Here is a 59,546-nt window from a genome sequence, read left to right on the forward strand (position 1 = left end):
TTGAAGGTTTAACACTTCTACCATGTCTGCAAAGGTCAGTCCACACACAGCCTGAGTCTACAACCCCCCTGGAAGTCATTAAGGGCAGATCTCTGCATCGTATAAATTCTTGCAATTCTGTCACCACAGAGAGAGAGAAACATGGGGTTCATTTGAGATCCACAACTCATTCTTTTCCCATTAGAGCTGGGAATGCTTTTAAAGAATGCAAATATCTGGTACTCAAAAAGAAAAGCAAAAAGATGCCTATATTTAAAGCCTATGAACCAGGCGGGTGGATGGTACAGAACTATCCCAGTTTTCCAAACTGGGGGACTGATTGGATCAGTTAGGCATCTGACAGGGCATGTGTAATCCCTGAGGAGCTGGCATGGCAGACAGGAAAGAGAGTGGAGGTGAATAATGAAAAGCAAACCGGTACCTGCATTTCTGCTTTTGGAAGATGTAATCTCACAAATACGTACCTTGCCTGAGGAACTGTCATCCCGGTAAGAGGCTGGCTTAACCCACTGGAGAGGCAGAGCAGCAGTTACACCTCCCGCTGGCTGGAGCATAAGGGCTCTTTTCCATACGCTGCAGAATTTCCTCCTAATTCTTGCAGACTAATATGCTGGTGAGCATAGCAGAGCTACCCACAAAGAAGGCTGTTCAAAATGATCATGCTACCCCCTATGAGCCACTGGGTTCTCCCCTCTGTGTGATGAGGTGAGAGGATGAAGAAATCAAATGAATTTTTAAATTCATAAAGCATCCTAATCCCCATTCTAAATAATCCCTTAGGAAGCTTACATTAATGTAAATTTCACATAATCTCATTGTCCAGAATGCTATCTGCCATCCTAGTAGTAGTCCTCAACAGATCAACACTGAGAATACAGGCATTTAAAAAGGAATATAGGTTTGGAGTTGCACATGTGTATTATGGCTCAGTATAGATAATGGTATAGGTATTGTTAGGGAATGATAAAGTCCTTTTAGCCCCCTAAAGCTGTTTAACCTTTAATATTTAGGATGAAATTGCAAGGTGGTTTCATTAAGTTTGCCGAAAACTCTCCTGTTAGCTGTAGTGGGCAAGTTGCTAGCTTTAAATTAGATTTTGTGGCATCTTTGAAGGTACTGTATGATTTACGGCTCCTAACTCTACATGGGCTGAGTGAATACCAGGTGAGAATATGGCATAAATACCTACAAGCTTCATTATGCATTTATTTCAGCTTTACCTTTTTTAGTTCTGGTTTCTGGTGCCAAGTGCTATAAAAGCTATGAAGCACAACAGTGCCAAATTGGCAATAAATTATCAAATCTTAAATTTCAGTTCATAAGAGGATTTCTTTTGCATTTTCGAAAAAGCGGTTGGTAATGGCTCACATAGGGAAAGCCCTTCTGATGGGGCATAGACAGTTCTTTAGAGTCATTCAACAAGCTGAGCTGAGATCCTGTAGCTCTGTCTGCCTGTAACTTGTCTTTTCTGTCTCACTGTTACATGTCTGCAGTCTATACCACATCTGCTCCTCTGCATATACTTGCCATATAATGCACTGAGTCTGTTCACTCTCAGCTCTCACAGGAAACTGAGGGTTTGTCTCTGCTAGAATTTGAATTGTAAAGCTTGTCTGTGCCATATGTTGTATATGTAATGTTCTTTGCCACTTTTTCTCAGAGCACTAAATTTGATATCCATCAATTAATTCTGAAGTGGAACTGAATTATAGGTGGCCATTTCTTGCCATCCTACGTTCAGATAACCTGCGGTGTTATCTCTTGTACCAATTTCTGTGGCTAATTTGTGTACGGATGTGGACTTTCAGAGGACTCTGAATATTGATTTTGAATAAAAGTTCTGCTTAACCTGACTTACAAGTTCTTCTTGAGTTCCTGCAGGGAAATCTCAATGGACCAGGACCTCACCTTTTAACTCCTCTGTTGTTATGATCTACCTGCTTTCTTCCATGACCCCAGGCCATACAGGTGGGGTACAAATCCGAACAGGGCATAAATATTTGAAATCTCACCAGCAACTACTGAAATAGGAAAAATACCAGTGAAAATAGACAACAAAAATGCAAATTCGAATCAAAAAAGTTGACATGGTTGGACTTAATGATCTTAAAGGTCTTTTCCAACCTGGACGATTCTATGATAGAAACCAGCTAATGTCTGAGCTGGCTTTCAATCAGATTTATTTTATGCAACATTGTAACAAAGTTTTGTTTGTGGGTTTATTTTTTAATAAAAGGCTTAAAAATAAAAAAGTCAAATACATGCTGGTGACCAGGAGTGCAACAGTAAGGTTCAAACAAAGGAAAGACTTGAAAGTACTAAGAATACAGAATGATGGGAGAAAACAAAAGGCAAAGAGGTATATTTAGAGAAAGCAACATGCTTTTAATCATTACGTAATGTTTGGCCTAAGGGTACCACGAAAATATGCCAAGTAAAATAGAAAGTAAAAAACTGGCTGTCTCCAGAAAGAGTTGATTATTTGGTTTTGGAGAGGAGAAACAGACATCAAATCATGGAAAGGAGGAAAAGGGACTTTGATATGTAGTTTAAACATTAGATGTAGCCAGTAAAAGATGAAGGAAGAAAGATCCAAATAGCTGAGGTTAGGGGTATGATAGTTAGAAATGCAAATTTAAAGTGAACCATGGCAAGGACGCTGTACAGGCAGATAGGGGTGAAAGAGATGAAAGAGAAAAGGGAATAGTATAGGTGAAGATACTAAATGTCAAATTGAGAATCTCAGAAGCACAGGTCAGAAGGGACCACTGACAAAAGGAAAAAATGGAGACACCTGAAGGGAGAGAAAGATTACGTGGTTTATAACCAATTCTTTCAGACATCCCAGGTGACTGCTGGAAAAAGCACTCCTCACCCTCCTCTAAAAAAGAAAATACAAAAAGAAATATGGACATACTAAATATTCTTAGCTAAATGAAGCAAAGATTTGGGAAGACAACTAAATACAGCAACGGAGAAATTCAGGCCTGAGATCACGAGCATGCATACCAAGAGGGTGACAGCAGCTGATAAATAGTACGATTAAAAAATACCACCTGCAAAAGATAATATTAGAAATAAGGAGAGTATGGAGAAAAGCAGCTTGCCAGAAGGTTGTGCCAATGATCCTAACACCGACGCTAGAATATCAAATGATAGAAGGCAATAGTTAAAAAAAATGTGGAAAAGAAATATAATTTTAAACAGCGAAATATCATAGTTCATCATTTATACAGCTTAGAAGTACAAGGCACTGACCCCACTAGAAGAAAGCAGTGGTTTCAGTAAGGTGTCTCCTTGTATGCACGATACAAAAATGACTTTGAGGATGCTTTTGATTATATCAAACATATTTTCCAATTTTTTTTTTTCAATTTTGCCCTTGTTTGGATGTCAGTTATATTTTTAAAGCTTCATACTTTGAGTTCATGCCTCTAGAAGTCACCTTGGGTTACTGAAAGTGACCTCACTGACTAGATGCCAAAGCACACAATCATTATCTAAGTGGAAAAGCATACAGCAAAAAGCACGTAGTTGTCCAAACTAATATCTGAAGTATCAGAGTAAATGGCAGCCTTAGTAACCTGCCTTTTGTAGAAAAGGTTCTTCTTTCTAAACATGGCGCAGTCTAAAGCAATGTTTTTCCTCTCACACCACACGATCCTACCCAGATATAAAAAGCCAGTGTCCTGGTGGTTTACCTAGACACTATGAAAAAATCTCTAGCTCTAACTGTGTACATGGGCTAAAATGACTAACATTTACATAGCGTACCACTTCCTTTTTTGCTGCTAGCATTTTGGATCTAAGGAGTCTGCATTTCCCTGTGAACAAACACCTGAAAGAGCAACAAGCTTCAGAATGGATCTCACATTCTCTGTTTGACTACGAATGTGACCAAATTCCAGGTGAAAAGAAATACTTGGCCTCCTCAATAATTTTGAAAGCTATAGCATTAGAATTTAAAGTGTCTGACCTAAAAGAAACCCTATTTCAGTGAGTTCATGTTTGCTTTGTTTCTCAGAATGAACTAGGTGGCTAGGAAAAAATCATATATTCTCTAAAGAGATGGGATTTTGACAGGTTCTATGTTTTGTAAAGCAAGTTACACAATTCAGCTTCAAAGTACAGGCCAAATTAGTAAATCCTTCCTGTAGTTTTCATGAGGGAGTATGACAATACTCAGTAATTTACTTCCTTCATTATCAGCTACCAGCATTATTTCCTCCCTCCTGATTTTCTAAGCCTCATCTTGCAATGATTACAATTCTGGTAGATTGAACCCTCATTTAACCAATTTTACTGCTTATTTACAAAAGTCTTTCTCACTCAGATCCAACACTTTCACACTCAGAATTCTCTTAGAGGGGACAGAGAGTCTCCTTATCTGGATCCCAGGCCAGTGAGTCCATGTGAAGTAAAATCTTAAAGAATAAACACATGTACTATACGTATACTAGATGTCTTTTTCTAAACTTGCCTTTAGCAGGGGCTGCAGCAAAGAAAACCACACATTTTAAGTATAAGAGTACTATAGGAAAATTATCCATAGGGCTCTGTGTGATTTATATGAACTTCAAATAAGCTTAGCCAAAATAAAAAGTACTTTTTATAAGCTTGTTCTAAAGTATTTGAGCAAGGAAAATGTATTGATTTATCTGATACAGCTTCTGGATTTAAAAGGCTTTCCATCTGTACTTTAATAATAGAACAGATAATGCAGAGGGATACCTCTTTCACAGAATCTATACATCTCTGGGTGGGATTTTATTTATTGGAATTTCAACAGATAATTCTTGTTTTATCAGAATATCCTTTGAATAGAATTCACATCAGATATTTCATAACAAGAGGGTTTTTTGTAGGGGTTCTAGGAAAACATTCACACAGTTTAGCCATAGGCATTTTCTCATGAGTGTCCATTCTCCCCCCCCCCCCATATTTTCACAGTCTTCCAACAATTTGGTTCATTTTCTGAAATGCTTTTACAAGTGGATAAACTGTCCCCACCAGAAAGAACAGTCAAAAAACTTCAGCCAATTTATTGAAAACTGAAGATTCAAATAAGCAAGAGATTGTTTCTCATGGCTTATAGGCACCATAACAGATTCTTTATTACACAGGTACCCTAAAAGGGCTTCCATGAAATATTTTGTTCTTCCTCTAAATTAGAAAAATTATCTCTAACTTTTGAGAAAATTAAAATTGATAGATATGGAAAATATTTAAATGGGTTTTGAAAAAAGTCAGGAGCAGTATGTCACATATAAATTGCAATTTTTGGCTCTGGTATGATTACATTGCTTGAAATGCATACTTGAAGATGTGTAAATGTACTCTGATTTACTCAACACTGCACTGACACAAACAGCACCTCTGCTCATGTCAGTTATAATAATAAACCACATCCATGCATTGAATCCTACAGCACAACCATCAAGTATAGTAAATAAAACAAGAGTTGGTAAGGGTTTGCAGATACTGCATCAGCTGGTTGTGTTCTGTAAAAATACATGGAGTTGCACAGAAAGACCTACATCAAATCCAAATACCAGAGAGGCTGAAGGGGACAGAATGACCTTCCCTTTTGACCTCTTCAAAGACCACGTAAAGGTTTGTTTGTCTTTTGACTCTCACATAAATGATCATGCCATTCCTCTGTATACACATATGAGCAGCTTTAAGAAAACAACACCCATCCCAAACTGCTAACTTTCTGCTGTTTATCATCTGCTGCAAGAATAAACTATGACCAGAATTCTTGAACAAGGACAAAAAACCCCACGTTAAACAACCCTTAGTTCTCAGAACTCCAGCATGGATTTTCTATGTTACTCCATTTTTTGTTGAAGTATCAAAAGCACCACGCTGATAAATATTTACTGTTCTACTGTCAACAATACCAGAGACACCAGTGATACTATCACTGTGAAGAAGTGTTAAATCTCTTCCTGAAGAAAGAATTCCAAGTGGGCACCGGTTCATCCTGAGTGCACTGAACTGCTCAGAGAATTGCTTTTGCCTCCACCGTACTTATTACGGTTATCATTTTAAAGGTTCAACTTATTTCCTCTCTCAACCCCAAATTTTGTGTTCTTTCCTCCTGATTTTGTGGAAAACTCCAGTTCGCAGCCCTTTTTCATAAGTTCAAATTTCTTTCATTATGTACATCTAGGCACCTAAGAAAAGTACACTAGACAACATTGCAGCAACACTTGTTATTAAACTGCCTATTTGTGTTTACTTATATATGATTCCTTTTTATATATTTCTATGTTTATACAATTCTTTATATAATTCTTTTTTTCTTCCTCCAACTACATGCTTTCACACTTTGCTAAAATTACTTATTTACATACTACATGTTGAATAAAATTCTCCAAGTCAGCTAGGGAATCATGAAGAGAATCATCCGTGTCTTGACCTCTGAGAAACTTTCGAAGGGTATCTAAAGCATTCATAGCCTCAGATTTTGATGGTAAAGGCTGTTCAGCTCCCTGAAATTGATCATCTTCATCCTCATCTTCATTGCAAACAAATGTCCCAGCTTTATCTGATTCACTTTCTTTGGCACGCAGCCCTTCATTATTTGTGGGCATTTCGCAAGTTACCAAGCCATCATCTAGAGCTGCATATTCCTCCAAAGATAAACCTTCTGGAAACTCCACTCCAGCTGCCTGTGCATGCGCAAGCAAATTAAAATCACTTCCAGCCTCTGTGTCGTCACCATTTGCCTTGGTTTCTAATTTGAATCCTGCTTCTTTATAATGTTTTACAATGGTCTCTGGTGTTACTTCCCTCCAGCACAGGTACAACATCTCAATTGCATCACGAAGAAGCAGCATAAACTCTTCATTACCTTCTACACAGTCAACAAATCTCTTGATGAGACAATGCCTATATTTAATCTTCAGACTTCTGATAACCCTTTGTTTCACAGTTGTACATGAAGAAGGGTCTGGAGGAAAGAACATTAATTTGACAGACTTCAGGTTCTTTACTTCTGTGTGAGCGGGGAGAGAATCAACAAGAATAACTACTCGTCGCTGCTGTGCTTGAAATTTGTCATCAAGTTTGTGCATCCACTGTTCAAACACTTCTGAAGTCATCCATGCCATATCATTTCCTACATAATCCACAGGTAGTGACTCCACATCTTTGGAAAAGTGTGGACTTTTGTTTTTTCCTATAATAAGCAAAGGAAGTTTCTCGGAGCCGTCCATATTTGTACCCACCACTAAAGTTATTCTCTCTTTGCTTAGTTCACCTACAGAACAAGTTTCCCCTTTAAATGCAAATGTGTTATGTGGTAACATCTGATACAACAATCCAGTCTCCTGAATGTAAAACACATTTTTTGGCTGGTACTCATTTAAATAATAAGGAAGAACATTTTGGTACCAAAGTGTTGAAGCATCTACTGTAGTAGTAGCAGCTGCTTCTGCAGGCTGAGCTCTGAAAACTAATCCATACCTTGACTTGAAACGATCAAGCCAGCCATTACTGCATTTAAAATCATTATGTCCGAGCTTCTGGGCAAAATCATTAGCCTTGAGGCGCAACATAGGACCGTTTACTGGCACGTTCAAGCACTGAGCAATTCGGTACCACTTCACCAATGCCTCCTCCAGGTCGGTGTAAAAAGCAGTCCTTAGCCTTTTCCTTTTAGGATCAAATCGTAAGGATTCAAAGGCTTCCAAAACTTTTTCTTTGTTCTTCATGATTGAAGACAACGAGTTCTTCTTTATGCCATACTTGGCTGCAATGTCTGCCTTCTTCTCACCGCTCTCCACCGCGCTTATGATGTCAATTTTCTCCTCGATAGATATGCTTTTTTTCTTCCTCACTGTGGGTTGGGACAGGGGACTCCCCGAAGCCTCAGCCATGGTGCCAGGGCCGAATTCCAGAGCCGCGCACCCGGGCAGGCACACTGGGGCTCTGCCGCTTTCGGCTGCGGGACGCCTTGGATGAGGCCGGTGTCCGGTCCCCTGCTCTGACCTCAGGGGCACGGCAGCTGGCAGGGGCTGGGGCAGCCACCCCGTTACAGCTGAGCCCCGCACGACAGCGCCTCGCCTGCGGAGCCGGCCGACAGCCGCGCCTCACGCCGAGGGCGAGACACGGCCGGCAGCACGGCTGGGAGCAGTGAACCCACACCCGCCCCACGGGAACGGGGCCACCGCCTCCCGCAGCGCCCACAGCACTGGGGGGGACGCCCCTCACTGCCTCCGGGCCTCCGAACCAGGGCCGCCCTTGCAGAAGCATCTGCCGGAGGGAGTGAAACTAAAGCGCCGGCAGGAGACGGGGAGCGGGCAGGGCAGAGCGCAGTAGGCAAGACAGGCGGCGCTGCCGGCCGCTGAGGCCCCGTCTCTGGTTGCTATGGCTCCGGCTCGGCGGGGCAGCAACCATAGACACACAGGCGACAGCCTAGAGAGGCCGCAGCCCGCCGCCGTCAGCCGCCTTTCCGGCCAAGTGTTTCCGGCTCCTCCTGGTACCGGAGGAGGAAGAAAATAAAGCTGGAGAAGGGGCGCCGGCGCCGCCCTGCCCGGCTTCCTCCTCCTGCCCCCCTCCCTTTATCCCTTCCCCCTCGGCACGACACCTCCGGGGTCGCAGCAGTGCCGCTGGCAGGTGAGGGGCAGGCTGGAGCCAGGCCTTTAGGCCCGGGGGTCAGGTCGGGCCCGGCCCGGCCCGGCGCGGGAGTCGCAGCAGCGGGGTTTTACCGCACGTCCCGCTCCGTCTGGTCCTACGTGTCACACCGCGGGAGCGGTCTCCGCTTCCCCAGCGATCCCTGCCCGCCGGCAGCGGGCGGCTGGGCCTGGCGGCGGAGCGGGGGGAGCCCGCAGTCGCCCCCGGGGGCTGCCCCCGGCTGCCCTGCCCGTTGCCACGGGTGCTGGCGGCTGTGGGTCGGGAGCGCGGGGCCGTTTACGGTCTGCCCATCTCCCTGCCTGTTTATGGCGGGATCTCCGCTTCGGGTGGTGGTGGGCACCCGGAGGGGGCGGGCAGAAGGTGGCTTTCGAGAGGGGGAAAGAGCACCTGTTCGTTAAGTGGGGGAAGCAAACTTCAGATGCTACATAAATTTCATGCCCCTGGGACTTACTGAGCACCCTGACGGTTACTGGTTTAAGCGTTTCAATTTGTCTTTTTGCAGCTGGCTTAATGTTCTTAAAACACGGAAACACTGCGGTGGTGTGTGACAAGCAGTTGTTACGTTTGGGGTGTTTACAAACCAGAAGCAATTCTTCCGGTGTTGCTTGCAGTACCTCTCCGATCCATCATTTTTCCCTGAAACCCCCTCATAGCCTTTCATCTGAACCAGGTGTCTTACCAGCGTCTAACGTGTTTTTTATGCTTGGTGGAACTCCTGACAAGGAGTTTGCCCTTGTTTTGTTATTTAAGTGTTGATTCTCTAGACAAGATAACAGAAGGGTTTTTTTTCAGGGTCGGGGGAGGATGTAATTTGATCAGTGGGACTCTAAACGGCTCTCTGGCTCATATGTATGTTTATGCATGTATGTGTGTATGCACATATGGTTAAAATGTAAGGAGTAACTAATACAGAAGAGCATTAGATTGGAAAAACTGGAAGCTGAGGCAATATCTTGATCAGCTGCTGCTTTCTGTTTTGGTAGTCATTGAAACCATAATGTGAATCCATGCCTTAGCTAATGCGGAGATGAGCAGAGTGTTAAGGCATTTAGGGGCAGGTTGACCTAGAGTAGGGAGTGTGGAAGTTAGTGGCAGCCCAGCTCTTCAGTCCTTGCCTTCGTCATGTCTTGTAACTTTCAAGCATAAGTAGATCATGCAAGTGGAGCAGCCAGGGAATTCAAGATCATAAGGAGGAAACTGTGATGTGATTGCAGCAGAAATCGTTTGATACAGTTCTTTAAATTCTTCTTAGAAACCAATTAATCTTAATGTTGACAAGAATTAGTGATAAGTGTTCATAGAAATTGAAATTAAGGAAATGTGTTATCATTATTTTCCACCAGCACTTGCATTTAGTGTGGTGTTACAAAAACATTCATTGTTTGTCTATGCCGTGGAGTAATAAAAGTGTAATTAACTTTATTTGGACAAAAGATATCTTGCTTTTGCTTTATTGGCAATTAACTTAAGAACTTAAGTGAAGAAGCAGTGCATCCTGCTCTGAAAAGCAGGTGTAATCGATGAGGATCGTGTGGTTCTTGTAAGTCATTTACTTAAGTAATGTAACTATATGAAGAATAAATCCTTTATTCAAAGCAGATTTATTGCTGATGAGATTTAATTCATATTTGCATGGATAAGCAAGTAAGAATTCATGTTTTTTTAATTAAAAGTCCACATGCGTGCTCTTATAACCACTAACTATAATTGGTTAAATGTCTCTGAAGTCGTCATCCTGAAGGAGGCTTGTTGTTTATAAGTTCCTGCTTTGCTTTCCATTTTACTTTGTACTTTGAAGAAATTATGTATATAAATCCCCAAAACTTTAAAATTGTTCACTTTTAGTTATGGTGAGCTATAACTGAGGTCGTAGTCAGCTATGCATTTAAAGTGGCTTTGCCATGAGGGGAGATTTTCAGTCTGTTCTGTCTCTCTGTTTTACTTTGGTGCAGTAGTTGTGTGGAGTTGCAGGATTGGTCTAGTGGGAAAAACCAGATAATCCAGAGGGACATGAGTGATGAGGACAGGGGTTCAGGCTCAGATTAATGTCAGAGTATGGATCAGGCATGTTTTTTCCAAATAGGAGATCTTTGATTTGTTGTAATTGCGGGTGATAGTAACAAATGTCCCAGTACACTGAACACCTGTTATGTTTTAAAGTCATGGCTGCTTTAGTGAAAAGGTAATTGATAACGCGGAGTTCACACTGCATTGAAGATCAGCGAGCTCTTATAAAGAGCCTTTCTAATACCTACAAGAGCACTGAGATGCAAAAGTCTCTATGCATTTTTTTTAATGGAACCTTAAATATAGGTAATACATGTATGTAGAAACCATGTTTGCATGATTTCACATGAATATCTTGCCTTCTGAATCTTTGTAAACATGTAATTTTTTTACCCTTACATCCAGCATGTGATGTTTACATGCCCTTTTTTTTTTGCCACTGAAGCAGTCATCAGCAAATTCTGTAGTTAAACTAGAATGTGCAGTTAAACTTACAGCAAAAGCTGCCTTTAATCTACAGTTTTTCCCTTCTCATGTCCTGAAGTTGGTCTGTGTGATCCTGCAGAGCTGTGTTGAAAGTATTGCTACTACTCATGGGAGAAGAATACTATGCAAAAAAGTGTGTGTGGAAGTTGTAACATGAATAGTGAATTAATTTGGATTTTACAGACTTAATTGTCATTATGCAGTGTCTTCTGTAAGGGTTTATGACATGATTTGTGCCTTGTTAAGAGTTCTTAAGGCAATCAAGAAAATCTTTTTCGCTGCTTGTATCATTTAATAGTTTTAGACAGCATTACCGTGGTATGTAAGTTTATGAGGTAGAAACGTAAGTCCAGGATCAAACTGAAGTATAAATTGTTGTAACAAGACTGCAGTACAAGATGAATTGAGCTTCTTGTTTAACCAGCAAAGGAAAGAAATTACACTCTTCTAGTCCATAATGGAGATGTGTTAACTGCTCAGAAATAAGCTGTTGAGCAGGAGGTTGTTTTCAGCCACAGGCTGAGTTTGGACAGGACTCTGGGGAAAGCAGCATGTCTGCTGTACAGTCTTTCATATTCAAAAGAATTATAGAAAATTAAAAAAGACAAATTATATTTGTTTTCTAATTACTTCAAGGCATTTTGTATTGGTTGGGGAAAAATCCAACTTTATTCAGTGGTAGCCCTGAATGAGTTGTTTTTCTGGAGAAAAAATGTCTTGTTTTGTGTGTTTGGTTTTCCGAAGTAAAGTAGTAGGTTATCTGGTGTACTATTATCTAGATGATCTAGCTGATTCAGTTTCTCAGCCTGTGTGTCCTTATTTCCTTTGTCATGTGAGCTGCTTACCTTATTAATTATTTGCTTTAATTGAAATGTCTTATAGCTTAGGAAACACAATATCAATAAAAATAATGATCTCGTCATAGTTTTTCTTAATCTGGGATGTGGCTGAGCGTGTGTAAAATGGTGCAAGACTTAATGAAGCCATGTGTGAATTATGCTCAATACTGATAGACTGTTTAATTTTTGATGATTGTTTGTCTCCTCCGCTCAAACAGCTGAGTGGGTTGCAGTGTCACCTGTAGTTACCAGCTATTAGAAATGAAATTTAGCTTCTTATTGAAGCTCTTTTAGGTACATAACTTATCTTTCATGATCACTGTACTCACAGAGCTGATTTCTTGCACATGTGCTCAATGTTACTGACTTTCTTTGCCTTGTGTAGGTTAGGGGGTTATTTTTTTGAGAATAAAATGAAAGGGATTCTGTTTCTAGTTAGGTGTAACAGACTTAACTTCCTAGGTTCCAGTGGCTTAACATGAATATAAACTCTCGATGTTTGAGTAAATCTCATGTCTTAATAAAATTGTGATCTTTGTAATGGTAGGATACAATTAATGTATTGTTGGCAGGTGACAGTAAATAACAGCAGAAGAACCTTGTTTGACCTCCTGGGTTTTATGTCGCAAGTTTAGCTTTCTGTGTGGGGAAGGTTGCTTTGCCAGTGGAAGCTTGTGCTAGACTGTATTCCTAGTCCTGGTTGTATTTTAGAGAGAGAAAGACCTGTTCACCATCAAAAGAAGGAGGTTTCTGTTTGCCTCAGAAGAACATGTAAAATAAATGCTTTCTGAAAGTCTACTTTGGTTTCTGTAAGGTGCAACATCTGGCTCTTTTCAGATCTATTGATGCATGCCAAACCTATCTCATGTTCTGATATGTCAGAAAACAGCAGTGAATCCATAGCACTTGATGAGTCTCATCCAGCTGCAGAAGAGGTTCAGTCCGACCGAGATGATCATTATATTAGTGTGAAGTCAACCATTCCCAGCAACAGTTTCAGGCCAAAACTTCTCACATACAGGGCACAGGGAAGTTAGTATGGGGGTATGAGTCCATGCACATTATCTTGAATGGGTGGGGCTGCTTTTGAGACACTATGATGAACAATTAGTGCATAACAAAGGATTACTTCAACCAGTAGTTTATTGGTGTGCTGCAGTATTTGCTTTGCAAATTGAATAGATTTAGGTGTGGGAGAGTCTGAAATGTGCAAGTACTGCAGGAAGAAAGGGTTGATATTTAAAAGGCGGCAATCTTTGTGCAACTTCACTATAATAAGGCACTGGATCTGCTGCTGGAATGGTGAATCTTTTGGGGGGATTTTCTTTTGTGCATTAGTCATTCATACCTAATACATCAATACAAATTTAGGAACTTCTTTAGATTTACTTTAGGCTCTTCCCCCTTCCCCCCCTTTCCCTCCCCTTTCCCTCCCCTTTCCCCTGGACTCAGGGTTTTTTTTATATACTTAGTTTAAATCAGCTGTGAGCTCCACTTACCAAAGGGCACTTGATTCAGCAATCATACTCAGTGTTTCAACAGAAGTACTGTTGTGGTTTGATGGTTTAGTTTCATCTCAGATCAGTAAGATTACCATTGTTGTGTGAGGTTGCAGGAGCACGCATCCAGAGGCAAAGAGAAATGGCTGCTGGTTTTGGCAGTAGATTACAGTTAGAGTAAGTATTTGGTCAAGGCCACGTTGGACAGAGCTTTAAGTTATATGGTCTAGTGTGAGACATCTCTGCCCATGGCATGGGGGTTGGAGCTGGATGATCCTAAGGTCCTTTCCAGCCCAGACTATTACACAATTCTGTGAGATGCTGCACTGCAGAAGTAAGCTGATGCTGTGGCTGAGAGCGATCTTTAATTCTCAGTTTCTTACTGTATTGTCACACCTTCTGTTTCATAGATGCAAGTCTTAGAGTGTGTGATGAACTAATTTGAATGGGAATATTACCTATCCACTTTTTGAGCCTTGGGCATCTTCTTTTAACATGCAGTGTTTCTGCAATCTTGTTTTCTGTACAAATGAGTTGTTCTGACCCAGGGAGCAGGTAGGGGAATGGGGAAAGCTGTTGGGGGGAAGAGTTAGGGGTAAAGGGGAGAAAAAAGGGCAAGGAATTGTTCTTGTCAGCAGTGTTAGCTTTGGCTGTTGACTAAAATGGAGGTGATGATTTCTTGTTTTGGCCGCACCAAATTAGCAGTTTATCCTATTTCCGTTTTTCAGCTGCTCATTTCATATCTTTGGTGGTTGTCTGGCATCATTGCAAACTGAATCAACTCACTGAAACTGGGGGAAAAATAACCTGGTGGAAAGGTCTGTTGCCAGGCTAGTGAATTGAATGTGTTTACAGTGCAGTCAGGTGAGTGGCTGGGAGATGGGACACTGTAGCTCACAGTAGGGACTGGGAAAGCAGAGTAATGAAATGTCTTTCTTTCAGCAATGGGAAATAACGTTTTAGTGCATACCTAACTTGAAACTGAAGTCAGCGAGTTGTTTTTTGCTTTCTGTGAACTTGGTACATAGATTTGACTTCAGTAAGAATGCCTAAAAAAATGTGTATTGCTTCTTACTTGTCTTAGATACTAGAAGTTGTCCAGAGAAGCTGATGAATTTTTGTTTTCTAATGTAAATATTTGCTACAGAAATGTATATGTGTGAGCATGTATATCTCTGAAGAAATGCATAAACATACATCAGTGTACGATATTAGCAAAATGATTTGAGATTCTTGATGAAAAGGATCCAAGCCAAATATTTGTTTTGCCTTTAATTAAATTTGGAGATGCAGCTTTGTGATCCCTGCCAAATGAAGTGTATCCCCTGACAGTACAGGGCTTCCCCTTGACACTTTCCTGACAATTTGCAGAAAGAAGAACAAAAATAGCTGTGTAAGCCTGTGCTGACATTTCAGTGTTGTGCAGGTAGCTGTGACAGGCCAAGCATCTAGAAAAATACCCCGCTTGACTGTGTCAAGTTCCTTGCTGTCTGGGAGTTCAAGCAGGTGTGAGATTTAGAAGCAGTCTTAAGGAGTTTAAGCTATGGGACAGATTTCCTAAATTAATATCTAATATGACTGATAACTAAAACATTTGATCTAATGGTGTTGTATAGCAACAGGGATTTGGACTCAATCCTTATGGGTCCCTTCCAACTTGAGATGGCCTATGAAATGAAACAAATTGCTACTTTAAAGGTACTCAGAAGATAAACATAGACCTTTTTGGTGCGTTTCAGTATTTTCATTTACTTAGTGGCTATGACTTCGGAGTTTGTTCTGTTGTATATAGGATGACCCCCAAAAAAGCTGCTTTGTGTTGGGTAGGTGAAGACTGGGCTATCTGAGCAACTTTGTATGCTAGGCCAATGTTTAATATGTGGCATGTGAGCTTATTCCTTCCCAGTGCTGAAAGAAGGTGCTGACTAAATCCTAAATGACAGGGATTGGTGGGGTAAGTTTGAGTGTTAAAGTCACTTCTTGAATTCACAGCACACTGATTTTCTCTTAAGTGATTTGAAATCTGTTCTCTGTGCGTGTAGAAATTTTTTAGTAGCTGTGATCTCAGGCACTTGGCCTCTTCCTGATCCTTTGACTGAAAAGAGCTTGCTCCCTTTTTAGGACTTTTAAGGGAAAAAACACCCTTTTCTCAGGTACTTGTTGATGGTGTAACTTGTTAGTCTGGCACAGGTGTAGGGGCTGGTTTGAACACTGCCGGTGACTTTTATGTAAGCCTGAACATTTGGAAATTCTTGGTTTCTTAGTTTTGGAGAGTGTTAGGGTACCATTCCCTCTTTAGGTGCCTGTAAACACCCTCTGCAGGTATAGATTTCTTCTGGGAATGTCTCACACCTTAGGTCATTCTTGAAAGCAGTGGTTTCACAGCTGCTGCTACTGTTCATAATGCAGCTGCATTTTGAAACTTTGATTCTGGAATTGCATCAGTGCTCTTAAGTTCTTGTTTCTGCGTTTCACTTCAGATTTACTGCTGTTGGCTGAGTGAGAGTTGTATACCAACAGTTCAGTCAGAAGGTGGCACTATATTATGCTAAAATGAGCAAGTTAAACTATTTTGAGGTTTGGAATCATGACTTTCTTTTTATAGTTTTAGCTGGTACAATCTTGGGGGATTTTTTTTTTTTTTTTCATTTTTCTTGGTGTTTTTTGGTTTTGTTTTGTTTAGCCAAATTCATGTTTTTACAGCTTGAGGTACATAAAATACTCTGTGTCAAGTGTGCGTAGAAAATATTTGTCTGGCCCCACATGTCTCATTTATGTTTGCCCCCCCCTCACCCCCTTATCAATGGGTTAAATTTTAGTGTTTCTTTTCTCTTGGATCTTGAAGCTTTCTATTACTTCTCTCTGAGTTGTGCTAGCATATGAATGTGATTTGGATGTGTGGTTAAATGAATATATACAGACCTAGTATATCAGAATATTACAGTAGGAGTTTGAAATAAAATCAGCTGTCATGAGACCTATACATTAAGTATTTTCATATAGATCACTCACTGGAAATTAAAGACAAATGCTAACCTGTTTCTTCTTATACTGTAGGAAGGTGCAATGGCTCAAGAGTCTCCAAAAAACTCAGCGGCAGAAATTCCTGTGACTAGCAATGGACAGCTGGAAGATTCTCATGAGCACAGCTTTAACAGGGTAAGAATTTTGTTTGCTGTCTAACAAAATACCATTATCAGAAATGCTAAAGTTCCAATGCAATGCATAGCAGACTGCACTTGACGTAGTTTTCTAGAGCTTTAATGGCAAAACTCCTTTGAAGCTCAGAAATTATTATTAAAGTTGCATAATGTGATTGCACATTGCAATTTTGTATAAAAGGCATGCTAGCAGTGGCAGATATTTCTGAGCATGAAATAGCGTAAAGAATTGTGTGCTCTGTAACGCATAATCAAGAATGCTGCTATATTCTTGTCTCTGATCCTTGAGGATACTGATTTTTAATCAGAAAATTTTAGTCCTAAACAGGACAACAAGCATTTTTAAAATGAGAGACTTGATAGCCTAATTTTTTTTATGAATAAGTATCAAATTGTTCAGGGCAAGCTGCTTCTAAGTGGTGTTAGGTTTGGGTGTAACATGCCTAAAAGTAAAGAAAGTTAGTCACGTTCTGATTTGAAGTTGTAAATAGCAAAGAAGCAACTTGGGTTGAAACTGAAAAATCGCTACAGTATTGCTGTATGCTGTATAGATGATATCTTATTTGCTGTGTGTTAGAAAAAGAAGTTATACTTCCGTAATCATCTGTATGCAATTTTGAGTTCTTTCCCTTAACATCGATATATTTTACTGTTCTTCTCATGTTTGCTGTCCAGCAGAGGGTGCTGTGGTACAGTTTATAGAATTTGGGATTGGTTTTCTTTCTATTTTGTATTTCAGTCGGAAATATGAAGGCAAGTTAATTGCCCACATATATTTGATACCTGCTGAGACTTAGATTTTTAAGGAAATCTCTAACCTTCAACAGTCCTGTGCTGACTTGCAGTGAAGGATGATTTCTAAAAGAAATACTGATAATAGCTTCAACATTTTATTCTGTTCTGCTGAAATCCTGTTTAGAGGTGTGGAACTTCATCAGTTTAAAAATAAATGACATAAACATCCTGAATATTGGTGAAATAAGCATCTACCTAATTTTGTGTTCTGGTTTTAGCTTTAATGGAAGAACTCCTTCAAAGCTGATAAGTTATTGTTAAAGCTTACTATAAAACCCAAAGCAGATATTGCACATTGCAATAACTTTTTTGTCTGAAAGTTGTGTTAATAGTGGCAAGTTTTTTTAATGTTAAATAGTGTAAAGTTTTGGGTGCTCTGTAGTGCACAGTCAAGTGTATAATTTCAAATTATTGATTCTAAGCCTTGAGGATACTGATTTTTAAAGCAGCAGTTTTATTCATAAAGCATTAAAGCATTTAAATATATATTAAAAGTATAGTTTTAAACATGTTTGATATTATCTTTATAACTAAAATTAATTTAAATATGTAGAAATATGTATTTAAAATAATAAAAATAAAAATACGTTCTGAAAATAACATCAAAGGCCATTTGATTATGCTTTCAGGGTAGCTGTATAGTGAGCATGGCTGTAAAGTATAAAACTTCATGAGATGGAAATGCATCCGTATTACAGCTCTTACTGGAAAATACTGCACTTACCAGTGGGCAGTTTTTCTGCTTCTGCTGAATTGCCCATGATTATTTTATAAATAGCACTGCAGTGAGGAAAAGCTTATATTTCTTAAGATTTGTCATTGAACTAAGATCTACCAGTAACATAATGTAAAAATTTTAATGAAATAAAATTAAAACTGAATGTCAATAAAGATGTACCTGTGTCTAGGGGGGCAACAGAAGTACACCTGGAAGTGGTAATGAATTTGGGTTCACCTGCAAGTAAACAGGTTTACTATTTCTAAGCCTGATGACCTTGATGCTGCTAAGTTATCTTTTCCTTACATAATTTGTTCTTCAGTGTAGTGCTTATTTCGTAGTTACAGTAAATGAAACTTGTGCTCTTGTTGACTGGGTCAGAGCCCTTGTTCAGTCAAAATATTATGACAGTTCTCTACAGCAAGTTGAAATGTTAGGTAATTTTTGTCTGTGGCCACAGATAAAAGTTGAAGGTTTTTGCTGGCATGCCAATAATTTTACTGGCTTATTTTGAGATCAATGAAGGTGAAGTGCACTTTAATTATTTTAACTGTCATGTACAAGTTAACACCTGCATGTGTGACCTAAACTCAGAATATGTGATAATCAAGGCTGCTTATAAACAAAATACAAAAAACAAACTCCTTGGAATTAACATCTAGGTCTGTTTACTAATCTCGTAGTCTCAAATTCTAATATTTAGCTTCTATTAATCTTGCTTTGTGTTTGTTATTTTTAATCCTTAATGCTACAATTTTCTTTTTTTCACTGCCAGGTAATTTTTTGTTTTACCCTAAAGCAGTATGCATTGCACCACAAAACTTCTGTGCCAAGTTTTCAAGGGTCTTGTTTCCTACTGACTTATGGAAATGGCAAGCCAAGTACTGATTTTTAAGAGGTAGCTTAAGAAAGAGGCAAGAAACCATTACCACTTTATGTTGTACTGTTACCAAGTGCTTGGGAAGAGTATGTGAGCACAGTATAGTTTAGAACACTTGAACTCCAATATACTGACTTCAGTTACCTTCTTGGGAAGCTGGGCAACGAAGTAATCTTAGTTTCTTGTTTTCTTATTGCTGTCATTAGGGAGGCATTCATCTAGATGATGTACAGTTCAGATGTAAGCAATGAAACATGATTTCTTCTCTATTTTTTGATTGGGTCTTCTTCAGCTATTTTGTGACAAGCACTTGAGCAGGTTTGATTATATGTTTTTGATAGACTGAGTAAAGAGGTAGTTGTACAACCTCTTCTTCAGAGTTCTCTGGTTACAAAACTAAGCTTTTCTCTGTTCTCACATTCTGTTTAGTACTTCCATCAGAATCTCGTCCATAAGCTGCTCAGGCATGAAAAGGCACATTTATTTTCTTCTAAATGCAGTATTTGTATACACTCAAGCATGAGAAGTATTTAATTTTGCAAGGCAATGCAGTGCAAATTTTTCTTTTTGAACCTGGAAATAGCAAGTAGGGTTGCTCCTTTGAAGAGAAATGCCATTATTTTTGCAGAGCATCAGACAGCACAGATTGCCATAATGTCATTTCAGAAGGAAGCATATTAGTTCCAGTCTTGTGGGAATGCGATGTAGCACTACATGATGCATCATCTTGGTTCCTTATGTTTAAGAAAAAGAATCAAAAGCATATTTATAAGGTAAATGAAATGAGCATTTGCCTAACTGTGAAGTCTTGCTCAGAAATATGCCGCTACATTCTAATTCTGTCTTGTTTGTAATAATTAGAGATGCCTGTGGAATTCTGACAAGTTTTGACCTGCCTGTATGATGGATGAAAACTTTAACTAAAAAAGGGTGTAGCTTCTAACATCATTGGATGAAATGTCTGATGTCCTTTCATTACGAAAAAGCTTGACCCAGTGCTTTTCAGCTCTCCAAGCTCTGTTGAAACTCACTTGAACATTAAAAACTTGGCGTATACAAGTGTTTGCCAATGTTTGCATGTTTGTTAGTCTGTCTTAACAGAGGACTTCAGTGTTTCCTAATCAAACATGTTTTTCTTACTACTTTGTACAAGAAAACTCGACATACAAAAAAGTCTCATTGGTTTATGTTCTCCACTGGTTTATTTCTTTTACCCTGGACTTTGAGAACAGTTTTCCTCACATGCTATTATAATTATGTGATTAGAACAGTGGGGTTTTAATGTCACTGAAGGGATTGGGATCCGAGGACTGTGGGAAGGAGTGAGGAAGTGTGTTTTTCCAATTTAAATACAGTGCCATATAGTGTGAAAGCTGCATAGGAATAAATTAAATTAATCAGAAAGCTGTTTTGTGTGCCTGCAAAGGTATTTGGGCAGTTGTAAGCTGTTATGTTTAAACTGTTGTACAAAATCAAAGCTTTTCTGAGTCTCTGAAATTGTTGTCCCAGTTGTTTCCTTTTAGTTTCAGTATAGACTCTCCTCTCTTGGCTCTTTTTGTACTCTTATGGGGACAAAACTGCTACCAAACATTTGTATGTAATACCAGTAATAAACTTAAGGCTGCAAAAGAGGAATTAACTTTGTCGTGAGTCTTTGATTTTCTTAGAATTATGAAATAAGCTCTGGGATCAGATGACTTTGAGTGCATGTGTTTAATATCTTGTTCTGTGATTGTATTGCCAGGCTGCACAAATAGATAAGGTGAATTCTTTTTTGTCTTTTGCCTGCTGAAAAAAATGCCAAGCCTTGTCACTCCCATTCTGTCTGAACCATGTAGAGTTCATCTCTTAGGTTTTTAACGTGGTCAGATTTTTACACTGGGAAATGATATTTTAATTAATGTAGAGATATTTAAAGTATATTTCTGTGTGTCAGTTCTACAAAACTGTTTCTAGGAGTTGAAACAAAAGAAAATACACAGTCTTTGTTGCGAAGTAGTCTGCTTCATACAGTCTTAAAAACTAAAGACATGAATGTTAATGTTGAAAGTAAAAGGCACACTAATTTAAAACTTCATAGTACATTAGGTAAGTCAAATGGGATAAAGTAGAAGGGTCTTCTGAGTGAAGAGCAATGTACTGGAGAGCAAAAGAAATCTGTCAGCCCATCTTGTTTGCCACTTCAACATAGAATAAAGCTGAAGCTCTCCTGCCATTTATTTTTGTGCTTGAATCTATATTGATGTGAGGATTTAGTAGTTGGATTCATGTAAAATAGGAGCTGAGTGACCTAGCAGGGCAAAGAGAAGAAGAAAATGCTGAATACATACATGCAGCTCTACAAATTAGGGTAATTGAGGGCCAGTTATCTTACTAGATAGATGTTATGTCCGTCTGTGTAACACTTTGTTTCATGGCCCTTGTAATCTTTAAACTGTGTGCTTTACAATCCAATGTTGTACAAATTTTTCCTGAAGGTGACTTGACTAGTTTTATTTAAAATGTCATCCATCATTAAAAATAAACAAGCGTATGTTGTTCCCAGTCTAGTTGCTCCACTTTTAATAAACTACTTGAACTAGCTAGTGGTGTGGAGGTTCTAAACCACTTTTATTCAAGGTATTAAGGGCAAGCAAAACCATATCTGTTAAACTTTCTGTTGGTACTAAGAAAAAGATAATGCTTAGTCAGTCATGCATTATAATGGACTGACCAAAGTAAGAAATCAATAGAGTGGTGTTTGCTTACTTCTGCCTTAGTTTCCCGTAAGTATCTACAAAGTAAGTTTCTACAGATAAAGAAGCAATGCAATTCTGTTATCTTTCCCGTCTTCATTTTAGCTTATTATGGATAGCATGGATGGGAAGTATCTTTTGGATAATAGTACTGTAACCCAACCAACATTTCTTTATAAGCATGCATTCTGAGCGACTCCGTTGCTGTGTCTGCTATCTCAACAGGATTGATACGTCAAAAATCCTTACTGGTTCATCTAGGTGATCTGTATAATAAACTGATGAATATTCCTGTGAGTAATGTAAATAAGGCTAACTTTACTAAAATATGTTTAGTTTAGTATGGTGACTTGAACTAATTAAAATGGGATTTTAACAAAGGGTTAAAATGGTTTAAATGCTCTGTGCAATATAGGTTTGCAGTCTTGAGTAGACCTAACTAAGCTAGTACAGCTGTTCTGTGTCCCTTTATTTTATGTTTTTGCTGCTTTGAGCCCTTAGTGTGCTAAAGGACTTTAGGGCAGGTAATCGAACCTTTTGACTTCTTGGAAATCTGAGTTGTAAGATTTTTATGCCTCTAGCTCTGGATCTCAGTGAAGTTACCATATTAAAAGTAGTTCTGCTAGCTGATAATTGCATGAATGTGCAACGGCTTTCAGCCTCATAAAATTGGAAGCTATGAATTACGCTGGGGGAGGGGAGGAGGTCGTGGTAATCTCTTAACAGATTTGTGAGTTTGAAATGTATCGGCAAATTCTGGTGAATTCTAAAGTCTTTATTTCGCTTTTATGAGGAAGGGTGAAAGTCACTTAGAGTTTGAAAGTAGATCTTGTGGCCATCAAACTCTTCCTCTTAACTAGAAAAGCAGTATGTAGTCAAAGTATAGTCACCTTATAGTAAGGTAATCTGTCTTCACTTCCTCTGTTGCAACAGCAGACCTACATTTGGTGGGAACAAAGAAATCTTTATGTTGCCTTCTTACCTCTCTAAAATCTCCTTAAGTACTGTCATACCTTCTCATGAATGTGAAGTTTTGTGCATGTCTTTTCTTAATCCAAGGCTGTTTCTAAGTTACTCTTTGTAAATTATTGAAGGGACAGACTGCTTTGTCAGAATGATTGCAGATTTTTGGGTAGCTCTTTTTGTTTACCTACACTTGTGTAAAAAAATAAAAAAGCAAGCGTGTTGCAAGAATGACATGTTAAAATTTGAAGCTTACATGCAGGAGTGTGTCTCCACTGAACAGTTACCTGCATGTTTATAAACAACAAAAAGGTAGTGTGTTGATGATCACTGACTTTTTGATGACAATTCTGGTCAACAAATGGTAAATCTTTCTTTTAAATTCATGTGCAAGGCTGTGTTTCTTCAACAGAGTGTATTTCAGTTGGTTAATATAAGTGTTTAAAATGTGTTTGAAACCAATTCTTTACATTGGACTTTGCCTTTTTGCCAATGAACAAAGTACAGCTCTCTTCAAAAAAGTATGTTTGTGTACATATACATACATATGTATATATATATGTAAATACCCTGATGTGTATATAAACACAACTGTAGATCTTAATAATTTCTGTGCTCCAAATATCAGAGTTTGTTTTAAGAGATGGATGTGGTATAATATTCTGGTTTATTTAACTGTAGTTTGTTCAGCCTGTGTTTAGCTTGAAGTTAGAATTAAGTTGAATGTACAGAAGTAGTACAAATGCTTAAGTTTAGATATAAACTTTTGTCTTTGCAAAGCAGATGTTCTGCATTTTAACCTGAAATACAGATGATTGCTTAGATTCCTATTGCGAACGTGCTTCAGCAGGTTAGCTGTCTATGTTTATTTGGCTACAGATTTAGATATTTCCAAAAGCTATACAACGTGCCAAGGTGCCTTCAGGAAAAAATAAAGAGTTGATGCCATGTCCTTTTTGTTAAATCAATACTCAGTGCATCTTCTCCTCTGCAGTCTGGTTATCCTCTTTCAAGTCTCTCTGCTTTTTCAGCTCCTAGTGACTTGCTACGTTTCGAGTTAAGTAAGTGGACTCAGTCTGTTGGCTAAACTAAGTTGAAGCAAAGGCATACCACCAACTGCGAGTACTTAAATGGAAGCACCAGTGTTAAGTCAGTTGTGAAGACTGAAAACAGTAATGTATCCAGTGTTGTGAGACACTTAATTTGTGAGATCAGGTTCTGCATGTGACTATTATTTGTTATTCATGCTGAGGGTTTTCAGTGTGCTTTTGCTTGTTTGTTTGTTTGGATTTTTTTGGTATAATGCTTCAGATACGCAAATACAGCTTAATTATTCTTAAATAGGTATTCCATGTGAGTGAAAGTACGGCTATAGGTGTAGGTTGCTCTGATTACAGTAACATCCTGGGTTTTCGATGTCAACAAGATTTCTGTTCTGCTGGAATTCATATGTTTGTAGCTCTTCCTTTTCTCTTCCTGCCAGATGTTTGTCTTAAACTAAAGACAGCTAACTGAGTCTGTGGGGGTGTGATCCAAAGTCACTTGACAATCTGAGCCTCTAGGCAGTATCATTCTTAGGCACTAGCTTGCTTCTGGTTTGTGCATGGAGCAACTACAGTAATAATGTCAAAACATAAATTGTATTTTAAAGCCTGTGTTTTCTTCGTAATTAGGAGCATTGCATATATCATAAATAGTTACCGCATGCGTCCAGACAATGACATCTTAAAGCTACGTATAGTTTTCCCTGCAAATTTCGCTATTGCTTTGTCATCTTTTTCGCCTCTGTACGGAAGCAGAGGGGGTGCAGAAGAGTACGTGACTCCAGAAACTGACAGTTTTCTAATTTTTTGATGCTTAATTATTTTGAAGTCTGTTTTACCATTTTGCTTCACTTCGAGTAGTATTTCACTCAGCTTTTGCTTATATTAATATGTGGTTTTAAAATGCTTTGAATATCTGAACTTTTTTAAAGCTCTAAGTATATTCCATAATGCCAGAGGCTTAAACTTCAATCAGATGGCTGAAAATAATACTCAAGGAAACCTTTGGGAGTCATTTGTAGAGGTGGGTGAGATAGCAGAACTGGACATTAGGATGGTATGTGAATTACGGTGTATGAATTCATAGTTCAGTACTAGGCCTTGTTTGGCTTTTTGTGAAGACTTCAGTTGCCTGAAAGTTGGTTGTACTGCTTAATCTGTCTCTCAGAAGTTAAACAAGGCGATCTTGGGCAATTTTAGATCCATGAGTTTCAAAAGCAAACAGAAGCAAATGGCAACTTTGTGGAGATTTCATGTGCCATTTGTAGAAATAAAGGTTGCTGTGAATTTTTAAGCTGTTTCTTGCTTGTTTGTTTGCTTTTGCTTTAACATTACGATAAGTGCTTAGACACTTTTGGTTTGTAAGATGTTGTCTGCACTCAATTTTGGGTCATTCTGTACCCGTATAAGTTTTTAACTGGAAATGCTATTAAACTGATGTGGTTGTTTGGACCAGCTTCAGACTACATGCAAACGTTTTGGGCCCCATTTTTGGTAACTGCTGCTCTAAGAGATGGCATTCTGGTTGTTCATCAATAAAAAAATATTCCAGAATAAATACACAGGCTATTATTAGTGTTTCTTGCTCGTTTATGTTCTGTTTGTGCATTGCAGTAGAATGCTGTGACACCAGTAAAGATGTTCCAGGCTAAAGGCAAAAAGTGCCTGTCTGAGAGCTGCTGGAATTGCATTATAATACTTCTGAGTCACTTTTATCTTTCTTAAACATTGACTTTCCGATTTTATTCATATATTTCCAAGGACTTGAAACATTCATTACCAGTTGAACTTGGACTTTCTGAAACCAAAATAACATCTCATGGCTTTGACAGCACCAAAGAGGGAGTCGTTGAGGCAGGACCGTTTCCAGGAAAAGGTAACTGGGGTTGTTTTTGTCTTTATTTTTCGATTTAAAAATCTTTAGGCATATTTTCACATTGACAGGAGAACAATGCCCTCTAGCTGCTTTGAGCATCTTGGTGTAAGTGAACACATTGAGATGTGCATTAGTGACAACCTGGTTTATCTTCTCTGGTAGCTGGGTTGTTAAAATAGAGGATATATGCTGCACTTGTAGTGTCTATCAGGGGACTAGTGGAACCTGCTCAGTGTTAATTAAGTTGGTCTACATTTACAGGAAGGGAGGTCATTGAGCACCTTGAAATGGTGTCAGACAGGAGAATTTTGCTATTACATTGCATTAAAGTTTTATTTACATGTTGCACGTATTGTTCTGATTTGAAACATGGCTGGGGAGTTACTTATTTCTTGATACACTGTTCACTTGGAGGAGATTAATGAATGGAATTCTTCTTTGCCCCTGAGACTTGTCTGTCTTTTTTTTTTTTTGTTACAGTGTGTATATTACTTTATGGTTGTTAGGAGTAATAAGGCTTCTGGTCTGTTTTTCCAGGCATTAACTAATGAAGAAGTGTCTGTTCTCATTTTCTCAGCACAGAGTTGCGGTTGTTTATAGCAGAAGGATTTTGGTTAATTAATATTTAATTCACTGTGCAAGTATTAATGCATATTTCAGAGAATCTAAGTTAGTATAAAACAGTGAGAAACACAAAGTGATAAACAAGCCAGTAATGTCAGTGTTTCCCACCTGTCTAAAAACAGTAGAGTGCCATGATAGAGTATGTGAAAGTGATATTTTAAGGAATTATGTAGATTTGACAATTTCTGAATTTGAAAGGTTTGAAATGATCTCAAATGAGCAGCTGTGCAAATAAGTCTCTTTGTAGCCATAGATTGAATTTACATGTTGTTTCATTTCCTGTTTGTTAAAATTCTGTGCTTCTGAAAACAGTGATTTACATGTTGTGCTTTGCATATATTACAAAGTGAATGCTGCAGTTTCTTGAAGTCTTTGAAATTAGCAAAATATTGAGCTAAAAACTGGGCAGATGATAAACTGTTCACCATTCTTCCCTTTTTGCATTCTATTAGCAGGGTAACTTTTGTATCTGTCAAGTGCATTAGCCTGTAAAGGAAAAAGTGTCTGAAGATATGTTTGAGGCTACACTAATACATTTATTCAAATGTTCTGTAGAAAACTATGCATACAAACAATGAGCTTTGGACATGTAATTTTTAACAGTATCACAGTTTTCCTCCAAGGATATTTTTTCCTAATGCTCTAAATCAGAGAGAGAGAGGTGGTAGAAACTCAGACTTCTTATGAATCAATAGACAAAAGTAAAAAGTTTGCCCTATTTAAAAAATTCCGTTTCCTGTATGAGTGTCCTTATCGGGGCTTCATTTCTGAATGCAAAACAGGCAGTACTGGAGGGGAAGGGCCTTTAAGATTTGGGGGATGTGGAATGATGAAGCATGCATAGGCTGCATTAATAAATACTCTGTCAAATTATGAGGGTTTTTTTTTTAACTGCTTGTCTTGGCTCGCTTACTGAAGTGATTCAGGCTTTAGGCCTTTAGCAGGATCTTGCAGTTAAACATTTATGCCTGGATGAATCCAGTTGCAGTTCTTATGCAATGTATCACTGCAGAAGGACGCAGCAAGTGAGCTATCTTTTGGTCTCATCTTTTCTGTGCTATTGGATCCAAATCATTGGAGTCACGTACCCCATGTTAGTGGTGCTCTGTAGTATGTTTAAAAGGTGGAAGCTGATTCTTGATTCAGTTACATTGAGTCATGTTTTCTGTGTTACTGGTAACTTAAATTTTGCTGAAACTACTACAGTTTAGGTTTGATTTGCTTTCCTCCAGCATGCTGTCAGCCCTGACGCATCTCAGAATCTCTCAACAAAAGTAATAAAAGCTCCCCCCGGTATAATGCCTACACATCACTACAGAGGAAAAGCTGATTTGATTGTTTGGTTTTATAAGTCCTGAAAATTTTAGATGTTACTTCACATTTATGTGATAGGAAAGAAGGCAAAGCTCTGAAAAGCATAATGCTAAAACAGCTTAGAGAGCAGACATGGAGCAGGTCACTTTGGCTTCTCGTTTTTTCTTTTTGAAAGAGAACAAACCAATGCTGTAGAATCTTTTAGGAAGGAGGTTACATGCCTTCACAGCTAATGGCTTGTATGATCTTCAGGATAGCTTATTGCTGTGTATTTACACAGACTTAGGAGCAGATGTTAATCAAGTATATCTGAAATTGGCATAGATTTCAGAGCTTACTTCACCCCTCAGAGTGAGATCTACCTAGAACTGAAAAAGGAGGTTTCAGCTGTGGAAGCTCTATGTAACAATGTTCAATGGAATTTTCTGTTGATAGTACCTACTTCACTGGTGAAGCTGTCAGTTTTATTTTGATTACTGTTACAAAAAACAGTTTGACAGTAATGACCTAGAGAAAAAGATTGTCATGAAAACTTGGAGTAGTTCACATGAACAGCTGTACCTCTTAAAAAGCATTTCCATCAAATTCCAGCAACTTTTCTTTGAACGCTTCTATTTAGTGTGTTGCTGAAGTAAATATTTTTGTGCGTTTTTCCCCAAAATAGGAAAGCAAACAAAACAGCAGCCCTCCCCACACCCCAAATAAACCCCAAATCTGTCTGATCTGTGTGAAAGTGTACATTACCTTCTAAGGCAAGAGGTGGATTTTCATGGTTAAATACGTCCCCTTTTCAGGTTCCTCAGCATCACCCAAATCATCTGTTGTATCTCCCAGCAGTGCAGCAGCTAGCAGACTGGCTGGACAAGGTTGTGATTTAATTATTCCCACAGGTACCATAGCCCTGGATGGATAACGCCCTTGTCTCTGCTGACACTGTACTAACTCCTTCATGTCTCTAATAATTTGATTTACTGTTAGTTGGAAATAAAACTTGCGGGATTTTTTGGTGGCTCTCATCTCTGGCTTTAACAGTTCACTAAGTAACCTCTGCTTGCCTTCCTGTATGCTGCTTTTTGCTCTGTAATTACCAAATATTAATAATAACAAACGGTAGCTGAAATGGGAGTAACTAAAATTTTTCATTAAGATTTAAGCTGATTTTTTGTCTGTTTTTTGCCAAAATGATCACGTATTCCAGTAGAATTGAATATGAGGTGGCCATTAGGAATTCACGACACCCTTTGCCACTTGACTCATTTGTGCCTATGGGCAAATTACTTAACATCTTTGTTTCCTCCTATGTAAAAGGAGAAAACCTATTCAGTCACCTTATAAGGGTGTTGAGAGGATTAATTACTTAATGTTTGCATAGCATTTTGAAGATGTAAAGAACATAGTAGAGCTTGATGCTAAAGGAGTATCTTGAGGCATCTGTATAGACCTTTTTCCAACATCTATTTACATAAATAATACAGTCACCTGTCAAGGCTAAGGTGACTTTAAGTAGCAGCAGGAGTGTCAAAATTGTGCAAGAATAAATAAAACTACTGCTTAAAAGGTGGTAGTGCTTTGCAGTTCTTGCTGTTTAGGACACTAGGAAATATTTTTGCAAAATTAAAACTTAGAATCCCACGTTATCCCATACTAGCCTGAAAATGCTAAGTATTGGCAATTAATGTGTGGCAATTTGCCCTAGATATTTCATGACCGTAAATCTTCACTGCTGTTTTTATGCTGTTGGTTTATGGAATTAATTATTCCTAATGCAATGAGCTAATAAAGTTGAAATAAATAAGTATTGGCTGAATACATCTTCTGGAAAGGATGATGTTCATTGGAAAAGATTAAAAAAATCTGCTTTGAAATTTATTAGTTGTACTTTGTGTCAACAGTTTTTATATGCCACTAATTTCCATGTAATGGTCTGCAGGTTGTAAACAGGCTTTTACATTGGCTAAATCCAAGAGGGTGTCCAACTGTTGGAATTTTAAAACATAGATTAAGGTAATAAACATGTCTAAAAAGCTGGCTTAAGGTTGGTTAATAAAATTCTGTGCATTCAGGTAAGCTTTATTCAGCCTATTATTAGATGAAATAGTGAGATATGCATACAGGTTTTATATTAGTTTTTAAATAGTTCTTTCTGGAGCTGATTTTGAAAAGCTGCATATTTATCTGAAGTTCTTACTATCACCTTGCTCTGCTTTTGCATGTGAAATTGCACAAATCTTCCATACCTGCTATTAACCCCTTTAAAACAAACAAGCAAAAAGCAAGGCCTTGAAGATTTGCTTTATCTGACATAGGAGGCAGAGCCCAGCAGAAGAGTGGACCAGTTGTGTTAGCAGATGAAGTAAAGAATCCAGCAATGGAGAAACTGGAATTAGTGAGAAGGTGGAGCCTAAACACTTACAAGGTAAGCAGACAGATTTGTGTGTGGTGTGTGTTGTTGTGTGTGTGTTGTTGTGTGTGTGTTGTTGTGTGTGTGGTGTTGTGTGTGTGGTGTTGTGTGTGTGTTGTTGTGTGTGTGTTGTTGTGTGTGTGTTTGCTAGAACTGAGTTTGCTACTAGATTGGTCAAAAGCTTCCCAAGTATTGTACTACTGTATGAAAGTAATCTGCTGTTAACATTGAGCACAAGCAAGAATGCATAGGGAAGGCTTAGTTTTCTTCCAAGTGTAGCATTCTTTATAAACCTTTTCGAATCCCTGGGTTTAAGTGGAAAACCTTTCATAAGTATTTGTAGATTTAACAAGGTTAAGAAAATTGCATTTCTAATGTCTCCTTCAACATACAGAATGTACAGATTTCAGCACTTGTTAATTGCTATTCTGCTGGTTTTGTTCTATCTGCTGATTCTTTTTTCTTAGTGTTGGAATTGTTGCTTCAATTGTGTGTGTTTTGTATATGGTGCTTCTTTGTGATCAGTTGGGATTTGATGAAGTTAAAATAATAACAAAAGAAAAAAGAAAAGGTGCTTTAAGCACAGCAGCTTGCTAGAAGTGACTCATTAAAAAGCCATAAGGTAAGGAACAGTTTTCAGGGAATACATTGTTGTCAGGAGTTTTAAACAAAGACCAGTTTCGAAAAATAGCTTTTTGTTATGCCTGCAACTTCAGTGACAGAAGTGTGGGCAGGTGGGTTGTGCATCAGTGGGACCTACATCAAACCCTGAAAAAATGAACCTGTGGAAAAAACCTTTCTTTGTAGAACACAGGCTTCAATGCCTCCTGTGTTCTTAAGTCCTGATAGGAACTTCCTTCCTAGGGAGGATGGGAAGCAGGGATGGAGACATTTTACCCACCAGTAAATGCTTATGTTGTTCTTTGTGTTGGAAGTTTGCATCTTTATGTCTAATTAGATGGTCTTTAAAATTTCTGCTTTTCTTATCATCTAAATTTTGTGGCAGCTGCAGAAGGCTGTCAGCTACTCCTGGAGCATGCTGTGGCCTGATGAGAATACATGCTATTCAGCTGAAGCTGTTCTTTAAAATTCTCTGTCTAAGAAACATTGAGTCTTGAGATTGAATCTGCTGTACCACAACTAAATAGGGAGGACTTGACCTTACTCTCTTTTTTGTGCCTTGATTTAGAAAACAGAACTAAGAAAATCCCTATGTCTCAATCACAGAATGACTGAAAACACGCGTGAAGCAACAGCAGAGAACTGGTGAAAAATGCTGGGAGAAGTGGTCTCATGTTTTTGTTTAGAACATTGGTTTGGGGCAGTAGTCTTTGTGAAGTCTAGATTTTTAGATTTCTTTCTTGGCTTAAACCTCCCCCTTCCTAAATCCAGAATCCCACCAGTTATGGCACAGCAAACAAAGACTACTTTAATCTGTTTTCTTGAAATCTATAAGCTTGTTGTTGTTTTCCAAATATGCCAAATATACAGGCTAGGCAGAGAAGAGATTCAGAGCAGCCCTGCTGAGAAGGACTTGGGGTGTTGGTTGATGAGAAAATGAACATGAGCCGGCTTCAGTGTGCACTGGCAGCCTGGAAAGCCAACCGTATCCTGGGCTGCATCAAAAGGAGTGTGACCAGCAGGTCGAAGGAGGTGATCCTGCCCCTCTACTCTGCTCTTGTGAGACCTCACCTGGAGTATTGTGTGCAGTTCTGGTGTCCTCAACATAAAAAGGACATGGAACTGCTGGAACAAGTCCAGAGGAGGGCCACGAGGATGATCAGGAGACTGGAGCACCTCCCGTATGAAGACAGGCTGAGGAAGTTGGGGCTGTTCAGCCTGGAGAAGAGAAGGCTGCGTGGGGACCTCATAGCAGCCTTCCAGTACCTGAAGGGGGCCTATAGGGATGCTGGGGAGGGACTCTTTATCAGGGACTGTAGTGACAAGACAAGGGGTAGCAGGTTAAAACTTAAACAGGGGAAGTTTAGGTTGGATATAAGGAAGAAGCTCTTTATTGTGAGGGTGGTGAGGCACTGGAATGGGTTGCCCAGGGAGGTTGTGAATGCTCCATCCCTGGCAGTGTTCACGGCCAGGTTGGACAGAGCCTTGGGTGGGATGGTTTAGTGTGAGGTGTTCCTGCCCATGGCAGGGGGTTGGAACTAGATGTTCTTGAGGTCCTTTCCAACCCTAACTATTCTATGATTCTATGCCTAAGGAGATCAGTTACTATCTTTCTGGAGTCCCATACTGACTTCTGTACAGGGTTTTTGGAGGAATAGGATTGTTCAGAGAGCTTGTGAATACTTTCTGACTTGAGGGACTGTTAGGCAAATGTCCCTGCAGATGCCATACATTTGAAACCACTTTATATGTAGACTACATTAAAAAGCCTATTTAATTTGATTAAGGACAGTATTTTAGTTTGTGGATATACTGACTTGTTTTGGTTCCTGTAAGGTAGGAAGAAGTCTGCTCCTTATTGTGTAATAGCTAACTGATCATAGGTTAGAAGATGCAAGAGCAAATTGTTAGTGGAGAGTCAGCAGCTGAACCCTTCTGAGCTGAAATCCATGCTATTCAGTGTACCAATTGTTAATCTGCAAGCAAAGTTAGTGGGGAAACTTGCTGTTAGAAAGTTCTTTAGGAATCTGACAGTAGTTCCTCTTTGAAAGTGTTTGTACTGGGAGTTGTGAAATCTATGTTATTGGATACATTCAGAAGTTATACCATCCGTGAAGAGATGATTAAGTATGCCTTTATTTTGGGTACCTTGTTTTTTGTTCCATGTGTGTTTCTGTGAATGATAGACAAATGCTTTTGTTATCTTCCACTTTTACTTCTGTTTCTAAGAAACTGCTTCCAATTGAAAAATCACAGGAGGTTAAAGCTGCTCTTCTGTCTAGCCTAACCATGAATTTTCATAGACTGTTTTTTCACATAACTTATAACTTGGTAGAATTATTCTGTTGCATTTGCAACTACTGTCCGTTCTGACTCTCTCCAGTCTTATGCTCTCTTATGACTTTGCATCAAATGAAATTGCCTTTCTTCCCATAATCTAATGTCAAGAGCTGGTTCTGTTCTTTCTCCTTCTCCTGTCTCCCCTTTGGATGAAAAAGGTGTTTTCAGTTTAGCAAAGACATAGGCATAGGAAAGTTGTGACTCCTCTTGATTTTCAGCAATTCTAATAAAAAGCATATCTTCTTGTTTTTCACACAATTTCTTAAACTTTTAAGGAGGAAAACCAATATACCTGTTTTACAAGCCTCTCTCTAACACTGGGCTGCTAGTGGAACATTTATTTCTGAGACAAATTCAGTAAGGTCTGTCTGCCTTTTAACATGCAATTTAAAATACAGTTCTTGTACGTGTACTTTGGGGCTTTTTTCTTTGAAGTGGTTTTTCCTGAACTTTGTCTTGTGTGACTTCTTTTTGAGGAGTGTAGGCTTATTCAGGACAATGTTCTTTAAACCAATGCAAAATGAAATTCACATACGGAATTCTCTCCATTTGCTGGTGAGAATATATAGCAACTTGTGGGTCTCTACTAGTCTGCTTAGAATCAGAGTAAATCAAACCAGATAGGTGCATCTTCTTTGTCAATTGCTCTTTTTCAGTCTCAGTGTTCAGCTACATCTCAATTTAACAAAGCATGCAGTGTAAGTCTTTCCAAGTACTATTTTTTCTTACTTATCACTGCTGAGGCTTTTTTAGGTGTTTTGCTGTAGCTTCTGAAGCAGATACTCCTTTGTTGAAAATAAGTCCTTTGTAATTTATTTTTGCTTCCAAAAATTATGCCTTCTGTGATTCAGATTTTTCTCTAGCATTTCCATAGGGAGGGTTGGGGTATTTTCCATCTTTTATGGAAAATAACCAAATTTGTCCATTGATTCCATGGTTTCTAGTGAAATGCTTATTTATGCTCTGACCACACTTATTGCTAAGCTGTATTTTGCAATTTCTGTTGCAGGCTTTAGCAGTAGTGTTGTATTCTGTCTTGGTGTGATTTGTTTGCTCTCCCAAATTTCTGATTCTTGACAGACAAGATGAGCAGTGCTCTTTCATGTTAATTGTTTGAATCTAATGAAGTAGCCCAAATAGTCTGCACCTTCCTATCTAAAGCTTGTGATTATGACCAGTTTGTTGTGTTTGATCATTCTTGAGCCTTTCATGTGTTTGTGTATTAAATTTAGAAAGTGCATAAAAGTTACAGGAGATCAAATGTTATCTCCTTTGGATGTAAGTAAGGACTGGATTTAACTGAAGTCCTCAAATATGGAAACCCTAGGAAATGCAGTGATGGAATGTATTAGGAGAATGTGATATAAGACAGACTTGAGCATTATTTCACCTAACAAAATAGCAGCTTTGCACTTAAGTTAAGCCCCTTCAGAGCAGTTCTGGCATTTACTACTAACTTTGTTTCCTTGTAATTCTGTTTCTAGCAGTAATTCTTTGTATGTGTAACCTAGTTATCTCTTCAACTCTTGGGACCACAGATTAACTTCAAGTGACTTACTGTAACAGTAAATATTTCCTGCTTTCCATAGCGAAATTGTATGGCACATCTGCTTTGCAAATGGCTTCTCATATGTCCAAGTCAATGGAAACCCCAATGTGTATTTGGGAGGCTTGCTGCCAAGTTGGACTGAAATCTCTGTCAGAGAAGGTGTCACAGATAAGTGGAATGTGGTAGCAGCCCGAGCTGTCCCAGCCATTGGCTGGGTGAAAGTGTCTACAGCCTTGTAAAAGCATGTTTTCTGCTGTCTGTGTTAATGAACTGCAAATCTGTTCAGAATTAGACTCGTGAAAAGAAATATTAGGTCTTTCTGACACGATCAGTTCCATTTTAAAGATGTGTTAATAATAAATTAATTTAATAGTAATACCATTTAATATTTAATTACTATTTAATAGTAATAGAAATATTGAGTATTTCTCAGTAGGAGTTCCCAGTTTCGTAGTCAGCTTTAAAAAGCGTGCTGAAAACCATCATCTCCTTACATCCTCCTTCCCCAGAAAACCCAACAAAATAACAGTTTTTGAAAACATATCATGGATTATTTGGAATTGAATGGTTGGTAGAAAAAGTGCAGAAGATCACTAACTAGATTTCTAAGCAAAACTGGTAATACTCTCATTAACTGACTTTAATTCAGTGGACTGCATAGCTTCTTTTAACTTAATGAGATTCACCAAACCTAAAAAGAGATAAGTGTTCTTTTACTTGAGAAACAATTAGTTATGCTCTTGATTTGCTAACTTGAATATTCATCTTAGTAGGAGTTGAGACTTGTCCAACTGTTCTTGCTGAGTCCTGATAAACTTCTAAAGAGTGTGTTGTTTTTTCAGTTTGTTGTGCAAACTTCCATTGGGAGGGGCGATTGTGAAAGAATTGTGTGTAATTATACGTCCCTTGAAGCTGAAAAGGGGTGTATGCTCTGTTGTGTTGAATATATTTGATTCTTTATAATTTAATATTTTCTTCTCTCTCCTCCCCCCCAGTGTACACGGCAGATCATCTCTGAAAAATTGGGTCGTGGCTCAAGAACAGTAGATCTGGAACTAGAAGCTCAAATAGATATATTGAGAGATAACAAAAAGAAATACGAAAATATCTTGAGACTGGCACAGACGCTGTCCACACAGCTCTTCCAGATGGTACATACCCAAAGGCAACTTGGAGACGCATTTGCTGACCTGAGTTTGAAATCATTGGAACTTCATGTAAGACTTTTATAGTGTTAAAAAATGAAATGCCAGAGATGAAGATAAGCCTTAATTGACTTGTGCAGGGTACATAGTAGTTAGCAGTACTTTTCTAAACATTATAGTTAACAATATATTACATATTCTTTGTGTTAAAAGCTCATGTAATTCACTTAAGACTATAGGAAATTATTGAAATTACTGTAGTTCATTATTGTTTCTTAACAATGCCTTTAGTTGATGGTTGGACTCAAGAACTTGATAACTTTCCTTTGTATGGAAGATGCATTTTACTATTAATTTTGCTTCTAATGAAATGTCATCAAAGTGTTCCAGAGTGTTACGTCATTGCAATTACAGGATGTCTTTGAGGAATATGCCTGGGAGTAAGTAGAATAGGGCACATTACTTCACTTGTCAACATTGAATGTGAGTAAATCATTTTTCTGTAGCATATTTAAGCATTGAGATTTCATCTCAAAGTCCTTTTTTAATCAGAATTCTGCTGCTAATAGGACTAATCTGTATTCATAACGTTGTTTGGAGCTTCAGAGCAAGAGAGGCAATCTTTAGATATCTGTCTGCACTTGGGTTGTTATGAATCCTTAGTTTGGAAGTTTAGGTAACACTGGCACATTTGTTGCTGATAATAAAACTGCTGTAAAGAGAGAAGGTAGATGTTGCATACAAAGCATAGTAGCTGGCTTGCTGCTACATTGATTGTTCTGTACTTCCAAAGTTAAAGCATTTTGATACTGCTGCTGATCCTTTGGAAAAACAGTTTTAAGGGGTTTAATGATTCCCTAAAACATAGCTGCTGAAACAGCCCGAGTTATCTTTGTGATTATTAAACTTAAAACTCAATTTTTTCCCTTTTCATGATTGTCCATTCCCATTGAGTTTTAAGGGAGGAAGTAGAGTTCATGCTTGCATACAGGAGCTTTTAATTGATAGCTACCTGAAAAAAGTTGAGAGTTCTGCGCTGGAGTACAGGAATTTTTAATATAAGTCTGACAGATGGAAGTCTGTGAAAGTAGAGTGCTCTTAGCAGCTAAGAAATTAAATCTAAAAAGTTTTTAATCAGCAGTTTACTCTTGACACAAATGTGAGCATGACCACATGGCAGAACTGAGTGATTATTATGAAGTATTTGCTGAAGCTGGGTGTTTTTTTCTGAAATTTGGGTTAAATCTGGCATCGTGCTCTTGTTTAATCAATGTGGGTTATTTTGGGGTTTTTCCATGAATAGCTTGTAACTTCTAGTGGGAAACTGTTCTTCCAGGTTCTTTCAGCATGTTGTACTGGTCTTGGAATTTGTTTCACTCATTCATCTCTTGTGTAGATTATTGAATGGGGCTGTTGATGAAAATCAAATAAAGGTTTCTGTTGCTGTAATAAAAGTTATCTAACCTTTGCCTCTTGGAGACTTGCCTGATGTTTGTCTCTTTCCTCTTTGTGTTTCCCCTTTGTTTAATCTGTACTGTATTACCATCTGTAGCCTGGCCTGTTCTTCTCGGATGTTTGGATAGCATTGTTGCCTCTAAAACTTGTGCAAGGCTAAAAGTAAAATTTCTGAACAGTTAGTCCTTAATGTTTAATGTGGTAGCAGTATGTAAGTTTTTTAAAACAAACAAACAGAAAACAACCAAACAAGCCTTAAAAAACAAAACAACCAAGCAAAAAAAAAACCAACCCACACTGATTCTTAACGTAATATTTCTTACTTTATACATGATTACAAAATGAGATCTCAGAGTGATATCTGCAGAGGCATTACTTAATGCAAATGTTTTGCTGTTTCTCATCTGGATATAAAGATAACTCCTGGTTCCAGGCTTATGTGCCTCTAATTATATAGACATATGAATTCCGATTTTAATTGACCAGTGCATAGAGGATGAACTGAGTGTAAACTTCTGATACGGAAAGGATTTCCTCCTGTCTGTTTTGTAAGAGGTATCTTCAGAAGTGATGGACGTAACTCAAAAGCTTCTATATGAAACTGTACAAACCAGCAGAAGGACTGTTTTGGTGTCTAGTGTGGAGGCCACTGCAGTCCCGTCCTTAACCTTCTCCTTTAAATTGGTAATGTTGCTCACTTGGATCTGTAGTGTAGGAGGACCAGCTGGAAAACTAATTGTAGTCATGCCTGTGGGAGGGAAAAGAGATGGGACTAAACATGGCTGAAAAGGGTGGTCCTGCTGCTGTTGTCTCTGCCTATATCCTCCTATTTCTTTCCTGTGCTAGCACTTACATTGCCAGCTACATAGTAACATTAGAACAAAACCAGCTGAAAAAGATTGTTATTTTTATTTCAGCAAGATCTGTAGTGATTTGGCTGACTGCTTTTGTCACCCAAGCAAAAAGCAAAGCAAAGGTGACAGGGTTTAGCTCGTGAACACTTGCCCAAAGTTCTCTTCCTTTTTTCTTCTGCTTTGGATTGCTCACTTCCACTGTGCTTCCTGTTCTAGAGGATTCTCCCCTTAGTATTGCCCATTACTCTTACCTTCATGAGGCCGTTAATGTTAACATGAAATACGTTTAGCTTAGCTGTTCATGTTCTAGATAGATTAAAGGAAACTGGGAGAATAAGGCACTTCTGAGTCAGTTGTTGGCAGTGCTCAAGCCTAAGAAGACCAAGTTCCAAATATGATGAACCTAGTGTTTTACAGCCATTGCAGCCAGAGATTGTACTCTTGTGAGAAATCCCATCTGCAGAGTATGAAGATGCCATATGGATGACATAAATATAATAATTGGGCTCATTTGGCATACGTGCATTAGGAAAATCTTTGCAGACTTGGTCAAGGCTTACACTGCTGTTAACAAACAGACATGAACAAACATATCTAAATATGATTGAAATGCCTTGGAAATAATTTCACCCTTGTCCCTTTGAAATTTATGGCTTAGCTCAGTTATGATTTTTATTTGCTGTTCATTATAATGCTCTGCTCTTCAATTATTTACAGCCTATTAAACTGTGATAGATGTTGGGGTTTTTTTATAATGGCCTTTTCTAGAATGGCAGAACAAAAGTTAATAGCTAATTAATGCAGTATGCCCCTGTGAATTTAGTCATATTACTGTATTTAATGTAGTAGTGTCTCTGTGGGTATTAAAGTATTACCTAATGTGGGAGATGCAGGATTAAAACACTGATGAATGACAATGTGAAGATTATATTACCGCTTACTTTTGCGTAACATTCAAGACTTCCAAGTGCAGAAAAATCACATTATAAAATAGGATTTAACATCATGTGTGGTAACAGTATTGTAAACCAAGATTTACTGATGTTAGATTTCATAAAAAACTGTGATCTGAATATTGTATTGAAATCATACCTGCTTAATCATAACCATACCCAAACAGACGTGAAAAAACTGCTGCATCTGTGTGTTTGTATTTTTTAATACAGTTGCTGATGAATGTTATGATTTTCAATGATACACAGTTTTGTTTTCTCTGCTCTTTGTTTATAGGAGGAGTTTGGCTACAATGCAGATACGCAGAAACTTCTAGCTAAAAATGGAGAAACTCTTCTTGGGGCTATTAACTTTTTTATTGCCAGTGTGAATACATTGGTGAATAAAACAATTGAGGATACATTATTGACTGTGAAACAGTATGAAAGTGCCAGGTAGCTATTCTATGTTTAGCTGTTTTCATTACAAACTAATCTGCAGGAAACTACAGACTTTGCATCATCTTAGTCCTTGTATTTGAGTAACTAACCTGTCAGATAAAAACCTTGTAATACAGCTCACATATAATTAGGATTTACAGTTAAATGCCTCATTGCACGTATCTTCAAATGTTCTGTAAATGTTCTGTTGTAGACTTAATTTTACTTGTTAGCTCTAGGAGTAATTAGATCTATTTTAGTCCCTTGTGCTAGATTAAGATGGCTTTCTAAGCAGTGTGACCCTGCAAGACTAACCCTTTTATCCAGCTACATTGTAATAGGTAAAATAATCTCTTTGACTGAAAAACATTTCATCTTGTTCTCCTGTTGATGCACAAAACATGCAGTTCACGCTTCAGTTTTAACGCTGAAGTTGCAGGCTTGGTCAGAAAGGGGAAAATAAAGAAGAGAATTCTTAGTGAATAACGTGTAGCAGTAGATAATGGGTTTCCTGCTCTGGAGAAGGTCACTTTTGAATGTGGCAGAGTACTCTAAAGCCTGGGTTGGGACTTTTCCTTTCTGATGCTTGGTTCCATTCTGACTTTCTTTGACTTAATAGGATAAAATGTGTTGATCTGCCGAAGGTCGTAGTTTATAATATTTTGTGATTTTTCTTTTCAAGTAAAAATGAAATGCAAACTGCATGAGTTTAAGTTCTTCCTCGCCTTTTTAATTGTTCTGTTCTAATGCTTATTTATAAGCAAAATAGTAACTTATTGCTTTGATATTTAGATAGGCAATGTGAAAATAGGTCATTTCTGTGTCTCTCCTTCCCTGTCCTCACTTGTACTTCAGCATTCATCTGTTCCCCTCCTATCAACTCCCTATTTGTTACTTTCTTGGAATTAAGTCATAAGCTCTTTAAATAACGCCTGAATCATAGTGGCAATGAGAATTAGGAACAGCTCTGTGAATAATTATTCCTTTTACCTCTGAAAATGTTGCATTTTACTTTGGAGCAGTTACACCAACTGAAAAGCTGTTTTTTTCTAACCCGTTTTTAAACCTGATTTGCTTCCAGGTTTAGATGTGTCTGTGAGAAAGTGTATTAGAAAAGCTAGAAATAGGTTAGTTTGTTCCATTAAAGTTGGCATATATCGTATGCTGAGATGCCAGGTTCCATTAGTTGAAAGCTGCAAAGAAATATGGAAGGAAGAGTGTGGCTTTAGGCAGGGCTGCCCATGACCTTGGAGTGATTTCTGGTTGGTGTCTGTTGCTTTACCTGATCAAGTGCTAGATGGCTGTGAACAAAGGAGCACATGTTGTATAAGGAGAAGAAGAAAAATGTTAGAAGCTGTTGCTACATTTGCCTCATCCACTTGCAGTAACCTTTTAAAATACATCAATAGTTTATGTGGCAAGGATCCAGTATTCTATAGGCTTATATGTAACACTGGGAAACAGAAGATTAATTTCGTGATACAATCTTTAAACTACTAACATTTTCCCACTTACAAATGCTAGATGTTGATTAATGGAAAGCTTAACTTAAACTGTCTTGGGGGAAAAAAAAGTTTTCGAAAACCAAACTGAATATTCAAACTTCTGTATTAAAAATGCTTTAAAGACATTTTCATTTTTTCCATTAAAATGGGAAGAAGATATGACTGGTTCATCTCTAGTGATGTAATGAAGTGGTACAGTCTAATGTATGGAAGCATACTAAGGAGGTTTTTAACTTTTTAAAATAAATAGTAGCATATGAAGACTAGCTGGTTCAATTAAAAAGTTGACAGGTATCTGAAGGCAAGAGCCCATACTGTAACATTAATTCTAGTTTTGCTAGCAGTATCCAGTATTTGGAGAGGGCAAGCGTAAGCTAGAAAATAGTTTTAAGCTGTCTTGTCTGGAAGCAGGATATATACCTTTGGTGCAGAGTTAGCTTAAATACTTATTCAGCTGTTACTCTTAACCTCCTGTCCTTCTTTTCCCTTATCTCTTTCAGTGGTGGTACTGATCTGTAGAGTCTGACATCCCTAGGAAAATAAGATAGGCCCTCAGTAGAGTATAAATAATTCATCATCTCTTTGCAGCCTGTTTATCCATAGGGCTGACAAGTTCTCACAAAACTAACTGTTGAAGAACTATGAAACTGTTCCAGTTAATGCATACAGAGAAGCCTAGAGCATGCTGAAAAAGCCTTAGCGCAGAGTTTCATATAAGTGAGCCATTGCTCAAAACATTTGCTTAAAGGGGCTATCCTGCTCTTGGTGCTTCTCTTGTTCTCGATACAAGCTTTTCACTGTACTAATTCAACAGCAGAAGCCGAGATGTTGCAGAAAAGGCTCTCAACACTGAAGCCAGCACAAAACAGAGGGTTGGGAGCATGTGGCCAAGACAGGAACACAAGAGGGAGGATACTTTTTGAGGCGGCTTTATACAGTGATGGTTTTGCTTGATAAATGGGAGGAGGGGGAAAAAACTTGGCCGGGTTTTTTATTTCTTCTGTACTTGACTGTTTTGTTCATGTTCTGTTGTATTTGGCCCTGTATCTGAGGTCTGTTTTGAAGAGACTCTACCTTCAGATTTTTATAATTTTTGTTTTTACCTCCTCCTCTTTCTTCTCAGGATTGAATATGATGCCTATCGAACAGACCTAGAAGAGCTGAATCTTGGCCCTCGTGATGCAAACACTCTGCCAAAGATTGAGCAATCACAGCAACTGTTTCAAGCACATAAAGAGAAATACGACAAAATGCGTAATGATGTATCTATCAAATTGAAATTTTTGGAAGAAAATAAGGTAAGCTACAACTTCTCATTGTATGTTTAGGAGTTTTATCCTGTAAGTTTCTGCTTTTTTGGAAGTACTTTAGTTGTTAGATCTTAAAGTGTATCTGGCTAGAAAAGTAGAATGAGCAAAGAAAATAAGCTGCATCTTCTGAGTTCTTGCTGGAGGACACACTATTAGAGCAGGCAGCCCTAGAAGTCCCTTATCAAGCTTTTCCCACAAATGGCAAACATGTCAGTAAGTTGTTAATATGGGAATTTTCAAGTTTGGAAAAGTATTCTTTTTCTAGTTTATTGCATTTAATGGTTAAATAAGTCATATAACTACTGATTTAAGATTGAGTTAAAACTTGTATTTGCCAACACTGGCAGGGAGGATATGCACAGAGAAAGTAAGAGAACTGTGAATAGGCTTCTTCAAAATTAAGCTTTCTTTAAACTGATAACCTGAACTAAGCCTGAACTGAGAAATACAACTTTCTGTAATTAACGCCTTTTATAGTTTTAATTCTAAATAGGGCTTTTGAACTGTTGGTTTGAAGAGTTTTTCCCATATGTGTTTATTCCAACCGTACCATTTCATTTATACCTACTTAATGATAGGATTCTTACCCCTCTTATTCTGTCTACCAGGCAAAAATAGAGTAGCCAGATGGAACACACCTTTAAATTGTGCTTTCTTTGATAAACAAATCCTTCTAAATTGTTTCTAATTAGATGTAAAAATGATGGGTGTTCAAGATCTCATTTTTGTTCATACTCATAGTAAGTGAAATGGTTATAATAATCTCTGACTATATTTCCTGTGTCTTCAGAGGAATGAAAATATGGTCAAAACTTACTTAAAAGATAATAGTTTGTCAGTTTCTTCATGTCTAGCAGTGGATTAACATTTTCAGTGTGAGTTAATTAGTGAGGTGGGCTGATGTCAACCTTATGAAGTTTAACCATGACAAGTGCAGGGTCCTACACCTGGGTCAGAGCACTCCCAGGCACAGCTACAGGTTGGGCAGAGAAGAAGAGATTCAGAGCAGCCCTGCGCAGAAGGACTTGGGGGTGTTGGTTGATGAGAAAATGATCATGAGCCGGCTTCAGTGTGCGCTGGCAGCCCAGAAAGCCAACCATATCCTGGGCCGCATCAAAAGGAGCGTGACCAGCAGCTCGAAGGAGGTGATCCTGCCCCTCTACTCTGCTCTTGTGAGACCTCACCTGGAGTATTGTGTGCAGTTCTGGTGTCCTCAACATAAAAAGGACATAGAACTGTTGGAACAAGTCCAGAGGAGGGCCATGAGGATGATCAGGAGACTGGAGCACCTCCTGTATGAAGACAGGCTGAGAAAGTTGGGGCTGTTCAGCCTGGAGAAGAGAAGGCTGCATGGAGACCTCATAGCAGCCTTCCAGTATCTGAAAGGGGCCTATAAGGGTGCTGGGGAGGGACTCTTCATTAGGGACTGCAGTGGTAGGACAAGGCGTAATGGGTTAAAACTTAAACAGGGGAAGTTTAGATTGGATACAAGGAGGAAATTCTTTCCTGTTAGGGTGGTGAGGCACTGGAATGGGTTGCTCAGGGAAGTTGTGAATGTTCCATCCCTGGCGGTGTTCAAGGCCAGGTTGGACAGAGCCTTGGGTGACATGGTTTAGTGTGAGGTGTCCCTGCCCATGGCAGGGGGGTTGGAACTGGATGATCTTGAGGTCCTTTCCAACCCTAACTATTCTATGATTCTGTCTGTATGTAGGTAACAGCTGCCTGTCAGAGAATATAGGAGTGGCCCCAAATGACAACGGAAGACTCATGAATTGTCAACAGATGAGAAGAAGAAAAAAGTGGAGAAAATCAAGAAACCTTTTGGTTTCCAAACCAATACATGCTAAAAACATAGCTTGTGAGCACTGATACTTCATATGGGCATTTGCATTAGGACCGGCGGTCTGGAACCACATAACCAATTAAGAGCTGATGAACCAGATCATTAGATGATTGAAAACTGACTTTTCATATATGTTTCTTGCAGATCTTATAGCCCATTAACTTTCAAATTGAAAAAATACGTATTGAAATTATATTCTTGAACAAGCTAAAGTCTAATCTAAATGTTGATATTTATGCTTGAATTAGAAAACGCTCATAAGATCTGATTTTTAAAACGGCGTTAGATTGAAAATGGGTATACTCTCCTACCCCCACCCCCTCCCCCTTGTTTTTATTTTCTACTAAGTACTTTGCTACTCAAATAACATATTTCTGTTGAAATGGTTTGATTCCTGTACAGGAATTCAGATGCTTAAGTTCAGATTGGTTGAAAATAGCACTTACCCAGCTTCCTCTTTGTTTGCATTAACTGCATGTGAGACTGATCAATTTATGTTTCTACAGATAGGAAAGCTGCACAATGAAAACATTTTGTTTCCATCTCATATAAAAAAGTTTCCATAATTTTGAAAAACACTAAAATAGATGATAATTTAGGGAGCACTAAAGAAATTGTCTTCGTAGTGACAGTCTTGAATTAGACCAAGCATCCTGTTAGCAGTCACAGCCTACAAATTGTGTTTCTGAAAGAGACTGTTTTTTCCTTCCTGCCTTTTCTTTTAGATTAATATAGAGGGAACTTTCACATGCTTAAGCCTTTTTATCGCTGGTGGACATTTCTCAGTTTTGACACTAGAGATGTCAAAATATTTACTAAAGGGTGTATGTAGTTTTTTTCCCAAGTAAGCCATAGAAAGGACTTCCTTTACAGTCAAATACTGGCTTAAATAGAATTACCGAGAGCTTTACTCAGGTAAGCTTTACTTTGGTGTTTTCTATTTGTTGTATAGGACTCTCCATAGTAAACAAAATGTAATCTTAATCCTGATTGTGAATTTTCATTTCAGGAGCATTTTTTTTTTCCTGGCTTGGAGTTGTCTCTGGTAGTTTTTGTTCTTCTGTTCCCAGACTGCTTCCTGGGATGTAGTGGGAGATGGTGGTTATCTGAGAGGTGATGTTCGTACTAATCTGACATCTTTATTCCTTTTTCTGGTGTCAGTTGATTTATTTATTTTGATTTTTTTCTTTTATTATTGTTAATGTTAGAGCTCATACTTGTCCTGCAGCTAGTAATAAGAAATTGGGATGCACAACTGAAGTGCCAGACAACTATATAACTGTTACAAACATTGCTTTTGATTTTTAGCTGCATACAAAGTGTATGTGACTCCTCTTAAGTCAATTACTTATTACATTTTAAAGGCTTATTAATAAGTGTAGGATCATTAAGCATAGGAACTAGATTTTAATTTCAGATTTAATAATCTCAGATGGTCTGCTTCTTTGAAAGGTACATGATAACAATCCGTCATAATTTAAACATCTATAAATACAGCATGTGCCAACCATGAAGGAGAAGGTAGAAAGAAGAAAGAACACAATGGGCACAATCTTGAGTGTGTCTGCAACACAGCTACTTCAGTTGTGGGAGTAGTGCACTTTTTAGGAAATGGCTTAAACTGAAGACCTTAGATGATGCTGAACTCCCATATGGAAGGGTAGTTTTGGTATTGTGAAGCTGTTAAAGTAGTCTCGGAGAGGGAATTTTACTGGTTATACTGATGCTATGTTCATAGTAACAGGAGCTTGCCATTTTGTGTGTCTATCCCCAGGTCCATGTTGGTGCCTATTTAATAGAATCAAAATAAAGGAAGATCAGATGGACAAAATGCTGGGTTTACTCAGTCTCTCACAAAGAGCCTTTTTGTAGTCTGTATTAGAAAGCCTGTGTTGTTGCAGGCTTATTGCAAGGCAAATAGAGGGTTAGTATTTGAGCAGCTGTATCAAGGCATGGCCTTGCCAGACTCGTATTATTATATACTAGAACATGCAGATCTCTAATCATCAACTTTATTAATGCATATTGTTATGGTGCTGGATCCGGATGTGAATTAATATTTGTTCTGAGTCTAATTAGAGAAGTCTTTTTAGGTAAGAAAATGGTACAGTAGCTGTATAATTTTTCTGTTGTAGATTGTAAACCTTTCAACTTCAAGTCCTGTAAGTATTGACGCAGGATGTAGTACAGTGTAGTCTCAAGCTTAGCTGTTGTTATTGCTTCTGTGTTGAAAACAGAATTGTGTAATGAAACCTTCCGAGCTAAGCAATTAAGCAATTTAGGGTTTAATTTTAGATTAGATAAATCTATTCGTTATTACCTCCCAATAAATGCTATTAGACTGACCAATATTGAACATTTAAAAAGAGTAAACTGAATCTTATTTTGTCTGACAAATTTATGTCAAAACAGAATCCTAGATGTTCTTTTGTAAATGTACCTCCACTGGATGCAGTCGGTTGTGTTCACACTCAGAATGTTTGCCCCATATTTGGTTAAGCATGACATATGAAGAGAGCAGGGAAAACTGGGAGGTGATTCAAGATGTCACTGCAAAGGAACTACAAAGCCAGTTTAGCTGGCTGGTGGGCTCTGTTTGGGCCCTACATTTAGGGGAAAACATGCTTCACGTGGTTGCAGTCTCCTTGTGCTGTCTTCTTGTTTCCTTCTAGGTTTTATATGTTAATGTTTCAGTTAAAAGCCCCCAAAAGTTCAGAGAACTTCATTACTTGCAGCAAGTAAAGCTGCAAGTTTGTCTGCAAAACCACCATATACAAGTTTTCTATTAATTTTCATTATAGCAATTGATCCTGAGCTCAGAACTGATTACTCTATGTACAGGAGGTTGAATGAGCTGCTGTGAGTTGTACTTCTGGAGTTGGATGTGTAAATGCTTGCTTCTGCAAATGAAAGCAATATGCAATGTAGTGGAAACCCAGATGATGTAACTGTTTAGACCAAATAACTTCAAGTAAAGATAGCTAGGGGAAAGGATTATGATAGCTGTGAGGAGGTACAGAGATTAGAATGGGGTAGTCTTTCTGGTTGAGATGGGTGAAACAGTCTGAATGAGGAGGTTGTAAAGAAATCTGTAGTTACTGTGCCACAGAAAATCTGGTGTTCAGAGGGAGGTGGGGGAAAGAGGACAATCTTTAAGAGTGAAATATTAAGAGCATCCAGAGGAAATGTGAAAGCTTAAATCCAATCTATAGTATCTACTTAAATCTTCCGTTTAGGGCATGCCCATTTTTTTTATGCTTATCCACAAAGTTCAGTTTTGTTTTGAGACTTAAGTTTGCCAAGTCTATTATAGAATGCTTACTCTGCTTGTAATTAGGAACAAATAGGTGTATGTAGTTAATTAACAAGGAACAATTATTTTAAATGCTGACCAGGTGTAAAACATGATGGCTTTTTGACAGGCATGCTAGTCATACATTGGAACCCATTTATAGCAACATACCACTAATGTTCTTTGATTGAAAAGCACAAATCTTCAATGCTCCTTTGCTGGAAGAGGTGCTACAGACCTCAAGGGTTGGCCTTTATCACCATAGTCTTAACAGTCACTTCAAGCTTTGCTGCAAGAAAGTGTGGTTCTTTCATCCTCTGTCCCCCTTTCTCCACATTGCCTTCTCTGTTATGTTTACAGAAGTGTTTTTGCAGCTGTGCAGAGAATCAGATTGGGGAACTGATCCAGGTTAAAGCAAGTATGTTGTTGTCTGGTTAGTTTTTATCTAGATCTGTTCCCTGATCCAACTGACTACATAACTGCATGAATGTTTTGCCAACAGAGGGCTAAGGTGAAACATAGTGTGGAAGTAGGACTCGATGGCTGGATATGGGAGTGGATAAGGCTGAGATTCTTTCATGGGAAAACTGGTTAGGTTTGAACTTGGCTTTAAGTGCATGCTTGTCCAGTTCTCAGCTGTGATTGCGGGTGTTTTTGCAGTGGGCATCGGGTGATTTGCGATGTAGTTTTTTCTGTCATAGTTGGCTGGCGCTTCATAGTAGAGCTCAGCAGAGCTTTACAGTGTTGGGCAGCTGAAGTCTTTCTAGAAGTTCAATCTTAGTTACCTGAATTAAGTTATGGATAAGAAGATCCCACCATCACTGTCCTGGGTTCAGCTATATATCTGAATAATATATATTATTCAATTATATATTATATGAATATATAATATAGCAGCTAAATAACTGCTACTGCTGAACCCAGGACAATCACTTTTGGGATTCACTTAGCAATCAGCTCCTGAAGGAGAGCAGAAGTTGTCATACCTTTTACCTCTGCAAAGAATTTGATAACAATCATAAAATTTACATCACAATGATCCGGATAGAACCTCATACAATGGAGTAGCTCTGGCAGTTCAAAAAACCCACCAAAACCAGAACATATTTTCTCAGTCCAAATCATCAGTCTCTACACTGCAAGTTCCTGTCTTTGTGTGTGTGTGTGTGTGCACATACCTGACCCTAGATCTGACTGAATTTATACAATTATCTGAGACTTCAGGGCAGTTCGCAGAAGCTTTGTGTTAGAAGCTACTAACAAAGTACCAATTTTGCTTTCAAATTGATGAACTTGGGCTGAGAGGGTGGATTAATTACTCCCGTTTTATTTGAATCCCTATAAACACTATGAATAAAACTTACAGAATTTTAATAATATGCTACAACAGTGAGTGTACTTCTGTCTAGAATTCCTGGCTTGGATTGCATGAAGTCTTGCGTGTCAAAGATGAAAGAATTTGCACAAGCAAAGTCTGTGCCTACTAACTATTTTGCGCTCTAAACTTCTAAAAGCAAACCCTTTACGTTGCTGTGACATTTTCCACTTGTGACATTTTCCATAATGCTTTGGGGCTGAAAATTTTTGTAGATTTAAAAAAATGTGTATTTATAGACATACGCTCCCACACAAACTGAAAAAGAGGCCATCTTTTATGACTCAGAAAAGCTGAACTATGTTGAAGAAGTGTAGCTAGCTAAATTCTGTATCTCCTAAATGCTAAAACATCAGTGCATGATGAATTTTGTGATGTCTGTTATAAATGAAAAAAACATTATCTCAAGATACGATGTGCACAGTGAACTGCTTTCTAACCATACATGCCTCTCATGGGGGAATTTTTTCTGTATTACACCATTAATGAGGCAAAAAGCATCCTCTTTGACATGTATTAAGTTAGCCTGAATTCTTAGTGGGTAAAACATAGGGATACCAGTTTTCAAATTGTCAGAGCAGCTTTGACCACCAAAGAGAGGTTATCACAAGGGGTATACTGAGCTCCGTACAGTTGTCAGTTTATGGGCAAAACTTAATTTGTGAAATGAGACTATTCAGAAAAAAGCCAAACAAACCAACCCCTCAAAAACGTTGTGTACCCAGAATTTTCAACTTTTAGCGCTGAAACTTTTATATACACCTTCATGCATGCATACACACACATGCTCAGCCTGTTTTTATCAAAGTATTTTGTTTTAAAGGTATATTATTACATTTCTGTGTAATAATGTAAATATTACGCTTTTCTTGTGTAGTGGCATGTCTAATATATGTTGGGATCTTTTTTAATTTGAGATATTTTCTTAAAGGAAGGCAGTAAAGTATTTCTGTATTGAGTCAGAAATGTATGCATTTCAGAAAAGCATGTTAGCCAAGTAACTTGTTAGAACAGGCATGGACAACTGGTAAGGCATAGGCCAGCCTTGGCCCAAGGACACGTCTACTTCCCAGCATGACAGGAGCAGGCTGTCCTTTGTGGGCTCTGCTGAGAGATGAAGCCATGATCCAAATAGAGAAAGCTTAATCTGTTACCTGCCACATCCTTCCTGTGGGCTCAGTCAGCCAGCCTGTTCCTCTGTTCTGTGTTGGCAAAATGCTATTGGGCTCGAAGTCTTGTAGGCTGAAAACAGGCACAGGGCCACCACCTTAGGGATTTGGACTCTGACACAAGAATAAGATTGTGTTGGGCTGAGAGTACACTCAAGAATAAAAAGGACAGGTTTTGGCTGCAGGAGAAACTGGAGAGATGCCTTGTCATACCGTTGTTCATTCACAACTTCAGGTCTACTGGTGTGCTAGGATGAAAACATAACTTTTGACTTCATTAGGCCTGTAGCTTGTAATCATGGACTAGACTGGAAGAGAAAAACAGTGATGCCCTGGTTTTGACTACTCCTATGACCTGTGTGTTTCATGACTACTTTGCACAAATGTTAATAGTCAAGGTATTGACCAATGAGCTTTAAATAATACTGTGTTACAGGAGATAGGCAAGAAATATCGCTGGGCAAAGAACAGAAGTTTCATTTGGTTTAGTTATACCTGAGCTGGAAAACAGCAACTGTCTGCAAGGGGAATAAATAAATGATCTGTATCCTTAGATAGTGTATTTGTTATGTGCTGTGTCAGGGAAGTGCATTTGGCGTGCAGGTAGGTATCTTAAACAGAGGTTTGGTATCTAATTTCAAGGAATCAAGTACTTGTAATTCAAGAGTTCAATATTAAATAACATGCTGTTTAGTGAATTGCTTTTTGGTCCACATGTACTGAGTTGTTATTGACTGTTATGCATAATCTAAGGTTAAAGAATTTTGTATTTGCATTTTATATTTTTAAACTTTTATTAAATAAATCTGTATGAAGTCTGAGCATCTCAAATACACCTATTTTTTATTTAATTTTTATAACTGACCTGTGCTGCTGTTGACATCTGCCTCCTCTTCTTAACCTATCTGTATCCTTGCCTGCAGGTTAAGGTATTGCACAATCAGCTTGTTCTGTTCCATAATGCCATTGCAGCGTACTTTGCTGGGAATCAAAAACAGCTTGAACAGACACTTAAACAGTTCCACATCAAATTGAAAACACCTGGAGCAGATGCCCCATCCTGGCTTGAAGAACAGTAATCGGATCAGAGATGAGGACCCAATGTTTAACCTAAATCTTTAAATCTGATAATAATCAAGGGTTGGGGGGTGAAGGACTGTTGTAGTGATTCTTGCACAGACAGCTTTAATTATTTGCCCCTTTTATAATACTGTAAAACTGAATTTGGTGGGAAAGTGGGTGACTTAAAGGTAACCAAACATGATTTCTGTCATTTCATACGCACTCCTTTTGTATGTAAAGGTTGGTGGTTATTTCTGTAACTGGGATGGGGGGGAGGGAGGGAGGGAAAGCAAAACTATAATAGATTTGCACTGACAAATGATGTTTGTGATTTCTGGTCATTTTGGTGGCTAGTCAAAATATTTGCAAATGGAGGTTTACATGATTTGTACCAACATCTGGTATTTTATAGATGAATATGGAAAACATCTTTAGTAATTTTCATATGACTTTTAAAAAGGAGAGTGTTAAAAGAGTATTTTGCAGATTAATAATATAAGGCTTATATGCGATATCTGCAGGTAAGGCAACTGTAGCAGATGGCTCATTGACTAGTGGAATTGCGGCAAATGCATTTTTAAAAGATGTAACTTTTCATTATAGGTTCAGGGAAACCCACAAGAACACTAAAGCAAGAATCACTTGTCAGTCTGAGGCTTCTAAGCACACATTTTTGCTTTGCACCAAGTGGTTTGCTGAGTGAAGCCAACCATTCAATGTACTAATCTCATTTAAAATTTTACTTTCTGTATGAAACAAATACCGTACTAGCCTTAAATCACAGGTATGTGCCTTTTTATAAGATAATATTTTCCATCAATGTACATAATCCAAGAACCCTTTCATGTAATGTTTAGTCAGTTCCTAATGAGGGGAAGGAGACTGTGTAAATGCTGTTTCGCTGTACACTTGGAGCAAGTTAAAGCTCTGGTTAACCTTTATGGACAGGTGTGGTTTTGACAGAGGACATCAGGCCAGTATGGTTGTTCTGTTTAGTTGAAAGGCATACTTTGGTAATGGGATGGAGGATACTTTTTTAATTTCTCCATTGATCGTGTAGTCCTTAAATGTAAAATTTTATGTAAGTTTTATCATAGACATTTTAAATTCAGTATATTGGAGTCCTCATTTGCACGTTATGTTGCTTTGTGTTCTGTTAAGTAAAATGAAATACTTCAAATATGTTAATTACAGCAGTGTGGATTGTATGATTTATGTACTGTATGTTCAAATGCCTTTCAGCTGACATTCTTAAAGTTTTCAGTGCTTAACACAACTGTAACGTAACTGTAAATCAAACTTTGTAATCATTCCTCATTAAATTCTGGGCCTGACAGAGGCTTCTTTATGTTTTTGTTCTGTCATAATCTCTTGTAATAGTTCATTTATGTTCCTCAGAATGTATATCTTATGTGAATTTTGTATTCATATTAAAGGTGTTTGCAGTCAAACTTCCTTGCCTTGTGATGGTTAAGAGTAGAGCTCAGCTTCTGCAGTGAAAGCTTAGTCCTGTTTTTCTGAGTTACCACCTCTGCCCAAGAATTTCTGGTAAGAAGGTAGTAGGTGGTAACACTGCTGTTTTATTTCGGGATGATGAAACAGTGTGCAAGTTCCACCTGAATGGAAACTCACAGTGAAACAAGTCTTTTATTATATGTAATTCTTGACTTAAACTTTCAAAGAAATTTCATTATCTTTACAACTCTTACAAAGTCACTGAATTCCAGATCTTGGCATGCGTATGATATGATGGTGCAAGAAAGAAATTAGCAGCGTAACTATAGTTGAACTAGGAAATGCAGACAGCATTATAGCAGGGATGAAGAATGCAAACCTGCTGACTACAATTGAAGTACTAGCTTTCGGAATGCTGCAGGAAGAGGATACATACGGAACATGTGTTGTCAGTTTTTATCTCTAATTCACGCATCTCCTGCTGAGAGTAGTCCCTGCCCAGGAGGACCTGATCTGTCACAAATGGTAAGAGTGAATTTGAATCTGAAATTGCCTAATGCAGCAATGACCCATGTGGCATTGTGTAACCCTCCAACTTTTGCAGTGGCTTAAAACTGTGAGTCTCTTCACTGTGAAGAAAGGTGGGACAAAAGAAATGACTTGCTAAAATCTGTGTGTGTATTGTTTAATACCAAGGAGAATGACTTCCATTTTACTCACAGAAGCAGTTGTTCTAATCGATGGCCTCAGGGAGGAGGGTTCTGTGTTAAGCTGATCAATAGGATATTAAACTGATAGCCTTTTTGTTAGTTCTTTCTTTCTTTGCCGCCATTCAAATATATGTGCTTATGGAATAATTTAAACTCATGTCTTATATTCAAAGTTAGCTCTTTAGATCTCACCAAATTTAGAAACTTTTGCTTTTGGAGATCATAAGAGCAAGACACTTCTGAAGTCTCTAGTGGGAAGTAATTACAGTTGTCAGGCTTTCTGATACTAACACAAAGGCTGCATACATATCTTAAGGTCGTAATACTGGCATTTATCTAGGTAGACAGTTGTCAGGATGGATGTTGTCTAAAGAGGGGGCCATACCCACTTAGTAGAGGCTTGTCTGTGAAAGATTTCATCTCTGCTACAAGTTATCACATGAATGCTTCTAGTGTTCCCTGAGGTTTCTCAGGAAGAAGAATGTAAAGCAGTTAATAGCGTTTCATATACACTGTTGTAGCTGCTCTACCAAGCAAAGATGCAGGGAGCTGTTTGTTTTCTTGGTGACCATACTGTTATCCACACTTACGGCTTGTTTGAAACATGTAGGTCCTGTTACTTTGTTATGAATTCTACAAACAGCCCTTCCACTCTAAAAATGCTCTTTGGCATACTTCATGTTTTGTCAAGTCCTTACAAAGAACCTTTTTGGTTATAAAATATCTATGGTTATATTTGAAGAGAGGTCTATGCAAGTAGAGCACAGTAACACACCAGTATCATTAAACTAACAGCTTGATTCCAATCTTCTGTCAACTGGTTTTCCCAGCAAGCTTATCTCTGTTCTGTCTCTGCTTCAAAAAATCATCAAAGTAATATAAAAGGAAAGCTAAATGTTCCCCTCTACCCCATTTTGAACTGAACAGGGGGCATGTTCAGTTTGTATTCTCTGCTTATCTGCTCTTTTTCCTTGTTGTGGTATTACAAGAATAAGAAGGTATTAGAATTATTTAGCATTCCTCATCTGCAATTATCTTCAGGCTTTTTTTTCTAGTCTGGTTATCGTTTCATGCTGCATGCCTGATATGGGGGTTGTACAAGTCCCAGATCTTTTTCATCAGTTGTGAATCTTTTCATACTTCGTGACTGCTGCCCACCCCAAACTGCTGGCACCTAAGTTTGTGAAACTGAAAGTTTGGGGTTTTTTGATGAGAAGATCCACAGAGGAGTTGACTGTTGCTTGATTTATGTTTTCATCTTCTATCCTTGTTACTTGGCCTTGTTAGCAGCTCTTTGACATCTTTGTGTTCTTTCAGGTTGTTTTGGTTAGTCAAAGCTAGTGATGCGTAGAGCACAAGGTTCTGTGCCTGTGACAGCAGCCTTGTTCACCTTACCATTTGCCTGTTTTCACCAAGATTCTTCCTGTTTATTTCTGTCAGTCTTACATGGAAACCAGGTAGATGTGGTGTGCTTATGAATTTTGTCATCATGGCAATGTTGTATTAAGGAATTACAAGAGAGGCAAGTAGGATGGTTTGTGGCTGCCTTGGAGCAGAAGGGCATATATTGGTAAAGAAGCAGTGGGAAGAAAAAGCAATGTGTTCCTATTTCATCAGAGTCCCTACGCCAAAATGCAGAGAAGCAGTGTATAACCGTTGCAGAGCAATGGCCTTGGACATAAAAGCTCAATCTGTGGTTCACAAATCTTGTTTCTGATGGCTGGGAGTACTGGCACAGAAGCATTGACTTTTACACTTCAGCTGCCTTTCTAAAAACTGTTAAATAGTAATTTCAGAAGGGGGCAGGAGCAAGGACAGTTCTGTGTTGCCCACTATTGGTAGTGTGCTTCTGGTAAGTACTCAGCAAAATCACAGAATCATAGAATAGTTAGGGTTGGAAAGCACCTCAAGATCATCCAGTTCCAACCCCCCTGCCATGGACAGGGACACCTCACACTAAACCATCCCACACAAGGCTCTGTCCAACCTGGCCTTGAACACTGCCAGGGATGGAGCATTCACAACCTCCCTGGGCAACCCATTCCAGTGCCTCACCACCCTAACAGGAAAGAATTTCCTCCTTATATCCAATCTAAACTTCCCCTGTTTAAGTTTTAACCGTTACCCTTTGTCCTGTTACTACAGTCCCTGACGAAGAGTCCCTCCCCAGCATCCCTATAGGCCCCCTTCAGGTACTGGAAGGCTGCTATTAGGTCCCCACGCAGCCTTCTCTTCTCCAGGCTGAACAGCCCCAACTTCCTCAGCCTGTCTTCATACAGGAGGTGCTCCAGTCCCTGATCATCCTCATGGCCCTCCTCTGGACTTGTTCCAGCAGTTCCATGTCCTTTTTATGTTGAGGATACCAGAACTGCACACAATACTCCAGGTGAGGTCTCACAAGAGCAGAGTAGAGGGGCAGGATCACCTCTTTCGTCCTGCTGGTCACGCTCCTCTTGATGCAGCCCAGGATACGGTTGGCTTTCTGGGCTGTGAGCGCACACTGAAGCCGGCTCATGTTCATTTTCTCATCAACCAACACACCCAAGTCCTTCTCAGCAGGGCTGCTCTGAATCTCTTCTTTGCCCAACCTGTAGCTGTGCCTGGGATTGCTCCGACCCAGGTGTAGGACCTTGCACTTGTCGTGGTTGAACTTCGTAAGATTGGCATCAGCCCACCTCACAAGCATGTCAAGGTCCCTCTGGATGGCATCCCTTCCCTCCAGCATATCAACCGGACCACACAGCTTGGTGTCATCAGCAAACTTGCTGAGGGCGCACTCAATCCCACTGTCCATGTCAGCGATGAAGATGTTAAACAAGACCGGTCCCAACACCGATCCCTGAGGGACACCACTCGTTACTGGTCTCCAGCCGGACATCGAGCCATTGACCACAACTCTTTGTGTGCAGCCATCCAGCCAGTTCTTTATCCACCGAGTGGTCCATCCATCAAACTGATATCTCTCCAATTTAGAGAGAAGGATGTCGTGTGGGACAGTGTCAAACGCTTTGCACAAGTCCAGGTAGATGACATCAACTGCTCTACCCTTGTCCATCAGTGTGTGCTCAACTTTTTATAATCGCTGTAGGTAAAAAAAGTTTTCTCGGCAAATACACTCCATCTCATCTCTTCATGAGAATGCATTTTAGAGGTAATAGCTATTAGAAGAATGGAAATATTGGATATTCCAGAAGAAGCAGAAAAAGAGATCAAGAGTATCTTTGCGGAGTTCCCTTGCATCACTGGTTGGTAGAACTTAGATGGGTACCGGTGTGGTTGGATGATAACATTTCTTAATTAAGTGCAGAGATCAGATACAGAACAGAGTAACCTGAAACCAATTTTTAGTTTAGGTTTGCCCTGTTATTACTGTTCATGCCAGCTTAAGTCCATTGGTTCAGTTTGGAACAGTTCAGCTATCAGCAGCGTGTTCCCAGTAAATGGTACTTAACAAATGGTATGTCCTACTGGGCTAATTAAATAATTATACATCTTGCTGCCTTTTAAAGGCTACTGAAGGCTGTAAATTCAAGCACTTGAGTTAAATAATGCTAAAAGCTGGTGTTGCCTGTTCAGTCTTGATTTGCCTTTCTTACATATGTGTATGCATCATGCTAGTTTTATGTGATAGGGGTAATTAATTGCAGGGTTGTGTTTCGAGAGGTTAACTACCACAAAGCTTAATTTTGAAACCAGATTTTGAAACCAAATTGGTTGTAATGTGACTGGAGTGCCACAATTAACTTTCTCTCCCGCCTTTGTCCGAACACTGTGGAGATGAGGGCTTGTAACCAAGATGACAACACCTTTTGTTCAGGTGATACAAGTTGCTTTGTTCGTATTAGATCTGTTCAGTCATTAAAGCCATGTTCAGCCTAAAGCATTGGAAGCTCTTTGTGCTCTAAAGAAAAGTAGTGTTTACAAAAACCTTTTTTTTTTTCCCTTCTCTCATAGGAAAATGCATTAAAAAGGTAATGATCTTGAAACTGTCCCGAGCATTTAATTAACTAGAAACCTTAAAATACTAACGATAGGATTTGTTTCTGTAGCATACCAACTCATGTAAATGCTATCTGTTCTAGGGAGGTGCATTTGTTGCTTGTTATAGGTGGGGCTGCTGGATCTACCTATTATTAAAGTTGCTTAATAATTCCGACTGTAAAGACCTGTTTTCAGTTGTTTGTAATTCGGATTAATTTTAGCCATGTGGGCAAAATCTTTGCCTGCTGAGTGTTCACATTTCTGAGGGGTAGAGGGAGGAATCGGATAAAAGCATAAAATTAATTTAACACTGTGTTTCCAAAAAGTTCTGCTGAAAAAAACCAACCCACAGGGTGAGGGAAAGTTAAGAGTTTAACTCCGTATCCGGGCTGGCTCCCGGTTCCTCTGCTGCCCTTGTTCGGTTTTGAGGTTTTTTAATACAATGCTATTATGCAAGTCTCCTGTTTGGCTTGCTCTTTCCGTCTTTTGGAGCGAACATTTGTGCTCATGACTGGCAGCAGTGAAAACAAGCCCCTTTGGTTCCAACACAAGCAGCCACAGTCCAAGCGGCAGCGCGCTTCCTCGCGGGTGACCTCAGGGGTGACCCGACACTCTCGAGGAATGTCCACGCTGGCTCCGTGCTGAGGGTGCCCTCCCCAGCTGCCGCTAGCCGTGCCAAGTGGGGATGTGTGGCGTGACCGGAGCCGCCGTTCACTGCAGCTGAACTGTTCGCTCAGTGAATTTGGAGCTTAAATGACCAGGTTCTGACATCGCACTTTGTAAATTTGTCTTTGTTCTAATGCATTTTTTCCTTTTAGACCGAGTGAGTCAAGCAGGCTGTCTTGCCAGACCAGCAGGTCCCATCTCTGGCTGCAGAACTGTAGGCTGGAATGGTGTCACCTTAGAGACACAGGGCCTGGGCTCCGGCTCTGGGGCCAGAGGAGGCTTCCTGCCCTCCTGCTCTTCGGCTGGTCCAGCCACCTGACCCCCAGGCAGAGGCAGCAGCAGCCCAGGTTAGGCACTCCACACGAGGTGAGACACACGTTTGTCCTTCTGCACCTGCCCTCCCAGCCCTGGCCATGCCAAGGTGTTATTTTCTCTCTCATGTGCTCGGCTCAGCAGCTCTCGGTTGTGATTGTGCAAGGCTGGAGGTGAGGCTTTTTCTTTCTCCCTCCTTCCTCAGGAAAGGAAGCATTTCTGATTCTGCCTTGGAGTTGGCCACTTGTAAGAAACAGTGTTGGGGTGTGTGGTCTGTGTGTGTTCTTCGCAGCTCTGACTGCTTATCTACTTCAATGAAGTCCTTTGCCTTCACTCTTCTGGGAAAATGGTTGTATTTTTGAAATGTGGTTCAATCTCTTTGCAAAATATATTTTAGAGCTATGTATTTGTTTGCTGGATCATCTGTGGATGGCACTTTGGCTTTCAGTGCCACAATCCTGGTGCCACATAACCCAGGATGTGATGACCTCTTACATCTGACTTAAGTTCATAGGATCATAGAATAGTTAGGGTTGGAAAGGACCTCAAGATCATCCAGTTCCAACCCCCTTCCATGGGCAGGGACACCTCACACTAAACCATCCTACCCAAGGCTTCATCCAACCTGGCCTTGAACACCACCAGGGATGGAGCACTCACAACCTCCCTGGGCAACCCATTCCAGTGTCTCACCACCCTAACAGGAAAGAATTTCCTCCTTATATCCAACCTAAACTTCCCCTGTTTAAGTTTTAACCCGTTACCCCTTGTCCTGTCACTACAGTCCCTGATGAAGAGTCCCTCCCCAGCATCCCTATAGGCCCCCTTCAGGTACTGGAAGGCTGCTATTAGGTCCCCATGCAGCCTTCTCTTCTCCAGGCTGAACAGCCCCAACTTCCTCAGCCTATCTTCATACGGGAGGTGCTCCAGTCCCCTGATCATCCTCGTGGCCCTCCTCTGGACTTGTTCCAGCAGTTCCATGTCCTTTTTATGTTGAGGACACCAGAACTGCACACAATACTCCAGGTGAGGTCTCACAAGAGCAGAGTAGAGGGGCAGGATCACCTCCTTCGACCTGCTGGTCACACTCCTTTTGATGCAGCCCAGGATACGGTTGGCTTTCTGGGCTGCCAGCGCACACTGAAGCCGGCTCATGTTCATTTTCTCATCGACCAGCACCCCCAAGTCCTTCTCTGCAGGGCCGCTCTGAATCCCTTCTCTGCCCAACCTGTAGCTGTGCCTGGGATTGCTCTCACGCTGTATTCATTGGAGATGACCTTTGAGCTTGCTGCCGATGCCTGGGGCTCCCACAGCCTGCTGGTGTGCCTGGCTTGCCACCTGCGGTGCTGAGCCAGCGGGCAGCGCCTGGTGCGGGAAGGGGATGGAAAACGGGGTGTTTGCCTTGGGGGTGAGGGCAGAGGATGAAAGGCTTCAGCTACGGAAAGCAGCCCTCTCCTTCTAACTGGCGGCGTGGTTGGTACCACGGTTCTATTCCTACAGAAGCAATCGCTGTGACTGATTTTGGCGGAGGCACGTATATAACGT

General features: G+C 39.1%; 2 protein-coding genes across 5 annotated transcripts; one reads left to right on the forward strand and one right to left on the reverse strand.

Annotated features, from left to right (window-relative positions):
• Nucleotides 1-4,734: 4,734 nt before the first annotated feature.
• TIGD4 (tigger transposable element derived 4) lies at nt 4,735-8,477 on the reverse strand. Its single transcript, XM_065692835.1, has one exon. It carries the CDS (start codon nt 7,884-7,886, stop codon nt 6,348-6,350), a length of 1,539 nt encoding a protein of 512 aa, XP_065548907.1. The 5' UTR covers nt 7,887-8,477; the 3' UTR covers nt 4,735-6,347.
• Nucleotides 8,415-52,328, forward strand: ARFIP1 (ADP ribosylation factor interacting protein 1). Of its 4 annotated transcripts, none has more exons than XM_065692857.1 (9): nt 8,415-8,625; nt 16,532-16,633; nt 25,531-25,645; nt 28,378-28,449; nt 29,890-29,999; nt 35,490-35,711; nt 39,179-39,336; nt 41,950-42,124; nt 50,739-52,328. In XM_065692857.1, exons 2-9 carry the CDS (start codon nt 16,541-16,543, stop codon nt 50,892-50,894), a joined length of 1,101 nt encoding a protein of 366 aa, XP_065548929.1. In that variant the 5' UTR covers nt 8,415-8,625; nt 16,532-16,540; the 3' UTR covers nt 50,895-52,328. The 4 variants fall into 4 exon arrangements, with proteins under 4 accessions (XP_065548929.1, XP_065548919.1, XP_065548934.1 ...); XM_065692847.1 differs by having other exon boundaries at nt 8,416-8,625; nt 28,378-28,473; XM_065692862.1 differs by lacking the exon at nt 28,378-28,449 and having other exon boundaries at nt 8,417-8,625.
• The last annotated feature ends 7,218 nt before the right edge of the window (nt 52,329-59,546 follow it).

This window comes from Lathamus discolor, chromosome 1, assembly GCF_037157495.1.
Source record: "Lathamus discolor isolate bLatDis1 chromosome 1, bLatDis1.hap1, whole genome shotgun sequence".
NCBI lineage: Eukaryota > Metazoa > Chordata > Aves > Psittaciformes > Psittacidae > Lathamus > Lathamus discolor.

Coding starts and splice junctions, on each gene's coding strand:
- ARFIP1 (XM_065692847.1), top strand. CDS start 16,541: ATGGCTCAAGAGTCTCCAAAAAACTCAGCGGCAGAAATTCCTGTGACT. Junction 30,000..35,489: donor GGAGCCTAAACACTTACAAG/GTAAGCAGACAG, acceptor CCTCCCCCCCAG/TGTACACGGCAGATCATCTC. Junction 39,337..41,949: donor AAACAGTATGAAAGTGCCAG/GTAGCTATTCTA, acceptor CTTTCTTCTCAG/GATTGAATATGATGCCTATC.
- TIGD4 (XM_065692835.1), bottom strand. CDS start 7,886: ATGGCTGAGGCTTCGGGGAGTCCCCTGTCCCAACCCACAGTGAGGAAG.